This window comes from Maniola jurtina, chromosome 18 (genome assembly GCF_905333055.1).
Source record: "Maniola jurtina chromosome 18, ilManJurt1.1, whole genome shotgun sequence".
Lineage (NCBI taxonomy): Eukaryota > Metazoa > Arthropoda > Insecta > Lepidoptera > Nymphalidae > Maniola > Maniola jurtina.
In genome coordinates, this window is record NC_060046.1 from 7,748 (window position 1) to 79,431 (window position 71,684).

Here is a 71,684-nt window from a genome sequence, read left to right on the forward strand (position 1 = left end):
ATGTTTAATGACCGTATTATTTAAAAAAACTGGCCAAGTGCGAGTCTGACTCGCGCACTGAGGGTTCCGTACTCGGGTATTTTTTGCAACTTTTTGCACGATAAATCAAAAACTATTATACATAAAAATAAATAAAAATCTGTTTCAGGATGTACATGTAAAGCCCTTTCATACAATACCCCACTTGGCATAATTATCTTATTTTGAAAATTGAAACACATTTTTTTTTTAATGATGTCACCACAAATTCGCAGTTATCTGATTTTTAGGGTTACGTAGCCGAATGGCAAAAAACGGAACCCTTATAGATTCGTCATGTCTGTCTGTCTGTCTGTCTGTCCGTCCGTATGTCACAGCCACTTTTCTCCGAAACTATAAGAACTATACTGTTGAAACTTGGTAAGTAGATGTATTCTGTGAACCGCATTAAGATTTTCACACAAAAATAGAAAAAAAACAAAAATTTTGGGGGTCCCCATACTCAGAACTGAAACTCAAAATATTGTTTTTCATCGAACCCATACGTGTGGGGTATTTATGGATAAGTTTTCAAAAATGATATTGAGGTTTCTAATATCATTTTTTTCTAAACTGAATAGTTTGCGCGAGAGACACTTCCAAAGTGGTAAAATGGGCCCCCCTCCCCCCCTGTAACTTCTAAAATAAGAAAATGATAAAACTAAAAAAAATATATGATGTACATTACCATGCAAACTTCCAACGAAAATTGGTTTGAACGAGATCTAGTAAGTAGTTTTTTTTAATACGTCATAAGAAATTAAAATGTGTTTTTTTTCAAAATAAGATACTATACCAAGTGGGATATCATATTTTTATTTTTATTTATTTCGATTCGATTTTTATTTTCTTTTATCCGAGTACGGAACCCTCGGTGCGCGAGTCTGACTCGCACTTGGCCGGTTTTTTCCTGTAACTACTTGTGCTATAAGACCTACCTACCTACCAAATGTCATGATTCTAGGTCAACGGGAAGTACCCTATAGGTTTCTTGACAGACAGACAGACAGACAACGAAGTGATCCTATAAGGGTTCCGTTTTACCTTTTGAGGTGTGGAACTCTAATAAACCCAGTGAATTTCAAATTTTTTACTTAGCAACACCACGTACAAGGTGACCAAGATAGGGGCGTTAGTTACGATTTTGGCCACCACGCGCCAAAAGATCCGTACTACCCTATATTTTTTTTAAGAGTATATTTTTTTATCCAATTAGAATAAATGTAAATCACCATCTAGATCAATATCTATCATTTTATTATTTTATTTATTATTATTTAATATTATGAAGCGTTGGCAAGCATACGCAACCACCCGTCCACACGCTTGCCAGTGTTTGTTGTTAGCCGCAAGCATGAAGCGGCACCATCAACGTCTTTGTCAAAAGGTTTCTAGATTTACTATAAAATAAAGGGGAATGAGACGGGCCTGTCCGCGAAATTCAAATTTAATTTGGTTTTTCGCATTTTTCGTCCAGGTTAAGAAATTAGCTGTAGTATCAATTAATTCTGACACAATAGTCGATACTACAGCTAATTTCTTAAACTGGACCCTTTCAAGTAAAGATTTTTATATAAACCTGTGAGGATGATACTGCCATTGTCGCAATTGAAAATGCCATAAGCCTACGTTGTCGTATTAGTTTAAAAAATGCGAAAAACCAAATTAAATTTGAATTTCGCGGGCAGGCCCGTCGCTTCCACCTGACCATTTGTGGCAGATTCGGCGCGTGTCGGTGAGCGCCGGCACAGACGAACTCCATACTTTTTTTTCTCTCTCTTCTGGCTTTAACTACATAGATTATGAATGAATGTCAAGTTTGTAAATATAAGTATGGACTTCGTCTGTGCCAGCGCCCGCCAACATACGTGCGGCGCCCCTTTAGAGCGCTTCCCAGTCAGTTTCACCACCAAAAACACCAGTGAAACACAAAAACTGGCAAAAAAACACTCCAAAAAGGCACCGTAAGCGCGCCAGCTAACGCCACTACAGACGAAATCCGTCCATACTTGTATATTATTGTAACTTGACAAATAACTGTCAAACCTGATATTGGCTAATCTGTGTTCTAAAAGCCAGATGAGATGAGAAAAAAAAAAAAACAAAAAAACTCTTTGATTACTTGCAGCAAGCAAGCAACAATTTTATTGTATTTTATTAATATTTGGATTTGATTTTGACGATTAAGTTTGCTATTATCGTGATCTCGTGTAGTTTTGTGAATCCTGTGGGTGTTTCACACACAATACTTCGGTGTGTGAAGTTCTTTGTGACATTTGCTGTGTGCTCCTGAGCCGATGGAATTGGTAAGAAACTCGTTATTTTTTTGAGAAAACGCGACGCTTAATATTTACGATTGGTTCTTGTGCTATTGGTCTGTACATAATTCTGATATCAAGTCTGTGACTGGAGAGACAGGCCTGCGCGTTCACCTGTCGCGACGGTCTGCACCTACTTAACCAAACTTTGGTCAGAGATCCTGCTCCTCAGTATCCATTGGTAACTCATAACTTCCTTATTGTTGGTTAGCGTTGTCTACAGACAGTAACATAGGTTCTTTTTCAATATTGCCATAGTCGTTCATGGATTTCATTTCTACTCGCATAACCTACAAAATATAATAGTTCTCTTAGTATTTGGTATCACAATGGATCATCATTCGAGGAAATTATCTTATCGCTGAGAGAATTATATACTTACCTGAATTATATCTAATATGAATTTTGACTCGGCACTTGAGCCTGTATATGCTACAGCTACTATGGAGGTATAGCTGCTTGCTTTACCTTTTGATATCAACTTCCAGTACGTCGACAGTAGGTAAGTCGATATTTCAGGTCAGACTTTTATACCTAAACGTAATAATAATTAATTTTCACCTCTCTAGCTCAAAAAGGGTCCCTGCTGCCTAAAACCAGTGAACAAAAGTTGCTTTTGGTTAGAAAAAGTGTCTTAAATTTAGAACACTCTGGATTGGCAATTCTTCATTCATTGTCTCAAGAAAAAAATAAATTGTATATGTTAACATTTTATTTCATAATCATTTTGAAACTCTATTTCATCAGGTACTAGCGGCCTGCCCGGCTTGGCAGAGGTAGCTTATTAAAGTTGTCCTAGGAATCTCAATTTTTTTGAAAATAAAATATAGCCTATGTTACTCAGGAATAAGTTGTTCTATTGGTGAAAGAATTTTCTGAATCAGTTCTGTAGTTCCAGTGATTATCCCCCTACAAACAAACTTACAAACTGTACCTTTTTATCCTAATCCATACTTAATATTATAAATGCCAAAGTGTGTCTGTCTGTCTGTCTGCTAACTTTTCACGGCCCAACAGTTTAACCAATTCTGACGAAATTTGATACAGGGTTAGCTTACATCCCGGGGATGGACATAGGCTCAAATGAAAATCAAAGAGTTTCAAAGAGTTAGTGGATGTTTGGATGTTTGTTACTCAATCACTCAAAAACTACTGGACAGATTTGGCTGAAATTTGGAATAGTGATAGATTATACCCTGGATTAACACATAGGCCATCCCGGAAAATCAAACAGTTCCCACAGGATTTTGAAAAATGTAAATCCATGCGGACAAAGTCGCCGGCATCAGCTAGTATAATAATTGTGTAGAAGTGTACATTTAGTTATAATGTGTTTTCAAGACTTCATAATTTTGTAAAACAACATGAAACAAAAGAAAATTAAGTATCAGTAACAGTTATGTTATTTAATTTATTTTATAATATGACGCAATTCCGAATGCAGACAGAAAATTGACTATAAATATTTGAATTATTTACTTAAATGAGAAAGGCCTCACCGTATGTGCTCCGTGTGCCAACAGGCATCCCACAGTTAGCTTCACCCTTAGACTGAGGCATGCAGGAGGCGTGTGAGTCGCACTCGCACACAAACATTACATTCCATCCTACAAGATTACATACACACATCATCATACACACATCATACAACACACAAGATATCATACAAGATATACACTTTTATGTAGAACACTGCAAGTTGATGTAATTTAGTAAATTAATTTTTTTGGGAACACATTTTAATTTTTCGGTGATGTAACCACAAATTCACAGTTTCTGGATTTTTCCTTTACTTATAAGAATTATCTACCTGCCACATGATTGTAGGTCAACGGGAAGTACAATATATATAGGTTTTCTTGACTGACACAACATACGGACAGACAGACAGACAACAAAGTGATCCTATAAGGGTTACTTTTTCCTTTTGAGGTATGGAACCCTAAAAATTGTATCACACAATAGCAAAATTTTTTCCTTTCAAATATCTACAAGTGTAGCACGTCACACGTGGTTCTAGCTTAAATCCTGTATCATGTAATCCTTTGCTCACGCGGGTTTCAAACTAGGTCCTTGCAACAAAAGCAAATTTTGCTATCTTGTTAAACAATAACAGCTATTTGATAAACCATGCGAGTACTTAACTATACAATATGCATCTGCTCTGTGATTTCTTAAGTTATAATGAAATGAATGCAGTGGTGTTGGTTCAGTTGCAGGCGGGTGCGATGGGCGCGGCGGGCGCGGCGGGCGCCGAGGGCGCGGCGGCGGCGCAGCGCGGTGAGTGGGGGCGCGGTGCGGGAGGGGGGGCCGAGAGCAGAGTGCGTCTAACGCCGGCGTGTGCTCGCTGTTGCAGGCGCGGCGCGGCGCGGCGGCGGCGCGGCGGCGGCGCGGCAGCTGCTCTCCCAGCCCTCAGTGATCAGAGTTCTGCTTTCTGTTTCAGGCTAGATATAAGTTAGGTTATTGCTAAGCGGCGCGGCGGCCACGCGGCGCCGGGCGCTCCGCGGCGAGACCACAATGTACCTACTTCAATATCATATCGTGTCCGTTTGTGAGGTGACGCGCGAATGTGCTGCCGCGGCTCCGTTAATTTAAGAGATATTCAAAACAACCGCGAGTAGAGCCTTGCTTGTTCAGAGTTCCGTACGCCATTGTGTTTGGCCTCAGCTCAGTTACAGTGCCGTGGCTTCTCCCACCGGTGGGCAAGGAGCATTCGTATTTACCTGTACACCTACTACGAGCTAGTGTAGGAATTAAATGTAAAAATATGTTGATAAGTACATCCTTCTTATCGATAAATAAATACAAAATAGTTAACAGCTTTATTATAAAATAGGGAATGTCATAATATATTCTTCATTGTTTGCTGAAAGGACAACATTGACAACAGACATTTTCCCCATTCTTGCATTGAGGTGCAGGATATACCCATAGGTATTTGCTCCAAAATGTCAGAGTACCGAAGCTCTGCATTTTGCACAAACAGCCAAGTTTATATCTGCGAAATCGACGTGCGGCTGAGATTCCTACTGCAAAAAGTTTTAATAATAATTGCTGAACAGTTTTTCATGAATCATAACTTGTCGAAATAAAATAAAAATCGGTTAAACTCACTGTTGAATACAGAAAATAAGTGGAAAATAAGCAAAATAAAATTGTAGATGTTGCAGTGGAACGCCGAATATGAATTTGCGCTGTCGGAATGTGTGAGCGAGAGGGCCGCGGCAGAGTGTGCGAGGAGCGCAGCGCGTGCCGCCGCCGCCTCGCTCTGACGGGTTCGTGTGTTGCAGGGGGCTTCCTGGCGGCGCCGATCTACGACCTGCAGCAGGTGGGCGAGGTGCACACGGGTGAGTGGCGCTGCGGCGTGCCGTGCGTGCGGCGTGAGGCGCGGGCGCGAGTGACCGGTGTGTGTGTGCAGGGCCGGGCGCCAAGTGGTCGACGCTGGCGGGGCTGCTGGGCGGCAGCGGCACGCGGCTGACGGCCGAGGCGGCGGACGCGGTCAACCGCGCTAAGAAGTACGCCATGGAGCAGAGCATCAAGATGGTGCTGATGAAGCAGACGCTGGCGCACCAGCAGCAGCAGATGGCCACGCAGCGTACGCAGGTGCAGCGCCAGCAGGCGCTCGCGCTCATGTGCAGGTACGTGCCGCGCTGCCCCCGCGCGCCGCGCCGCGCCGCCCCCGCGCGCCGCGCCGCGCCGCCCGCGCCGCGTGATGAGAGCGATGCGCCGAGACTCCCGCCCCGGCAGGTCGAGTCGGTGACGGTCTAGCTGAAAAGATCTGACGGCGCTGGGCGGCGCGGCCGCGGCGCCGCGCCCGGCCGCCCTGACCGCCGTTCTGTCGCAGGGTGTACGTGGGCTCCATCTCGTTCGAGCTGAAGGAGGACACCATCCGCCAGGCCTTCCTGCCCTTCGGCCCCATCAAGTCCATCAACATGTCGTGGGACCCGGTGACGCAGAAGCACAAGGGCTTCGCGTTCGTGGAGTACGAGATCCCCGAGGCGGCGCAGCTGAGCCTGGAGCAGATGAACGGCGTGATGCTGGGCGGGCGCAACATCAAGGTGGTGGGGCGGCCGTCCAACATGCCGCAGGCGCAGGCCGTCATCGACGAGATCCAGGAGGAGGCCAAGCAGTACAACCGCATCTACGTGGCGTCCGTGCACCCCGAGCTGACGGAGGACGACATCAAGAACGTGTTCGAGGCCTTCGGCGCCATCACGTACTGCCGCCTGGCGCACGGCGCCAGCCAGACCAAGCACAAGGGCTACGGCTTCCTGGAGTACGCCACGCTGCCGGCGGCGCTCGAGGCCATCGCGTCCATGAACCTGTTCGACCTGGGCGGCCAGTACCTGCGCGTCGGCCGCGCCATCACGCCGCCCAACGCGCTGGCCGGCCCGCCGCAGGCCGGCGTCATGCCCACGGCCGCGGCCGTGGCGGCGGCGGCGGCCACGGCCAAGATCCAGGCCATGGACGCCGTGGCCAGCAACGCCGTGGCGCTCGGCCTCACCAAGCTGTCGGCGCTGGGCGTGCCGCCCGCCGCCGCGCTGCCGTCGCTGGCCGCCGCGCTGCCGCTGCCGCTGCCGGTCACGCTGCCGGGCGCGCTGCCGGTGGCGCTGCCCGGCGCCGTGCCGCCGCTGCCCGTGGTGCTGCCGCCCGCGCTGCCGGCCGCGCTGCCGCCCGTGGCGCTGCCCGTCATCCCGCCGCCCGGCGTGGTGATCCCGCGCGCGGCGCCGCCCGAGCCCGCGGCCGTGGCGGCGGCGGCGGCGGAAGGGCTCGGCCAGCAGGCGGCGCTGCAGCGCAAGCTGCTGGACAGCTCGCCCGACACGCTGCAGCAGCAGGAGTCGCTGTCCATCTCGGGGCAGTCGGCGCGCCACCTCGTGATGCAGCGGCTGATGCGGCGGCGCGCGTCGCGCACGCTGCTGCTGCGCAACATGGTGGCGGCGGACGAGGTGGACGAGGCGCTGCACCACGAGATCCAGGAGGAGTGCAGCAAATGGGGGCGCGTGGAGCGGCTCGTCATCTACAACGAGCGCCAGAGCGAGGACGACGACCCGGCGCACGCCAGCGTCAAGATCTTCGTGCAGTTCGCGGAGGCGGAGGAGGCGGCGGCGGCGGCGGCCGCGCTGCAGGGCCGCTACTTCGGCGGCCGCACCGTGCGCGCCGCGCTTTACGACCAGGACCTGTTCGACCACGGCGACCTGTCGGCGTAGCGCCCGCCGCGCCGCCGCCAGCCGTAGTGCGTCGCTGCCCCGCCCCAGCGACCCATGCTTCCGGGACAACGACAAGTGTGCGCAGGGGAATATTACGAATAAACAGAAACATAATGACAAATAACACTCCTCTACGAATGCGTCGCGCAGTCGTTTGAAAAGAAATTAAACAACAATGGGCAAAATGCTCTTCATCGCGATGCGGCCACTTCTGGAACTTATTTACATCGATGTATCTATGAACAAAAGTTGTTATGAACCAAATTCATTCTTCCTTATTGAAGAAGTCATAGACATTTTGTCTGTTTGTTCGCCAGAACATAACTTAGTTCCAACTTCCGATACCAGTTTCAAGTTTTAAAATAATATCCTTTGAGCACACTTATCGCCTCCACCCTGTATACTCTAAGATTTCAGACAACTAAAGCCGTTCTAAGTCGTCAAATTTTATTTTTAAAAAGGATAATGAGCATGCATGACTTAAATGAAATGAAGTGAGTTAATGTGTTTTTAATTAAAGGATTTTATTTAAAAAAATATATGACAAAGGTGTATCCTTATATAATTAATTATCCTGTATTATAACGCGATCAAGATGTTTTTTCGCATTTACACACCGAACACTAGAGCGAAATTTACATTACGAAATTAGTGGCATGAAATTAGTTTCACGACATTAATTTCGTTATCTATTGCACGTTTAAATATCTTATTTCGTAATGCATTCATTATGAAATTAAACGTTTACACGAGCATTCGATAGTGAAATTAATGTCGTGAAACTAATTTCGTGCCACTGATTTCGTAATGTAAATTCCGCTTAGTAACCATAATTTTATTTATTGCGGAAACTTTTTAATATTTGTAATACTTATTTATTAAATGATTAAAATCTGGACAAAATATTTCGTCATGCGGTTTGGTTGTTGTTGTTATTGCAATTGTACCTATTGTAATATTTTTTAAATGAAAATAAATACTTAAATAAAAAAACAAGTTCATTTATTTATAAGCCTCTCGCCCATGAATCCGTCAAAATCAACTTGTGACGTAGGTAGACCGGAAGACGCTCTCGTCGTCTTTAAAAAGTTTTAACAGGGCTCTCTCTCCGTCACTCGTTTCATACAATCGTAGTTCCAATTTCATTTGGAAATTAAGCAACCAAAGTCCATGAAATTTTGCAGACATATTCTAGAAACTAATATCTGTGTCTGTGGTGTTTTAGATTTTTCTAAAAATATGTAGTTTTAAAATTACAGGGGCTCAAAGATTTGTATGAAATTTTTTAAGACCGCGTAACTATGAAACCGAATATTTTAACAGAAATCTGAAAAAACCACAGACATAGATATTAGTTTCTAGAATATATCTCCAAAATTTCATGGACTTTGGTTGCTTAATATTCAAATGAAATTGGAACTACGATTGTATGAAACGAGTGACGGAGGGAGCCCTCTTAACTGCAAGAAAAATAGTGTGTCGAATATAATCGAGTATCGATTCATTTATTTGGGTGTTTGAGTGTAGAATAAAATAGTAAATAAATAAGAGAAGGCGCACACCGCGCGGGTCTCGCGCAAGTTGACGTCGACGGCATATTGTTATACTTACATGCTAACACGCGATTCATGACGACAAAAAATATTTCTGAAAACCGACTTCCCAAGCTACTAAAAAGTAAAAAATAATTTTGTTTCTACACGTAGTTCATAGGTATTTGTATTGAAGTCATTCTACTTCCATTTCTAGTTTCCTCGAATGCTCGTCTGACTTCATACATAGCTACGTGTAGAAACATACATGAAGCAAATGTCTAATGTTCTAACGACAACAAACCAGCAGGCCGGTATTAGGTAGTTGTGCAGAGCAATTAGGTACTTGCTGGTTATCAATCTGTCAATAATACCTACTCAGCTATCTTAATTAAATATGTACGTAGGTACAAAATAGTTATCTATCTACTTATGGACAGGTCGTAGATTACAGGTACCTGCCTCCCTCACCGACAAATTGCAACAAAAGCTATGTGAAAAGTAGATACCTACAGGAAGGAAGGTAGGTAGGTAGGTATTCATCGACAGAAATTACCTCGAAATATCCTTTTGTCCGATCTTGATATCCTCAAGATCGGACAGCCTAGCCCAAAGAAAGCAACTATCTTCAAGATGGCTTTATAATTTTTGGGGTCTTTTTAGGGTTACTTCAAAAGGAAAAACGAAACCCTTTAGGATCACTTTGTTGTCTGTCCGCCTGGTCTGTTAAGATAAGCTATAGAGTAGGTACTTCCCGTTGACCTAGAATCATGGGCGGTAGGTAGGTCTTATACCACAAGTAAAGGAAAAAATCCGAAATATTATCACAAAAAAAAAAACTTAGTCAGACTTCTTTCTGTTGAGAATAGGTACCTACACCTTGTGAAGCCAAAAGCCGCTCACAGAACTTTGGAATTTTTCCTACTACGACAAGTGATACATCGCACCGCCTATTTAATTGCCTATTGGTATCTAAGTAAGTATGTGGCGCAGACAGTGGTGTTTGCATTCAATCTCCAGCATCACCAGTGTCGCCTAGCTGTGCGGCGCGGCGGCGGCGTCGCCTAGCTGTGCGGCGCGGCGGCGGCGTCGCCTAGCTGTGCGGCGCGGCGGCGGTGTCGCGCAGCTCAAACAGCAGCGGCAGGCCGCCGGCCACGCTCTGCACGATGCCGGAGGCGGGGTTGACGGCGGGGCGGCAGTGTCGCCTAGCTGTGCGGCGCGGTGGCGGCGTCGCGCAGCTCAAACAGCAGCGGCAGGCCGCCCGCCACGCTCTGCACGATGCCGGAGGCGGGGTTGACGGCGGGGCGGCAGTGTCGCCTAGCTGTGCGGCGCGGCGGCGGCGTCGCGCAGCTCAAACAGCAGCGGCAGGCCGCCGGCCACGCTCTGCACGATGCCGGAGGCGGGGTTGACGGCGGGGCGGCAGTGTCGCCTAGCTGTGCGGCGCGGCGGCGGCGTCGCGCAGCTCAAACAGCAGCGGCAGGCCGCCGGCCACGCTCTGCACGATGCCGGAGGCGGGGTTGACGGCGGGGCGGCAGTGTCGCCTAGCTGTGCGGCGCGGCGGCGGCGTCGCGCAGCTCAAACAGCAGCGGCAGGCCGCCGGCCACGCTCTGCACGATGCCGGAGGCGGGGTTGACGGCGGGGCGGCGCGGCGCGCCCGGCGCGGGCCGCACGCTGAAGCGCGCCAGCACGGCGGCCAGCCCGGCCAGCGACTGCATGAGGCCGAGCCGCGCGCCTGCAACGCAAACCACGTCAGATCCTTTGTCATACGAAACATCATTCATCATCATACGATCATTGTCTTACGAAACGTTCGGAAATATTTTATAGGTAGGTACCATACCATTTTTGAAGTCGGTTTTATTTTTCTTTTGTATTTCATTCAAACGAGTATATTTACCTTATTTAATCAGTTTTTCATTGCAATTATAATGTTTATAAAATTTGCTATGCGTAGAACAAAACACCAAAAAATAATATATTGAATGAATTAGGTATTTCTATTATTTTAAGAAGTGAAATGTCATTTAATACTTGAACTAATAGATAGGTAATGCCCGCGTTCATTCGCGTGGATTTAGGTTTACCATCCCGTAGGAACCTTATGTTTTCCGGGATAAGAAGTACTCACCGATGCAGGCGCGCGGGCCGTCTCCGAAGGGCATGTACACGTGCTTGTGCGCGGGGTCGAGCCGCGCGGGGTCGTGGCGCTCGGGCCGGAACTCGTGGGGCCGCTCGAAGTACTGCGGGTCGTTGTGCAGCGCCTGCAGCGGCACCACCACGCGCACGCCGGGGTCGATGGTCAGCCCCAGCCCCTCGAACGTGTAGCGGCGTGCGCACTCGCGGATCAAGAAGCCCAGCGACGGGAACACGCGCATGCCCTCCTTGAGCGTCCACTCCAGGTACGTCATCTCCTTGACGGCGTCGTAGCTCAGCCGGCCGCCGTGGCGCGCCAGCACGGCGTCCACCTCGGCCTGCGCCTTGCGCTGCACGCGCGGGTGGTGCGCCAGCTCGTGCAGCGTCATGCTGGTGGCGGACGACGAGGTCTCGAAGCCGGCCGCGAAGAACACGAACACCTGCGCCGCCACGATCGTGTCGTCCATCTCCAGCGAGGCGCGCTCCGGCGAGCCGTCCGCGCGGCGCCGCTCGATGGACTCCACCTCCATGGTGCCGCGCTGCTTGCACTCGAGCAGCGAGTCGACGAAGTCGTGGCGGCCGCTCGGCCGGTGGTCGCGGCGCCGCAGCACCTCGTCCACGAGCCGGAAGAAGTCCGCTTCGACGCGGCCGAGCGCGCTCAGGTTGGCGAACAGCAGCGGGAACATGTCGCGCAGCATCACCACGAACATCTCCTTGGCGCCGAGCTGGAAGATCTTGGCGCCGAGGCGGCGGAAGGCGGAGTCGTCGTCGCCGAGCGAGTCGCTGTCGAGGCCGAAGCCGCAGGCGCCGATGAAGTCGGTGGTGTAGCGCGCCATGAGGTCGCGCGCGTCCAGCTCGCGCCCCGCGGCCGCGGCGGCCAGCGCGCGCGCCTGCAGGCGCTCGGCGCGCTCCACGATGAGCGGGAACATGGCGCGCAGCTTGCCGCTGGTGAAGGTGGGCGTCATGCGCTGGCGCAGCAGGCGCCACAGGTCGCCGTCCGCGAAGAACAGGTTGCGCAGCAGCGGCTCGGGCGCGCGGCCTTGCGTCGTGAGGCCGCGCGGGTAGAAGCTGGCGAAGTCCGCCACCAGCACGCGGCGCGCCAGCTCGGGGTCGCGCAGGACGAGCTCGGGCCGATTGGCGCGGAAGAAGCCCACGACGCGCTCGCGCGGGTACTTGCGGTACGCCTCCGTCGCCAGCTCGGTGAAGCTCTTGCGAAGCAGGTAGTTGCGCGCGTTGGTGCCGAAGAAGGGCAGCGGGCGGTCGTGCTTGACGCCGCGCCGCCGCCAGTACGAGAAGTTCCTCGTGCCGAACAGGTAGGCGGCGACGAGCGCGGCCGCGAGCAGCGCCAGCGCGATCATGGCGGCGGGACGGTTGCGCGCTATCGAGCCTGAGTGACGAGCGCCGGGCGCCGCGAGCGCTGACTGACTGCGCCGCGAGTATCTACATAATTACCTAATCATTTATCTTTTTGTTCGCATTAACGGAGTGGCCCCACTGCGCGAATGTTTCGAGTTCAGCGAAAGTTCGGAAAACGGCAAATCTACCAACCAGTTGCCAGTGTAGCCGCCACATTCGGGATTCGGCGAATGTTTTAGACTAAGATCCGGCCGCTTGAATCTGGTACGTACCTAGCAGTAGAATATATTACAAACCTCAGTTACTTTTAATTAAATATATAGAATGAATTAATGAATTAATATACTTTGACTCTACACCACAAAATTAATACAGAAAAAACGCATACAAAATATAAATTGTAAGTAATTGTTTTTTGTTAAAACCTGTTACAACCTATTATAGTAAAGATAATTGCGGCTAAGTTGATGTCGTAATCTATTCCGCTATCATGTACTTAGGTATATTTTTTTTTAAAAAGCTTTATCAAAAACAGATATCTGCAGATTCAAGCGCCGGATCTTAGAGTAATTTCCTTTGATGCGGGCTGATTGCCACCTCAACACGCATGTTTGGCAAATGTTTTGCGAACGATCAACGCCGGCCCGCCAACGAATGTTTGCCGAATGCTCGCCGATGGGGCCGCACCATAACGCTAACAGTTAACGCCGACACCGGAGCCTGTAGACAAGTAGGTACAAACGTCATCGACCACATAAATAATAGCAATAACAAAATACCTACTTATGTAGGTAGCTACTCGTTTGATAAGTTTATGAGATGGATTGGCGCGCGTACCTACTTCAACAACACATACCTACTTCATCACGATCAACCCACTGCCGGCTCCCTACTGAGCACAGGTAGAGCATTCTGAGAGCAGAATATGGAGGTTTAGGTCATCCACCACGCTGGCCCAGTGCGGATCGGCACACTTCACACACCTTTGAGAACATTATGGAAACTCTCAGGCATGCTGGATTCTTCGCGATGATTTCCTTCACCGTTAAAGCAAGTGATATTTTTGTTAAAACGCACATACTCGTAACTTGAAAAGTTAGAGGTGCGTGTCCGGGGCCGAACCCCCGACCTCCCGCACTAGGTCATCACGGCTGCCTACTTGTGTAGATAATAACAGTATGCAGGTAGATATTACCCATTCATTATTCATTCGCTTTGCGATGTAGTTAGCTGCGAAATCATGACCAGAATAACTCGTCCTGCTTGTTTTGTTGTATCGTGCTCCGAGAGTCGTAACCTTGATGTTATTTTTTAGGATTCTGTGCCCGAAGGGTACTAACGGGACGTTATGCACGTGTGTATCTGTGTATCTGTCTGTGGCATCGTAGCTCCTAAACTAATGAACCGATTTTAATTTAGTTTTTACACATTCTGTGAAAATTTCAACTCTCTACGAGTTGAAATTTTAAAAATGAATTTTGAAAATGTGTATTTCTGTTGCCGCTATAACAACGAATATTAAAATTTTCCAAAATGACCGCCATGAAAATAAAAAATTATTAAAAAGTGTTATTTCTCGTTCCCGGTACGGAGCCCTTCGTGTACGAATTCACTTGACCGATTTTGATTACAACCGAAACAAAAAAAACAGCCTGTAAGTAAGTAGGTATTGAAGCCTCGGTGTAAGAGAAACGCGTTGCAGCAACGACGACGCTCGGCGGGGGTGCTGAGACTCCCAAGTTGCAGCACTACCTACAGCAGCCAGGCACACGGGCGGCAGGGAGCTCGTGCGCGCACATCGCGACTGTCGCCACACCACACTTTCCGTCGCTTCGTCCTCGACCACGTGTATGGCAGTAGGTTCGGAATCCTCAGACGACGTGTGAGGGACGCACGTGGCGAGGGACGCGCTGGGCGGGCGCCGTAGCTGCGGCGGCTCTCACACATCACTAATTAAGTAGGTTGATATGTAGGTATACTTAGTAGTTTCATTTTACTAATAACTAGATGATTTTCACTGCTAGCAGGTTGTAAAAATATTTATATTTAAACAGATCGCTCGTACTTAGATATAATATCAGTGGGTACACATTAGGTATATACACTAACTCTTATTTGCATTCAGCATCCATGGCTAGTTAAATGTAGTCCAAGATAGAAGCTCGCTCATGTGTGACACAAATTAGGTGTAGGCACTAGGCACGTAATATGTCAGTTTTGTTGAACCCCCGTTTGTACGCGGCATAATAATATGACATATTATCCGTACCGAAATACCAAATCGCTTATGGCACAGGTTTTGCGATAGAGCAGTTAGTGACTGCGGCTGAAGATTCTCCCGGGGTCGGACCAGAGACAAGAAATCCTCTCTGCCGGGAATCGAACCAGGCGGAGGGCGGGCGGGCGGCGGGCGGCGGGCGGGCGGCGGCGCAGCGGGCACACGGCACAGTGCCGCGCGCCCTCGCTGCGCACACGCATGTGCCGCGGGTCCACGTCGCGACGCGTCCGAGTGCTCCGCACAATCGATAGTGATTCCGTGATTGACGTTTGAGATCGTTTTGTACCTGGATTGTAAAGGTAAGGGACTTGTCTTATTATTTAAAAATCCATAAAAAAGTAACAAAATGAGTGAATCAAGTGATAGGTACTTTACCTAGAGAATAATAAAAGGGCTAGATAGTGTCTAACGCTGAATAAAACTTCTTTCGGGAAAAGTCGCGTGAAATAGTTATTTGTTCAACAAGATAGCAAAGTTCATTTTTGTTGCGAGTGCTACCTAGTTACCTAGTTTGAACCCCGAGCGGGCGAAGGATTAAATCGAAAAGTTAGAATTTTGAGTGTAGCGAGGGGTTCAAAGGCACAAGAAACAAAAACTTTACTATCATGTGATACATACAAGTTTTCACCTCAATAGCGAAAAAATACAAGATGGAAAAAAAATTATTTATTGAAACACTAAGAAATTTTTATATTCATGTAGGTATATTAAGTAGGTAAGTGTTTATATGATAAAACCAGTTTCTGAGTAGGTCTTCACACCTTTAGCAAGTTTCCAATCGTTAAATAATAGGGTTTCAAGTATTTCTCACGCGACTTTTCCGGAAAGTTTAGCTCAGCGCAGCGTTAGACACTGATCCTTTAATAACTGATGGTGTTAAATTATCACTACAATTTAGTATTGTATTTACAAAAATGTTTGGAATCATTTTGTTAATATTAAAAGTTTTATAACAATAACTTTAATTAAATAAATAAATAAAATAAAATAAATTATCTACAAAGAAATAAGATAGGTGTGTTATTAAGATTAAAGACCTCATAGACAATTTTTCTTCTGTTTCCCTGCCATGCCTTTTTTGTCTGCGTTCGGAATTGTTTCAATCATAAAATATAATATTAATTCATTAATTTTAATTTTCTTTCATGTTGTGTTACAGAATTATAAAGTCTAAAACACATTTTAACAAAAAGTAAATATTTTAAATAATAAAATAGAGAGTAAAAAAAGCTGTCGAAATAAAATGTATGGAGTATGCAATATTAATATATACAACATTTCCGAACGTTTCTTGAGACGATAAATTGAAGAAATGCCAATCCAAAGCGTTCTAAATTCAAAAAGTGAGAAAAAGCTCACTGGGTGAGCAAAAACGACTTTTGCTCATTCGTTTTGTGAAGCAAACGCGCCCTTTTGAGCTAGAGAGGTGAAAATATCTGTTTTCGGTGTTTGCTTCAAGCTTCTTGCTGCCGGTAGGAATGAGATTCCAACCTGACAGTGGAATAAAGTTTATTGTAATTTAAAATAATCTGTTCTGTTTTATTCATGATTGGGAAATGTTTGTCTAAATGATTGATCGTTTGCGTAGTTCTGTTCTTGTAGAATGAAAGAGCCACAGGCCCGCATGTGGCAAGTTTGTACAAAGTCCATACAAGAAACTTACGCAGCTAACACTCTACTTCACCACTCGCCACCAGATAAGGATTGCGGACCGACGCTATCACAGATGACTTTATATTCATATGAAAAAATAATGACTGTTAATTAATATAATTTCCGTAAGTGCACTAGCTAGCGCCCCCTCGCTCGCACGCTATGATTATTTAATTTAGAAACTGCTGGTTTTCGTTTTAATTGAACTTTAGTAGCGTGTTAGCACAGAATGGTGATCGCTGCGACGACGGAGTTATGGGCGTCCGATGCAGGCAGCCGTTCCCTTTCCATATCAAACAGCTACACTACACATCCTCCCTACTTACCTCATGGAATATAGCTATTATATTGTATTGTACTCCTCGAGGAGATATCTGTCTGCCCGACAGCCCCCCGCTCCTGCACAAGATACTAGAAGCTGTTTCTACGAGTGCTCCGATACTTTCGTACACGTAGAGGTACCTACGTAACAAAGGATCGTTTGGTCTTGTTCACTGATACTACCCTTGTAGATGAATCCCCATCTCGTTGCATACGATGAGCACCTACTCAGTTGTGGCTTGGAAGTCGCTCTTCTAAATTCCTTACCTCAAAAATTGCAAAGTGCCTTGCGTGCTTTTAATTTAAATAGTCGCAGTCTACGCATTCTCGCGTTACGCGTCTATTGTTTCAATTTCACAATGATGACCGACAATAAAGTTAAAACAAAGTGTCACTCGGAAATTGAGAAGTGCTATTTTAGAGCGAGCATCATCCGGCGAGCTGGTCTCAAGTTCCCGCGCCACCTCGCGTCGCGGGTCAGGGGCAGGGCTCCCAGAGAATAGATACCTATAGTGCGCGACAGGACGAGATGGCAATCGGGGTGGGCACGCCCCGCACATCCGCACAACCCCGCGCAAACCCGCGGCGGAATAGTGCGGGTGACGTCGGGCGCGGCCCCCCCCCCCCCTCCCCCCCTCCTACCCTGATAGCCATCTCGACCTGTCGCGTACTATGCCTACATGTCGTAGTGATAGGCAAAAGCTAGTTAGTTTACGGGGAGGTAATGCTATGGAATGACGCCAACAGTTCGGTAAACATTGCTCGCCGGGTTGGGCATCCCGCGCCAGCCCACGGCTCACTTGTGAGTAGGTGCCTCCCTCTAAATTCCATTCACGTAGTTAATATATTACCGTGGTCAGGTTGCGTTTCTAAGTTATCTCCAGAACAATGCTCTTTTGCTACATCTCGCATCGGAGGCTTGCGATCGTTAGGATTATGTGCACTTTGGAAATTGCTGTAAGCAAAAAGATCAAAATCAGATGCCCTCTTTTTCCGTATCGTGGCGACGCGCGACGGTTAGCCAGGATGTTCTTCGGCCATTGGTCTAGTGCTGGTAGGTATGTTACGATTTACGAGCCGAATGAAACTATTTTCTGTTTCTTCCTGTGAAAAGGTAAAGGTATTTGCAGGCTCGAATGAATTGGTGATTGTAGATGGTTGTATCGTTCAGCTCCTCCTCGGCTCGGCGCAGGCGCAGCTGCAACCTTTGCGCGTATTCCGAGCGCGCTATAATTGCGCGGCCGCAAATAGCGCGCACAGAGCGACGCGCGCGCAGACCTGCCGTGCCACGTCACGTACGCACGTGCTCGCGAGTGTCAGTGAGGCCGGAGTCCGTGCCCGCGGGAGCAAGCGCGCGTGTAATTAGCTCAGTGAAGCACAAAGTGATCTTCTTTACGATCGAAGGGAGGCTGACGTTTATCGTCGCTTTGAATTTCAAAGCACTTTTCATACGCTACTTCGAAAACCTTGTAATGTCTCGTGGAGCCTAATTAAGAGAGAATCATCCTCAATTCTCATCTCAACGTCCCACACAGCTGGGATCTGGCGTACAGTTGCCGTGTCTAGTGGTCGCTGCGGCCGGCGCGGCACATTCCGCCGCTTATGGCCCGACGAGCCCGATTTGCTTCCAGTTGATTTGTACAAACTTGCATTTCAAGCTGCTAATAGCTGTGAATTAGCAGGGGTTCATCACTTCTGGTGCAGGCAACTCATCGCCTGTCTGCAATATCTTTGCCTTTTGAAGTTTGAGATCAACCTTCCACCTCGGGAGCCAGTCGCCCAGCTGGTTCAACTCGGCAGTATGGAGATGAAACTTCACGATTGATGTCTTACAATGGGTACCTAATTATTATTACTACAATGATAAATGAGTATAATTCTGGCATGAAAACAATTTCAATACTTAATTATATTTTTATTCCCTCTATCGATCATCGCGCGACTCGATGGCTTTAGGTAGGTACGTACAGCACATGGCACTCATTCGAAAGCGAAGTTAATTATAAGTTTGTCATAATTTGTGCTCATTTGGATGTGGCGGCGCTTTATGGTGCTCGTAAAGATGGGATTCCGACCGGTCGCGATAAGTCGCCCGGCATTGGAGTTTAATTGACTATAAAATGGGAGTAACTGCAGGCCATATGCGGCGTGTGGACCGTGGCGTTGTGGCGACGTGCCGCGGCGCCGGTGGGAAAATGGGCTCACACGTTGACGCTGGAAAATAGGTACTCACACAATGGACTTCACTCACTGGCGCAAACAAATATTAAAACCAAAATTGCAGAAACCTGAAATAATCAGACACCGAGTCAACCGTGTTACGGTTAACACGCTGTACGTGAATCTGTACTCATGTATTCACTCAGCTACTACGTAAAAGTCTACGATGACACTACAGTTACAGTACTAAGTATTAGGTACATATTTTGTGCTGCAGAATTTTTATTTATTTATTTAATTAAAGACTAAATGAAAAGTGAATATTTTACACCAAACTTTATAGATCAAAGCCCTAGAAAAAAACTGAGACTGATGTTTGCAATTGGCAGCCCAAATAGACCGTAGTCTGTGCTAGGGCTGACAAAAATCAACGGCCTTAAAAAAGACTTGGTTTGCAATTTGGATTAGATTCCCAGAGCGAATGAATATTTTTTAGTCGAGTATTGAGCAAGAGTGCTCGGTGAGTAGGAGTGTGTGACGCGTGCTTGTGTTGTTGCAGGTAGACATGCGTGCAGCGCGCGCGGCGTAGTGCGCGGCGCGGCATGTGCGCGCGCGTGCTGCTGCTGTGGCTGGCCGCGCTGCCGGCGCTCGCTGGTCAGTACCCAAACCATCAAATATTGCCTAGTGGTGTTGTGAGTATACTCGTAGGTATAGCTTACTGACAATCTGACGCTATTATTGAGAGCTTAGTTTTTAAGGGCAAGAAGCAAGGGAAGGTTACCTAGCTAGGGTTGTCGTCGACGAGTTGTTCCGCCAACGCTCGCTGAGCGCTGTGCGCGTTCCGGTGCAGTGCGTGCGGATGACGTCATTCTCTTTTCGAATACCTGTGTTCTGAAAATTGATATGGCAATTCGCAAGCAACATAATAATACTGAAGACTTTCCCATCTTTTGTTTGGCTTTCAAATTGTTAGTTTCAAGTGTGTGTGTTAGGAGTAGGGAGCAGCTGCGCCCGCGCCGTACACGTGGCACTGATTCGTCATGAGAACACGTTCTACAGCTTTTAGATCGTAAAACTGTGCGTTGTAGCCCAGTTCTATATAATGGATATGTTTTGGCAATTGCTCACAGATTTTGCTATAACAGAATGTTTTATTATTTAACCGTCGCTCGTCAAGATCTAATTGTATGGAGCTTGTAGGAATATCTGCTCTTCTGCTCAATTGACCCTTCTGCACAAGTTTCACTATCAACCCATCTCCGGCTCACTACTAAGTACGGCTCTCCTCCTAGAACGAGAAGGGTTTGGTCATAGTTTACCTACTACGCCGGCCAAGTGTGGATTGGCAGTCTTCACACACCTTTGAGAATATTATAGCGAACTTCAGGCATGCAGATTCCATGACTATGTTTTCCTTTACCGTTGAAGCGAATGATACTTACCTAATTAAAACGCACTCCAAAAAAGTGAGGCACATGTTTAGACTCGATCCCCGAACCCCCCAACTGGAGGCCGACGTCTCGACCACCAGGCTATCACTGCACCAGGCTATCACTGCACCAGGCTATCACTGCACCAGGCTATCACTGCACCAGGCTATCACTGCACCAGGCTATCACTGCACCAGGCTATCACTGCACCAGGCTATCACTGCACCAGGCTATCACTGCACCAGGCTATCACTGCACCAGGCTATCACTGCACCAGGCTATCACTGCACCAGGCTATCACTGCACCAGGCTATCACTGCACCAGGCTATCACTGCACCAGGCTATCACTGCACCAGGCTATCACTGCACCAGGCTATCACTGCACCAGGCTATCACTGCACCAGGCTATCACTGCACCAGGCTATCACTGCACCAGGCTATCACTGCACCAGGCTATCACTATAATGCTAGTACAGACTTCCCTGACTGTAAATATTGCCACTTCCACTGTTGCGATTCCTGCGTTTCAACTTTTTGTAAAGAAAATAAAGTTTGTGTTCAGACTCTTCGCTATTTCGGAACCTCGCAACAGATCACAAAAGTCGGAACAACAAATCCTTCAGCACTCGAAACTAAATTAAATATTTATCCCGTTTTCGCAACAAAACGAGCGCTCGTGTGAGTGGAAGCTGGAACTTCCCTTTGATGACATCACGCAGCGACATCTGGCCGGAGCCCGCCGTGACTCAGCGCGGAGGAAGTTAAGTCATTCCGCCCACCGCCCGCTAACATCCAAATACCTCTCTTCGAATTCCATCTCTCAGTTCCACTGCCAAATCATGATCGGTGGAGGCGTGCTCTTGTTTGTTTGTCGTGTTGCGCGGTGCTCGGAAGTACGCAGCGAGGCCTGGGATGGGCGCGTGTGACATTGGTGGCTGAATCAGCGTAAAGAATGTCCGCTCGCCGATCGTTCCTCCCAGGAATGCTTTTAATTTTTTACCCAAATCCGTTGCCTCATCGGTTAAAATGGACGTGTGGCGTATCGATTTTTAGAATTAGGTATTTTTACTTTTGTTCTTTTCATGAAACTTACACAGTGATAGTTTTTGACACAGGTTTTTGGCTTTGCTCAAAATACAGATTTACTGTACTACACTTACAAAGTGCCGTGTGTTTATAAATCAGTATCAGCAATCGCATCGAGTACAGCGAGTATCTGCGCGAAGGGAAAACATCATTAGCGTATTGCTCAAGAGCAAGCTGACTGAATGCCGAATGCACTAAAGATTTGGAACAAAACAACTCCGGATAAAAATAATCCGCCGTCGGCCGCGAGCGGGGACCCGAGCTGTGAGCCGGGGCCCATTGTGGCCCTACTTCTGCTGGAAAATTAGCGGAACGAGTGCAGCGTGCGATGCAATGCGTCTAAAGGCCGACGCATACCGACAGACAAGACGACAGGGTCGAGTCTTTTTAATAAAACGTAATTGTATCAAACAATTCGCTTCCTCGTTTCGCGCTGCTAGAATATGGAACGTTCTTAGCTGCCGCTTTAACTGTAATATTGGTACCTTCAAAAGAAGAATGAAGGCACCTCCACTTTAGGCTACATCATCATTTACTATTTGGAGTGATTGTAGTCAAGCGTAAGTTTATATAATTAGAAATGTACGGGTAGGTATATAGGTAGGTAGTAGGTACGAGTATTGCGCCTCGCGTGAGTACCGCGACTCGCGCCAACATGTCGGCCAACACGCCCCGGGGCGCGGGCAGCGTCATCTGACAGCATCGCAGATTGCAATACGTAATTAATGTTCGGAACAAATACTTCATCTGGTGCGCCCACTCATTGAGCACATCCACCCGCACGCGGGCGATCGCTTCCGTGAACGAACATGTTACTTTCCTATTCATATCCCCTATAGAGCAACGCTGCTTCACTTGTTACATATTTTTTCTTTTTTCAATTCCCTCTCACAAGTACATTGGCCTTAGCTGTGAAGTGGAAGCTGGTCGATCGTCGACCAGCTTCCACTTCGTCTGTCGCAGTCCGTTACCTGAAATGATGTCAACTGTCAATCGATCCATACATTCATTGAGTACCAATAGATGAGGTCACACAAAGCTTTGATAAACTTTTAATGCCATTCAACTGCGTTGATTATTGTAAATTGAGTCAATGTACGATTCAGTTTCTGATATTCGGGATTTGTTCCGTGGCGAACGAGGTCAGCCCTGCGATAATATTCTGCCCAGCGGAAAACGCGATACAAAATGTTTCGTAAATATATTTAGTTAGTAACAATCGCGAATTATTTTCGCTAGCGGTTCAACAGTCGTAGGATTGTTGGCGTCGTTCCATCACCGAATGGTAATGAAGCTATACGCCAGGGAGCGCGGCGCAGGGCCCGCGGCCGCGTGGAAGCGATTCATCATCTCATGCGGCGACCACTGGCGCTACAGTGGGCGGCGCCACTGCCTGGTCATGGTCATCACGAACGCGGAACGGTGGCAGTGGAACACGCGGCTTCACTCGCGGCACTCAAGTGCTGTGATGACAGGTACAGCCGAGAGCTTCGACGGTGCGACGGCTCTACGAAATGAACCCAAAGATGTGATAGTGTTGAGCCGTACTCTCTGAGCGACAGTGAGACAGATCAAACCATGATCAAACTGTGCTGTAGAATGACATTTGTGCTTGAGCAATTTAAGTCTGTCCAATCCAATCCATCAGCCTGTATGAGTCCACTGCTGAACAAGGGCAGGGCATCGGTCCAGCAGGCTGGAGGTCGACCCACACTGCGCTTACCGGTACGCGGTCTCCACTCCAGAACACGTCTGCTTCATCGGCCTTTGTACCTTGCCATGGATTCTAAGATTGATTAAGAAATAACGTTTCAATTTGTAAACATTAAGAAAACCACAAAATTAGCTAGGTACTTAATAACACATCAAACTCATCAATAGGTAGATACTTTCGGGGTTTCGAAATGGTACTCGTAACTTAAATCATCACACGATTCTCTCGATCGCCAAAGTGTAACTTTTCCTTGTGTGTGGAGGGCCCACATAAAGCATTATATATTTTTACTGATGGTTTGATCGAAGGCGGCTCTGCGCAAATGTGGAGTGTAGAGTGACTTCGACGAGAGCGCGCGAAAACAAACAATGGTCGATTAACTCGCGAAGCGGTATACGAGTACATCGACGCTGTTGGTGCGCTGTCGGCGCGCGGGAGTTTGTTTGCGCGGCGCCGATCAAACGATATCCTTCATCGTTCGTGGATTAAGGAGCTTTGTACTCGTGTCCGTGTTCTCATCGTGCTGTCTCTGTTGCGTGATTTGTATGGCTCACGGCTGTATTCGTTGTGAGTAAAGTTAGTTGTCAAAGCTGTGATAGCCTGGTGGCGCTCCCCGCTCCCCGCTCCCCGCTCCCCGCCTGCTCGTTTGCTTACTAGGTATTTATATAAAAATAAAGTAGAAATCGTTGATGTGTTTACTAATAAATTAATTGCTCCTTTAATTAATGTCCACCCAATGACATATTATAATCGGTGCGTGCGCGTGTCACAGCTTGGAATAGGGCGCGGGCGGCGGGCGGTGCGGGGCGCGGGGCGGACGGTGCGGGGTGCGCGGGCGCCGCAGTAGAGTAAACATTTAATCGAGCCCTTTCATCTTCCCTTCGAGCAACAATGGATCATCGGGGCTCGGAGCCGCTGCGACTGTTTGTTTTGGTTTCCGACGCGGCTTGCGAGCCCGCCTGCCGCATCGCGCGCAGGCCGCAGTCACTGACCTAGTAACTTACGAGTTTTGTACATCTCGAAAAAGAGAATTTACATCTGCAACCAGCGCTCCCTTCGTTTACGAAGACGAACGTTGTGAAAGAAAATCAATAGTCGTCACTCGTCATCGTCAAACGATGGATATCCACTAATGGACATACTTAGGTTGCTTGAAGGTTTCTGCTCCCTCTCATGTCCGATATCCCCGACCTACCGGACTGTTCCGACAATACCGTGCTTCCCGGTGCGACGGTCGCTTTCCCAATGGGTGTGATAAATCTAATTGTGGAACAACATTTAAGTAGTTTTATCAATGAAATAAAATGAAAGCGTTACCCAATGAAGTTCCCGCGTTTGATAGAGGAAGTGGCCTGAATCTGCATCAAAGAGCTGTGGGGAATCTTCAAAACGACAGTTCGAAATGTAACTCACAATAACAATGCAAAGATAATAGCGTCCTAAGATTCTACTTAGCTTCAGTTGTGCTTTGCTGGCGGATCCATTCAACCAATAACATTGTAGTGCAGTGTTCAAATCCAAAACTGGATCGCTGAAATCATGCAAACTGAGCAGCGTTTGGAATTCAAAAAAGTGTACTGAAATTAGTAAGGAATTCAGTCACAATAATGTAGGTGACGCCATCTGTTTCAGTCCAACTGAAATGAACTTACTGGAATAAACTAATCAATCTGAATTGAGCTTCGAAATTGCAGCATGAGACTCACTTACAATTGCTTATCTAGTAACTGCTACTTTAAACAGTTGAATTCAAGCAATTGTAACAGCCAAAATCACACGTTTGAAAAATGACCCCGTTGCGTTGGTTCATGTCATGTGTAATCACCCGCGGGCTTATTCAATACTCCCATTGTTCTGCACCTGCGCAATTTGCACGATAAAACGTAATGAAATGTAGGTACGGTGAATTATGCGCTGAGCTCTAAGGGGTTATACTGACGTCCATTTGCTTTGGTGCTGGTGGTGGTGAAATTGCTTTTCGAATTAAAATAGTATCAAATTTTTTTGAAAAAGTAATATGTGCTGAATTGGGAACCTCCTCCTTTTTGGTAGTCGGTTAAAACCCTTGTTTTGAGTAAAGAAAGACAATATGTACGCATTATACTTACCTAGTGATTACGGCAGAGAAAAAGGCAACAAAAGAATAAAAAAATTTCAAAAGAAAAATAAAACCGACTTCAAAAACCAAAAACACTAAAAAGTAGAAAATAATTTTTGTTTAGCTACACATGTAATGTACCTAGGTATGAAGTCGAGCGAGCATATTAAAACAAAATTAGAAATCCAAGAGTGAAGCTCGCCCGACTTCATACCTAGGTACATTACATGTGTAGCTAAACAAAAATTATTTTCTACTTTTTAGTGTTTTTGGTTTTTGAAGTCGGTTTTATTTTTCTTTTGAATTTTTTTTATTTCACAATTTTTAGTGGCCCCACTGTACTATAATATGCTATGTCCAGTTAAAACCCTACTGTTTACTAAGCTATTACAGTGATCGCGAGCAATTTGCTCTTATCCATTGAGGAGTTCTGTTCTCCATCTCCGAAGATATTCATCAGATCTTCACCAAATTTATATGGGACCACCTGCACAGTATACCCTTTCAAACAAAAAAAAATATTTCCAAATCGGTCCAGGGGTCTTTGAGTAATCGGGGAACATACATAAAAAATAAATAAAAAAAAAATAAAAAGAAAAAAGATCCCGACGAATTGAGAACCTCCTCCTTTTTTGGAAGTCGGTTAAAAACATACATACACAACATGTATTTGATAAGCAAATCCAGAAGATGACAATTGAATAAACGTAAGAAAGTTCTGAATAAGATAGGATGAGACTACAACGATGCAACAATCCCTTCCACGCAACTGTGCAGCTGTTTATTTAGGAGTATTTTTACAAGTTTATCTAAGATGTATCTAATAGATAATAACCAGCTATTTTGTATAGTAAGGGCTATCGTACAAGTGGAGTATCCAGTCGCTAGTAGAGCGTCGGCAGCTGACGAGTGACGAGCGTCAGGTGACGACGGACGGGCGCCACCCGCGGCGTCGCGCTGCTGCCACGTGACGTGCGCGGGGACGTCACTCACGTACCTACTTCTGGTATACACCAGCTCGCCAGAGACCCGACCATACCTACTCGAGGCTCGACTAATCGTTCGTGTAACGGCTAGCTTAAATTGGACATTGGATGAAGAGGTCTCGGATATGAATCGTAGCCCTCCTGGGTCCGGACCAAAAAATGCTGAGGCATTCTTATCAATTCAGTAGGTACTCGCAGCAGATTTGGCGACAGGTTGACGGACGGCGTGCGATTCGTAATCATTCGTTAGTCCTGCACTTCATCTCTTTATGAGGTATAGAGAGCTGCGTAAATTGAAATTCGCCAGTACTGAAATTCAATCGGAACAGGACAAAACTAATCAATATAATCAATAGTCAGTAAGTTCTATGCATCCACTGTTGGACATAGGCGTCTTGCACTCTTTTATTTTTACTTTTGTAGGTAGGTAGATATCGTGACATTGTTCCTCGGTGGTCCGACGCTGTACCACGCTGTAGTGCAGTCCGCAGCTGCGCGTGCGCGTGACAATGCGGCGACATTGGATACATCATACGTGTACCCACTTCCACTTCAGTGTGAGTACTGCAGAGAGGGTGCGAGGGCTGTTATGAAAGTACAATGTAAAACTTGTTGGAACGTTTATCAGATGCCATTTCGTGTTGGCGAAGCGGAATAAAATGATATACAATGTAAGTAGAGTGTTTCCAGCGGCGCGCGGCGGCGCTTCAAACGAAACCACTTCTCGACTGTAAATACATAGCACGATGATGTTGCAACGAGGCGATTTCGACAAAGCGTTTAAAAAATTTCAGTGGACTCTTAATTATTATTTCATCTTTTATTTCCACAGAAATCAAATTAGAAAGAATTAAGTGTATATTAATTAATTATTATACACGTTTATGAATTCTTTATCACTTCTGTAGATAAGAAAAGATGGAAAAATCCACACGTCTTATCTTTGCTAGTGTCAATATTTGCATTAGCACTTATCTATTTCTTCCACGATTCTGTGAACTTTTACGAATGACATTGACGCCAGCGTACAGCGATGCGCATGCGTTTATATTGATAGCGGGTGCGACGTAGGGAATAATGAATGTAACATTTCAGGATATCCTTGGATCGTGTTGGGGATGTGATCGCGCGCGTGGGCGCGGGTAGTACGTTTGTGTGTCAGGTGTATATATAGCGCGCGATGAAGTGTTGAAATGTTAATAACGCGAGGCCGGTCGTTGCCGCCGCCCCCGCACCCCCACACCCCCGCGTCCAGCTCTAGAGAGCACTGCAGATTAGAGTATTTATCTGTTTTATGATGATAAAACTAATATGCTTCTATCATTTACTAGTGCCTGTTCTGATGACAAAGAAACAAATTCCAAAGCTGCTGGAACAGCTGAAGTGCTCAGCGTCGCCATCGGTTTGCAGTCAGTTTACACACTGTATGCAGTCAGTCACTGCACGACCATCAGCACACAGTCATCTGCTCGCGTGGTTCTGCGTCCGTCTACAAACACGTGTTTGCTTGATGTGACAAATATCAACAAAAATCTTTTCTCCGTCATCAGCACCATTGGTGATTAACAGAATTGACACATTCTGCATTTTATTTACTAGACACACATAAGTATATCAGATGCCAACTAAACAGAAATGATACAAGCCTGACATAGCGAGGTAGTCGGTGCAAATAGGTATACCTAGTGGCTATGCACAAAACAACGATACGGTGTTCCATTCCTCGCAAGAGCCTAATTAGCTTAGCTGAGCGAAGGGGAAGTAGTTCCTCGAACGTGTAAGTAAATACGATCCCATACGAGCGCCGTTACAAGAATTTTTAATGAACAAAATAATGAAAGCGATTGAGCCCGCATCATCCCTTTGTATGTAGGTACTTGTCGTCCGTCTTTAATATTTAATTTACTTATTTCGTATATAAACTTTAATTAAATTAAATGAAGAAAAATTAATGATCGCGTTGTATCACAAATAAATTAGCTTTGTAATTTTGTCCTCTTAATTCTAATTAAATAATATTATAATTAGAATTAAAGGAGATCACGGGATTGAAGTGCCTATTTGAAAGCAAAGAGAATGTAATCACTACGTTCAAGTGTCTACATGCATTAGCTGGACTTGCCTCAGTCACAGTCTGTTATCAGTCACTCATCACCTACTAATTGCCAGCAATTAAGAGCGAGGTTTGTTCATGTTATTGGGGAATACACGGCAATAGAACGACACCTGGCAGGAGACGTGTATGGAGCGAACTTTGACCTTGCTTGCATTTTACAGTTAAAACGAGGTAATAATATATGGCAGAGACAAGATTCAGTCCCGTCTTCGCAATTCTTTATATTATGAAGAGTTATAAAGCTTTTGTAAAGTCATAACAGTCCCAGCTTCGTACTCCTGCTAACTGCACTCACTAAACTTGTATAACTACAGCTTACATTAGTATTTTAGTGCCTTTGTGAGTTGTCCATGTAATATTGTAAAACTGTAGAAGACGCAAGACTGTTGTACCTGGCGGCATACGAACGTAATGTCCATCTTTCCACGTGTCCATCTTTGCCTGGCGCTGCACATTAAGAAATGACTTTTTATTGATTATATTTTATTTTATTGATTGGCGAAAACTTAGTTAATAGTTTTGTTGTATTACAAGAAGTAAAAATCCCAGAAGTCAGCCGAGATACGCAGATTCAGGAACAGTGTGGTGACGGTATTGGCGTGGTGTGTTGCAGGTCCCGGGGGGCCGGCGTTCGCGGCGCGCCAGCAGACGGCCGTGCTGGCGCGCGTCGGCGACTCGGCCGCGCTGCGCTGCCGCGTGCTGCGGCTCGGCGGCCGCGCGGTGAGTCTCGCCACCCGCCTCGGCGGCACTCAACTGTTAGTTCCACCTGCACACATTGTACACGAACAGATCTCTTACTCGACTCTTCTTACACAAAGCTATTCAGTGTCCCCGAACTCCACGATTAGGGCCCGGACAAATGGAGCGGGAAATGGCGCATGAAAAACTGTACGTGAAGTTCCGCTCGGTAGCAAAGCGCAGAGTCGTCGCCCGTGAACTTGCCTCGACATCTTTACAGACTAACTACACCGCGGAAAGTCATCGTTCCTCATTCTTGTCCAACATAGCACAGCGATTGCATAGGTAAATAATAGACATACCTACCTATGTACATAATATATTTAAAATGTTGATGAAAGTGTTAATATTGATAGACGTAATTACATAGTTTCACATTTACCTGGTAGCTATCAGTAAATACAAGTACGCAAACCGCAGCTCAACCGATATCTCGATTGCGACTATCTGTCGGACGGAAGGTCGAACAGAGCAGCGAGCTGCGCGCGCCCCGCGGCGTCGCTCGTTGGAACGAGTGGAGCGATTACATCGAGGTCACTTGTGAATGCTTGCTCGGACGATTTCGGCTGTCACATACCAGAGCTGGCCGCGAGGCGCGTATAAATAGACCGCAGAGGTGTCAGTGCTCTAGAACGCGGGTAGTGAGTACAGTACGTACGGAACATGCGTTTACCGAGAACCGCAGCGTCCTCTGCAGCGCGCGGGATGAACTCTAAAAATAATCAATGCCAATGTCACGGCGCGCGACCACGTGCGTCGGATGTCCGTCCCTCGCTGACTCACTACCGTCCACCCTCCAAGATGATATTTCATCTGACTTAGCTACCGCCATGTCGGCCGGTGGTTGGTCGGATAAAGAAGAAACTGACTGGTTGACAATGTCCATGTGGATGCAGAAACTAAAGATTTTGCTTGTAGGTCTTTTTAGGGGTCCGTACCTCAAAAGAAAAAACGGAACCCTTTTATATCACTTTATTGTCTGCCTGTCCGTCTGTCGTGTCTGTCAAGAAAACCTATAGGGCACTTCCCGTGGACATGAAATTTGGCAGATAGGCACGTCTTATAGCACAAAGAAAAAAATCCGAACCGTGAATTTGTGGTTACAACACAAAAAAAATGTGTTTCAATTTTCAAATAGTGCATGCCGAGTCCACATCGAGAAGACACAATTGCGCACATGTATCTTTGTCCATGTATTTTTTTATTTTTCAATTTCTTATAATTTTTTTTTTTCAATTGTACTTAGTCAGTTTTGTGGACTGAATAAAAAAAAAGTAAGATAACTATATCAAGTGGGTATTATAATATATTATGAAAGGGCTTTATCAGTATATTTTAAAACAGATTTTTATTTATTTTCACGTATGTTAGTTTTTGATTTATTGTGCAAAATGTCGGAAAAAATACCCGAGTACAGAAAGGGTTCTGTAGCCAGACTCACGCACTGAGTGCAGTGCGTGAGTCTGGCTCGCACTTGGCCGGTTTAACGAACGTAGCCTCTCTTTCAAGAAATTTCAACGGGGTCTCGTAAGAACCTCCGTTCACCCGAATTTGTAAAAAGATAAATTGTTCTACATACCTACCGAAGAAATTGGGAGTGATTGATGTACCGGTCAATTTTTGCATTCAATTTGCGTACTGATTGAAAGAAAAGAGAAAAAATAAAAAGATGACTCGAGGACAGAAATCGCTCGACTTAGATGTTTTTACCAGGCTTTAGCTGTAGCGAGTCATTTTCAGCAGGAATGATTTATTGTATGATTTATATGTAGGTAGGTAATGGCGTGACACTTGAGTTACCTACCAATTAAACGAGCATTAGCGGCAATGAAAACATCATAACAAACACATCGTAAGTTAATCTCGGAGCTACGAGTGCTACTACCCACTCGCAGTTAGGCGCCGCCTACACGCTCAGCTTTGTATCAGTCGTGTTCGATCACGGAAACTGCTGGCCGAGCGACGAGCAGCTAGTTAGTTATCGGGTTAGCCAAACCTTCGTTCCGGGCAGCATTCATCCGAGCCTTGAGTTTAAAAATCGAAAGAATTCAAAATCGCACAGAGATGCCAAATTAACGAGCGTTTCTCGACTCTTTACCGTTGTACACGAGTAAACACGTCGTCGTACACAAATATCGAAGTGACAAAAACTGAACAAAAATGCTAACTTGAACAGTCGATAGGTACCTCTGGAAATCTCATTTTGAAAAATGCCTCAATCCGATACACGTTACTGACACCGCTGACGTCGTTGGGGAAAACAATCACGGATTAAAGTGATGCTGAGCTGAGCGTGTGAGTTCCAGCGCGGTCGGGAGCTGGAGGCACAGCGGGCCGCGCGCGCCAGCTTCCGGGCACAGCGAGCCGCGCGCGCGTGGCGCTATATCGGGCGCGGAGTCGATGACCGGCTTCTAGTCGCCGCTTTTAGCGCGTGACGTCGCCGCGAGGACTCGCTGACATTTCCGCGACACGCGCCAGATCTCGACGCCCTCCTCACGACCAGTCTAATCTAGTGCTAATTCATTACGCAAAGTACGGCTTACATCTCCAGCGATCGGCGTCGACGATGGCTGTGGTAGAACTGCCGCTGCTTTTACAGCTGCTACACAAGAGCATTATAAAATATTTAGGCGCGTAGCGACCGCAGGGCTATCACGTGGGTCACAAGTTGTTTCAGAATGCGAAACTAATTAAGGTTACCTTTCCGGACAGCTCCCGGAAACGCTAAATGCGTACCGACTGTGGTCCCGCGTGCGCGTGCGCGTGTCCTCGCGTGACGTCACGCGCGACACGCGCACCGCGCGCGCGCCGAGGCCGTTTGCCGTCCACTCATAGCGCGGATATTTTGATCGCTAAACACGAGCTCTGCTTATTTCTGTCACACTGTTATTCCGCACCCGCTGACAAGTTCCGGTGAACGTAAGACGCAGCGATATAATATTTTCGCATTTCTCTCATAAATACTTTCAATGCTAATCAATGAATTTTGCAACGCTTTTAATGTCTTACGAGTAGTAATGTCGGCTTCCGCAGCTCGTTACAACGCTGCATACACATTCAGTGGCATGAATCGATAAGTTTAGTAGATTATACTCGCCTGGTACACGTTAGAGGCGTAGCATGTACCTGCCACTGCGACACTGACGGAGCATTCGTGTAGCTAGCTCCGCTCGTCCGAGCTTTTCACTGATGCGCGAGTTCCTAAATCCGCAGTGCGAGCTTATCTTTATCCGTTTCCGGGGCAGGTGTCGTGGGTGCGCTCCCGCGACCTGCAGATCCTGACGCACGCGGGCGTGGTGTTCACGGCGGACGCGCGTGTGGCGTGCGACGAGGCACCGGCCGACGCGCCCGCCTCAGCCGCCCGAGCGCCGCGCGTCACGTCGCGCGACGGCGCGGAGGGCGCGGCGGGCGCGGTGCACACGCTGCGCATCGCGCGGCTGCGCGCCGCCGACGCGGGCCGCTACGAGTGCCAGGTCAACACGGAGCCCAAGATGAGCCTGCTCTTCAACCTCACCGTCGTCGGTAGGTACATCCCTGAACGCGAGGCGTGCGACGAGGCACCCGGCTCGCTGCGGCCGCCCGGGCGCCGCGCGTCACGGCGCGGGTGGCGCGGATAATTTTTAATAATTTATAGGAAGGCCTTGTCATTGCTGAATCGTCTATGTAACAATGCATATGTGTCGTGTCAGCAGAGTCGTCGGCGCCGCTGGTGTCGGTGCGCGCGCTGGGCGCGGCGGACGGGCGCGTGTGGGGCGCGGCGGGCGGCGCGGCGCAGCTGGCGTGCGAGGCGCGCTACGCGGTGGCGCCCGAGCTGCTGGGCGCGCTGCCCGCGCTGCGCGTGCGCTGGACGCACGACGGCGACACGCTCGACCCGCAGGTAGCTACGCTGGCGACTGTTTGCTGCATCATTTGTTATACTTACTACTGAATACTGGATGTAAATGTTGAACAAATGCACGCATTACTTTGGAGATATTCAAGTAGTATAGAGCGCACGAAACGAGTAGTCCATTTGAACATGGTGGTTTGCGCAGAGCACAGATTGCGGATGAAATACAGAGACCGGAAGAGATTTGTTTTTGAATAATGTTGAACCGTGTTCATTGCTCTAGTATGTATGTGGTGGGTCCGCAGAGCGCGCGCGGCGGCGTGTCGCTGGACACGGAGCGCTGGGCGGGGCGCGTCGTGTCGCGGCTCACGCTGGCGCAGCTGCGGCGCGAGGACGCGGGCCGCTACAGCTGCAGCGCGGCGCCCGAGGGCGAGGGCGAGGGCGAGGGCGAGGGCGAGGCGGCGCACGCGAGCCTCGCGCTGCGCCTGCGCGGCGACGACGGCGTGCCAGGTGAGCCCTGACCAGTCGTGGGAGTCGACACAATACTGGCCATTGGGTCAACAGAATTCTTACAGAATCCGATATTCGATTGCAAAGATAGCATACATGCTATTACGAGTATTTCAACAGCTGTCGGCTTAGCGGAATTTACATTACGAAATTAGTTTCACGATATTAATTGCGCTATCAATTGCATGTGTAAACGTTCATCTTAGTTTCATGCATTACGAAATTAGACGTTTACACGTGCAACTTATAGGGAAATTAATGACGTGAAATTAATTTCGTAATGTAAATGCCGCTTAGCCGACCAGGATGCCAATGAGCGCAGTGTGAGAGAAGTGTGGTTTAGTTTTCAGTTTAACTCATTCAGTAGGTAGGTATACCTAATGCTCGAGCCAACCAAACAAGATAACGCGAATCACAGGTATCAGAAGCACTAAGAACTTATCAAATCATAAAACCTGTTTGATAATAGCAGATAATAAATAACAACCGCTGTGACCTTGGCGAATATTCCGCTGCACGTTGCACCGAGCGCGCGGGCGACTGCGAGCAACACCGAGCAACACCGAGCAACACCGAGCTGTCTTGCAGCTTTGTGTTGTTATAGACTCCTACCTGCCACACTCGTTGCAGATAACACTTCTGTGGCAACAATTTCAAGTACCTAGTTTTTATTGTCATTATGATAAAACAAAAAAATATATCCACGCGGACCGAGTCGAGGGTCTCATCTAGTAAAGAATATTTTACTCGACTTCCCACGACTACGTCCACGTGGACACAATTTTTTGTCCCGTGGGAATTCCTCGATTTTCTGCCATCAAAAGTAGCCCATGTGCACACCCGCAATGTACGCTAGCTCTGTATCTGTCATTAAAATCGGTAATACGAATGGGTGTTGAAGAGCTCGCAAACAGACAGACACGAGTTGTAGGTTGTACTCGGCGGAGCGCATGCCCAGTGCTGCCCGCTGCGCGCCGGTTATCGCCTCGGCTTCGATGCCTGCGTATGGAGTGGTCATGCACTCTGTCGCGCATACATACAAGTTTCTACACCTGTCTCCAACTTTGACAGCTCAGCTATATTTTTTAAATGGCTGTGACACGGACAGATAGACGGACTTGATGAAACTATAATAAGGATTCTTTGGTTTATTACGGGACCTTAAAAAACTAAACAACAAGATGCTGGCTATTTTGTAGGTCAAAAATTTTGTCGAAGATTTATATTTGTTTCGACACAATCGGTTGTTCCTTTATTTCTGGGTCAGAGTAGATTCAGCGGAGCGAACTATTCAGAATGGCTTCGGTGAATTGCCAAAAAACTAGTTTTTGGGGGCACGTTTGTCTCACTTGTTTATAGGATCTAAATGAAATGGCGTCTGCTATCTCAATGCAGATAATTATGTTATCACGTTTGGCATAATTTTGGGATCAACGCTCCTCGGCTTTGCGTTATCAAAGTTCAGTATTTACACTATATTATCGACCATAAAGATAAATTCTCAGTAATAACAATTTATGATAGATATGGCATTCACATGGCATTTTGATTTTAATTATCATAATTGGGAGGTCAAATATTTTCGTAATGTTAAAAGTTTTCAAAGTGCTTTGGAATATGGATAACAGAAAGTACTAGACTACCAAGCACTACACTTGAAGCCGGCTGTTGCTACTGCTTTCACAATTTTTCGAAATGTAAGTGATACTGCTCGGTACCTACATATCAGATTGCATTGTAATATAAACAATACCGTTTACATAACACATAAGTGTCGTCGATTTAGATTTTTGATCTGTGTCAGTTGCTACCTGTAGTAATAAAATCTTTTTTTTTTTTTTTATTAAATTTTAAATTGTAGTTTTGTATGTACCTAACGTGTCGGACTGTCGTCAGCGGGCGAGATGGAGGCCATGCAGCACGACCAGGCCGTGGCGCGCGTCAGCGCGGCGCACGCGGCGCGCGCGGCGCCGTGCGCGCTGCTCGCGCTGCTGCCGCTCTTCCTCACGTGACGCGCCGTGTGACGCGCCGCGTGACGCTGCAGACACTTAAGACGCCACTACGAATCTTGAATGATCCTCAACACACATTCATCAATGTTGGTGTGTGATACATTTGTATGAATTGCGTTATAGCAACATGCGTTACTGTGTTGTGTAAAGTGCAATCGTGTGTGAGCGCGGCGGGACAGCAGTGGGGAACGTCTCCCGCGCCAGCGGCTCTGGCGCGGCACTCAGCTTGAAATCTATAGAGCGCACTTTGACTTGCTTAGACTTAAGTTTCAGTTAAAACGAGACACATTTATGCCAGCGGTATAACGCTGTCTCGTTTTAACAATGTCTTAAGTGGGAGCAAAGTCGAAGTGCGCCTCAGAGTCCTGTGTACTTAACGAACGATAGATATGAGCCATGTGACAACAGTGCAAACTTCAAACTGATGGACGCATGGTATTGACACTGTAAATATTGTAAATAGCTATTTATAACGTGTAAATAAATATCGACGCCGTCTACATGTTTTTTCTTTTCATTGCATGCTCTGCGTGCTGAGGGCTTAGTTTTATAATCCAAAGAAGTTAACAATAATCTTGTGGGTATGCTAGTAGCTAGTGCTGTCGGCCACTCGTCGGAAGCTGCAGCGTGTGAAGCTGCTCGCGTCAGAGTAGGCGCCGCTGGTCTGGTCCAGTTCGCTATAAATACTACGTCTTTATTGTAATCCCTTCTATTCTAGGTACCGAAGCTATAAGCGACCGCAACGAGAGCTAGAGATCTGTGTATAGCACTTCACTATTCGGTTTTAAAGTTACGCGGTCGTAAAAATTCTCATACCCACATCTTTGAGCTCCTCTAATTTTGAAACTACATATTTTTAGAAAAATCTTAAACACCACAGACACAGATATTAGTTTCTAGAATATGTCTGCAAAATTTCATGAACTTTGGTTACTTAATATTCAAATGAAATTGGAACTACGATTGTATGGAGTAAGCAACGGAGAGAGCCCTGTTAATAATTTTATTATTCTATTAAATCTGTTTTGATATCTACGTTAGGTATAGGTGTCTGGTTTGTTTGTCGTCCGCTCAAATAGTTCAATCGCTAACGTAACCTAGCAAAACATTAACAAAAGTTTATCAGTTTAGCGCGTAGCAGACTGCAGAGACAGCCGGCACGAAACTGTTTAGTTCACTCGTATAAGGAGATCACAATGGCAGTAAATACGGTAAATAATAATCTCATAGCGAACGGTTTTGTCGACTCCATCGTATCGGTTCGCTTACACTGGGAGCTTTGGCGTTAGTTTCATTCATTTATAACTTTTTAAACACGTACGATATTGGAACTAGATTATTTTCGGAAACAAGCATGTCGAATCCGCAGTAGTCAGTACTTACGCGGCGTACAATTTTATAACTCTACTAGATTTAATTATGATAAAAAAATTAAATGATAGTCTTTGCGAAGCATTGCTTGCTTGGAAAAGAAAGAGTGCTGTCAATTTTGATGCTTGCTTCGATAGAACATTGTGCGAAGCAGCTCACCGCGCGTTTATCGCCATTCGCCGGGCTCAGTGGGCGTTATTACTCGTTTTACGAGGAGAGGAAGTGTGGAGGGATTATACAGTTATAAATATAATGTAATAGATAGAGCAGCTCAGCGCGTTTGTCGCGCGACCGGCGACAGTGACAGCGGATGCGCGAGCGCGGCGAGCGGCGTGCGTCGCGCGTCGCTTGTGGCGCTGTCTTTAAATTAAATATTTTACGACCAAAGTTGTCTTTTTTATTCTAGTAAGTCCTCTTTCCTTCCTAAAAAATGCAAAATATACAAAAAATACATAAATTCCATCTTAATTACGCGCGTCTACTGGAGGACACCAGGGGTTTATTTGATTCCTTTACAAGTTAGCCCTTGACTGCAATCTCACCTAGTGGTATGTGGTGATTGGTGATGCAATCTAAGATAGAAGCGGGCTTACTTGGAAGGGCTATGACAATTATTTTACTAAACTCATACCCCTTATCGGTTTCTACATGGCAATTGGCATCGTACCGGAACGCTAAATGGAACAGCTAAGAGCTCCCGCTTGTATGAGTACAGCGCTCAGCTGCGCCGGGAGATCGTCATCGCTTGCCGCGGGCGCTACGCGGCCTACAGCCGGCCCTGGCAGGCGCGTGCCGCGTGCCGCTTGCTGGCAAGGGGAATATCTGTGGAATTTAAATAGAACTAATATTTTTTGCGCGTGTCATGTGACGATAACATAGCGACCAAAGTTCGCTAGTATTTGTGGAATTAGGTACGTAAATAAATATTTGAGAGTATTTTCCGTCAATCGACGCCTCCCTGGCGTAGTGGTAAACGCTGTGGTCTTATTAGTGGGAGGTCCTAGGTTCCATCCCAGGCAGGGGTTGAGAATTTTAAAATTTCTGGTCTGTCTGGTGGGAGGCTTCGGCCTTGGTTAGTTAGCACCCTACCGGAAAAACCGTGCCGCCAAGCGATTTAGTGTTCCGATACGATGCCGTGTAGAAACCGAAGGGGTTTAATGAAAACTGCCATAGCCATATCCCTTCCAGTTTAGCTCGCTTCCATCTAAGACTGCATCATCACTTACCACCAGGTGAGATTGCAGTCAAGGGCTAACTTGGATTTGAATTTTTAAAAAAAATCATTCGTAGGCCGTATCCGTCAGTAGTGTGCTAACTGCTAGTACCTAATTCCAGATGGACGCTTTAGGCAGACGTTATTTTAGGATAGTTTGGGTAGGCAGGCATAGTTAGTAATCAAATAGGTTGATAAGAAAAAGAAACGATCTCATTACAATGAAATTAACTACGTTGCTGTCGCTATGCGATGCCACGTGTGAAGTGCCCCGGTAGAGCCTGGCGCCGCGTGCGCCAGTGAGGCAGCAGCTGGGCATCAGATCGGCCTCACAATACTACAGTAGTATATCGATGACTGCAGCCCACTTGATGACCGCAACACAATTACCACTGATTATAATAATATTTTAATTAAGTAGTTGTTATTATTCTACCTCGGTGCATCCCTACTTGTCGAGTCATTCTGACTGTGCACTGCAAAACTATTGTTATCATTAATAATAATAAATTAATATACATACCTACTACCGGCGATAATTGCTTGCGACCTAATACTGACGGTGCAGTCTATGATGGGAACGTGCTAACTGCGCAGTACTCAAATATTATACCTACTGTCTGTAACTAATACCTATTGCACCTAGATACCCCGCCAGAGTCCTGCCCCAAACAAAACACGTGAGTAGCCCGAAACGGTCCCTACTCCCGACGCGCCACCGCGACCGCGCCGTGCGCAGGCGCAGGCGGCTCGGAACGACACAACTGCGTGTTCTGGCCTAGGAACTAACCACGACCGAGATCTCCCACCATAATTTTCTTGTTGTCACCATTCATTTTGCTCTGCTCCTATCCACTGTAATGTTCATGTTATATCATAATTATATTATTAGTTTATTAATATTTAATTTTATGGGCCACTCAATAGCAGAGGTAATTATTTACGCAAGTAGGTAAGTAGGTATTTAGGTAATTTACTTATTTACAATTGCAATAGAGGCAAAATCATTGCATGTGATAACAATTCATAGATACCAGCTCTATCTACGTAGACAGTAGGTACGAGTAAATATACCTACTACTTTACATCTATCTAATTTGATACTGTAGAAACCATTATCTTAATAAGTGAGGCACTCCGCACTCTATTGAAGATCAAAATGACAAAATCACATACATTTTTGACATAAACCAAGTGACAACCATAGATAGACCTTCATTCGGGCGGGAGCCGTCCCGGTGTCCGTCTATAGAGCGGTCACTCTCTAAATATCACAACAGATACCTAAGCTATTTACTAGCCAGTACAGATTTAGTGGAAGTATGTCCGACCGCCGACGAGAGCGAGGCGGGAACTAGCGACTGTGCTGCAGCTCGCGGGAACTATTTGTTAGCGAAAACTGAAAAGCTTACGCTTAAATATTTAGAGCGTTAAGCAGCCTTTTGCTTATTGCAAGTTTGTTTCTGTTCAGATTCAACCGACGCAGATAGATGTTTTGTATTTAACTTTCATTTCGGAAATTCATCTCAGGCGCGGTTCACATACCTAAAGCCTCGATAGCTCAACGGTTGAGGAGCGGACTGAATTCCGAAAGGTCGGCGATTCAAACTCCACCCGTAGCATTATTCTCGCGCCCACTTCTAGCACAAGCTTTACGCTTAATTGGAGGGGAAAGGGGAGTATTAGTCATAGCATGGCTAATATTCTTTCTAAAAAAAAGGGGCGAGGTCGAAGCGTTGGCGGAGACAGCACCTGGTATGATGTTCTCCTGCTATGAGTACACGTGTGCAGGTGGTATGAGGCTAGTCGACTAAGCTGGAGAAATTGCAACAAGCGAGGTGCTCTTTGTGCCTGTTGTCTTGCAGGTCGATGGCACGGCAATCCGTCACGACCGGAGAGATATTAGGCGCAGGGCCAACGGCTCACGGAGCTCCAATCTGCTCATGCGCTCCAGCTGTAGGCCGTTACTGACATTTCCTTGACACAAAAACCCAATAGGTATTTTTTTTATCCGACCCGGGACTCGAACCCGACAACTCACGAACCAGCCAGTACCCGAATGAGCTAACCACTTGACCTACGAGGCAATTTATAGTGGCTAGGTGAACCACAAAGTCGATAGCCTAGTGGATAAAACGTCGATCTTCTATTCGGCAGGTCGGGAGCTCGATTCCGGGCACGCATCCCTAACTTTTCAGTGTTAACTTGTGCGTCTTTAAGCAATTTTAATTTCACTTGCTATAATGAAGCAGGAAAACATACTGAGGTAATCTGCATGTGTGAGAGTTCTCCATAATGTTCTCCAAGGTGTGTGCAGTGTGCCGATCCGCACTGGGCCAGCGCGGCAGACTATGGCCAGATCACTTCCTGTAGAGGAGACTCGTGTTCAGTGGGAAGCCGGCGATGGTATGAGGATGATGGAAGAGACAATTATATTATGTCTCAACCCTCGCCACTTGTCGACAAACCAGCTCACTGCAGCAGCATCTTGCCATTTATGGAAACAAAACATTGCATTGCCCGCAATACTGTGAAAATGTTTTGTTTGTCATGGAGGTTGACGCGCCGCGCCCGCATGTGAGCGAACGTGCAAATATTATGAGAGCTCGCTCTCGCGGGGCGGGTGGTAAGTAGTTACAAGGCGTGTGTGTGTGTGTGTGTGTGTGTGTGTGTGTGTGTGTGTGTGTGTGTGTGTGTGTGTGTGTGTGTGTGTGTGTGTGTGTGTATGTAACATATCACCTGTTGACGCTTCGTTTGACGCTCGACGACTGGAATGCGAACCGCTGCTACAAAGTTTCAGCTGCTGTAGAGCCATGCAGTACCTAGAGGTTCGCTTAAGTTTATTTAGGTACTAGCTGATGCCCGCAGCTTCGCACGCGTGGATTTAGGTTTTTAGAAATCCCGTGGGAACTTTTGAGTTCCCAGGACAAAAGTAGTCTATCCGTACCGCGCGACTAAGTCTTTACTTGGTAAATATACCTTCAATATCAAGTTATAACCGACAACAGTTTCTAAATCCCATCCACTTTGGTGATCAGATCCCCTGCAGCATCAGGATTGAGGAGTTGGAATCTAAATTTTTTATAGGGCAATGTCGCAAAGTTCCTCTATCGATTAAAAAAAAATTACTCAAATCGGTTTAGAAATCTCGGAGATTTCGGTATACATAGGTAGAAAAACACAACTCCTTTTTTGAAAGTCGGTTAAAAAAGTAGCCTATATTATACCCTGATGAATCCTCTACTTGTCTGTGAAAGTCCCGTCAAAATCGGTTCAGCCGTTCCGAAGATTAGCCTTTTCAAACAGACAGACAGACAGACAGACAGACAGACAGACAGACAGACAGACAGACAGACAGACAGACAAAAATGTTAAAAACGTGTGATTCGGTTATCGTATCGTTCAAATAACCAAATGAGCTTTATATGAGGTAGTTATTTCGAAATTACAGACAGACATTCCAATTTTATTTATTAGTATAGATTATACCTAGGACCTAATAAAGTTCAGCGTACCTCTATGAGTATTTATTAAATAATCCATACTTAACGATTTTAATAAATGCGAAAATGTGGCTGTCTCTCCGTTTGTTATCTTTTCCCGGTCCATCTGCTTATTTAACCAATTTAGAGTTTTGGTACAGAAGCTTGCAGCCCGCAAACAGGTATGGTAGGCTACAGGCTTACCGCAGAAAAGCAAAGGAATTCGACGGGAAAAACTTGACTCCATGCGGACGACGCCGCGGGCCAGCATCTAGCTAGTGAAACAATTTCAGTAAATAGCCTGCGCCTGCCGCCTGCTTAATTTAAATAGTAATGACGCCAATTAAAATAATTGCCTACTCGTTGATGACAGGCGCTGAGACACGGGAGATAGGCTGCAATGTGGATTGATATGAACATAATATTGTAGCGGATAGCTCGGTAAGTTGACGGTACGGTGTAAAGCCGTAGCTCAAGTAACGGGCACATCGGTATTGTGCGCACGTGCCACGCGCCCGCGCCACGCGAAGACGCGGCGCGACGTGCCGGGACTGCATCAGAACAATGCTTGTATTGGATTTGTTCTAATATTGTTTGCCTACATTCTATTTTGCAGTTTGCAGACTTTTGCGTTTGCTGAAAATACTGAAAATGGTTTTTATTAACGTACGTAGTCATCATGTGTTTGCGTGTACTTTATAAGTTCTCTAGCTCATCTAAGTCTTGTACCTAGCAAAGGGTGCCCAAGGCGTAAAAATGTCTTCGCTCATAAGTTCGCAATAATCCGATGATGCGTAAATCGTTTTGTTTAATGATAAAAGGTAGGTAGGAGTTATTACAAGTCAGCACAGGCAGCGGTTTAGAGCCATGTCTGTTTTGGCAGAAGGCTCCAAGTTAGAGAGGTCATTTAGAATGAGTCGCATGTCGCATGGATAGGTAAACTAATCTAACTGGTCAGCGGATAGAAAGAAGTCAGTTTAGCTTTTCGAATTTATATTATAATATAGCTTGCATTCTAGAGACTAACGCAGCCTGCTATTTCAATGCGGCAATATCATATTAGTCCACGCGGACGAAGTCGCGCGTAACAGATGTTACTTTATCTTCGAAATCCTAGGAGTATGACTGCTGGAGTGTCAACAGTGCTATTATTTGCAAAGTATAATCTACGAGAATGCATACGAACCTCCCACGTTGCCAAATTAGGAGCACAGCAGAAGACAATGCCAGAACAGCGTTGTGCCCCCGCTTCTGCAAGCTGCTCTCGAACTAACTGCATGGTGTTAGCGCTACAAATTGCGTGAAGGTTAATTTGAATTTTAGGTTAATTTCGATGCAATCGAGCTGATCACACACTAAGTACTTGTTGTATACGCCGTACGCATCGAACGCAATGCATTATTCAGTAAACTGCTGAAAATGATTATTTATGTTCTCCTGACTTCGGTCGTGACTCTCAACGGAGTGTAGCCGAGGCAGTTCAGCTTAGTTACTTGCCCACTACAATAGCACAGAAGACAATACGGTCCACAAGAGAGTGTGATAACACAGATGCCACCTCTATTCCCTCACTCTCACAGTCTTATGGTGCGGAAATCAGGACGATGATACACATAACCAACGACTTTACTGATTTTCTTGATGGAAAATAAGATAATTAGATATTTTGACTTGAATATGCCTTTCCCCACAGTTCCCGCGCTAACCCTGTGCGGAATAGCGCGGGTGACGTGCGCGTGTGTCGGTCTGTCGCGTACATTAGGTACTTACTTGCGTTTCATTAAACTACACCGCCTTTCCATATTTCCGTTTCCATCGAGTAAAGCCGTGTTGGTGCGGTAGTAACTTGCCCACCCGCTCAGTGGGTGAACCAGATCAGACCTGAGTCGGTTATGAATTTCTAAATGACCCCACCCAACAATCGAGCTCGGGACATTACACTATTAAAACCCCTGCGGTCACCGTTGCACCAGGAAGGTTTTCAAAACGTACCTAAAGGTAAAAGTAACACTATTGATGATGAACAGTGCGTCGCGTGCGGCTCATGCGGCGATGTGCGTGCAGCTTTACCCTAACTCCGGCGTTATGTGCAGGCAGGTGGAAACAGTCTCGTGGCGAGGAACAGGAAGCCGGGGTTCAGGTGAAAAGGCATCCCGTTAGCCCATACAACCACATTGTGTTGTTTGAATACATTGCTGACTTTGTATACATCTCTGGAGTCCAGCAGTGAATGTTACAAGCAATGTAAATGCCGTAAGGGAAATGTCACGGGTAACGAAGATTGTATATCGTATGTAGGCCGCGAGAGTTCATAACACAGAATTCTGTGATAGAAATGGTATCTGTGTTCTTATACATAGGTATACCGGGAGTCGGGACAGCATGTCGCTAATTTTTTTGCGCTACTCACATGTTAAATAGAAATAATTTGAAACCAAATAATATGTCTAACATCCAAGAAAAACATTTGTCTGTGAACCGGGATAGTATGTCGCGGATTTTTATCTATTCACACACGCAGAAATATGTCTCACGTCAAAAGCAAACTAAATTAAATAGCTGTAATGCTATGAAAATCCGTAAACGCACACGTATGTTTTACTTCAGATTTGTGTGGCGACAAGTTCACAGTTTTCTTTTCCACTTCTATATTTGTTATGAATTCAGTGGTTGGTAACGTGGCGGACACTGCGGCGGATAATGTAGTATGTACTCAGCAGCAATAGTTGCCATATTTGGGGATCAACACTTTAATGACGTCACGCGAGGCTACATTATATTGAACGCTTTGACTACCTAGTACCTACGTAGTACCTACCTATATGAATTCTGAGTTAGTAAATATCCCTTCAGTGTAATAACTGGGAGCCGTGATAGCATAGTGGCTAAAACGTCCATTTGGGAGGTCGGGGGTTCGACCCGGGCACGAACCCTTATTTTTTCTAAATTATGTACCTATGTTTGAAGCAACTAAATTTCACTTGTTTTAACGGTGAAAGAAAACATCGTAAGGAAACCTGCATGTCTGAGAGTGCTTCATGATATTTACAAAGGTGTATGAAGTCCGCCAATCGGCATTTGGCCAGCGTAACGAAGTATGGCCTTGAACCCTTGTCACCTGAGAGACGACCCGTGTTCAGTAGTGGGCTGGTGATAGTCAATCTTGACAATGATGATGATGATAATAACTAGTCGCCGAACTTTATAAATGCTATAAGCCGTAAATATACTGTTTCTTCGTGAACTGTGATACTAACACGGCTGAAAAAAAGACAACACTATATTATACTTATCTATGTTTGTATCTGTTTGAAATAACCGTGTTGTGCAGAAGTCTGGATCCCGAGCTAATGTCCTAATCGAATCTACGCGCTGCGGGTATTGGATGCCGCGAGCCAGGTGCACGCTATCTGTTCCATACGATGTTTACTTTTGACGACCTTTCTGGCTCAGTAGTGAGCGCTGTGCTCTTAGAAGTGGAAGATGCCAGGTTTGTTTCCTGGCAAGGGTTTAGTCTGGTGGGAGGCTTCGGTGGTAGCCAGTTACCATCCTACAGGCAAATGTGCCACCAAGCGATGTAGCGTCATACCCAGCAAGTTAGCCCGCTTCCATCTGAAGTGGCTACCCACGCACACCCTTGTATTTACTTCAAGGGGTTGTGCGAATTAAGCCTTTGTTTTGCCTTTGAATTTTTTAATTTTTTAATATTATGGGTAGTGAGAAAGACTTTGAATTTATTGCACTGTATTAAAATGTAAATAGTTTATTTATTTTGTTAGGTTAAGAATTTTGTTGTATTGTTGGATTTAATTAGATTATAATAGAGCTGACATGTACATAATATAAAAGGTATAAAAACCCTTAAAAAAAAAGAAAAAAAAAGCCTTTGTTCAATGAATGCTGCGAAGTCAAGAAGTCAAGGAAATTATTCAACCACGACAACATGGTGGTACAGCGGCTAAACAATCTAAGCGCAGTAAAGCAACCCTTCCCGTTTAATTGAGGCTCATTACGAGGGCACTGAATGTTTTATTCACAACAAAACGATTCCAGTCGTTTCATTAGGATTCCTGCCGAGTCCCGCGGGACTGTGTTATTTGTACCTCCTGTAAGGTACTTATTATTTGCGTTTTGGAATTTATTTACAAAGTTTTTAGAGCGTGAAGCCAGTTTACTGATCACGCTGGTTTAACATTTGTGTCCTCATACCCATTTGAATAAATACCGACTATGAGCCCGAAATAATTAATGTAGATACCTACCTGTTTGACTTATTGGAATATAGCTCCAGGTCTAGTATGAAAGCCAGTGAGTTAGTTGTGTCAGTGCAGTGGACCCTTGGGCTAAGTAGTAGGTTGGGAGGCGTAATACGACGCGACTGTCTACTCTAGGTATAGACATGTTGAAGTCTACAAGATTACAATTCGGTATCACAATGATCGAGCAGGTATCGCCACAATTAGCTAAATGAATGCTACGTGCAGCAATCGTAAAACTGTGGTGCAGCACGTACGTAGCGTAGCAGCCATACGTAGCGTAGCACTTGTGTAACGTAGTAGCACGTGCTACGCAGCGGCTCCGGCATTTGTTTAATTCATTCAAGCATGCGACAGACAGTGTCTGACAGAAGTGCGCTTTGCAGTGTGAATTGTCTTCATAATGTAGTTAGTTCATAACTACTATGAACCGAAATACGCGATCTTTGCTTGTGCAGCCTTTAAAAAAAAATCTCAATGAAGTTGCCTTCAAACTACGGATATATAATATAATATATAAATATCGCTCACCTTACTTTGAAATGTCACTGTTCACACTTAGATGTAATATAATATTACATCTAAGTGTGAACAGTGAGTGATATTTATATATTATATTATATTGCCGTAGTTAGAAGGCAACTTGAGATCTATGAAAAACAAGAAGGCGTATTAGTAAAGGCTGGTAAACGGAATATTGTCTGCTGGCTGCTGGCTGCTGGCTGTGGGGCGCGGGGTCGCATGACACATGGCGCGTCGCGGCCGCAATTATATGTAGATCGCGGCACATTAGCGCGTCGCGCGTCGCGCGCTCGCATTGTCTCACGGCAGCCACGGTTGACGACGAGTCGTTTAAGTAAACAAAATTTATTACTGGACTTGTGGCATCTGTCACTTTATACACATTAGAAACCAAGAATAAGAATAAAATTTAGCAAGGTCTCCTTAGAACCTTACAGTGCCAGTGATGTAGCAAGGCCAATGAGTAATATATTTATTATTTACAAACAAGATTGGACATTTTATACTTAGTTTGTGTACACAAATCATTACTTATCATGGCCCCAACAATCTCACCGACATGGTCAGGATTACGGGAGAGGTACTAGTCGTTAGTGTGTTGTTTTTTTTTGAAGTGATCGTTGCTCCTTGTCGTGCTATATCGCATCACCGAGTCGCTCTGAGTCGTTTCGTCCGTCGGCTCGGGTGACGTCAGTTTCCAAGCAGCTATCGACCATCGACTCGTGTGTGAATGGAGCCGAGCCTGGCGTTGATAGCAGTTTAAACGCGCCGCCGCTAACTGCCGCCGCGCTAGTTAACGCAAGCTGCCGCGCCGCGCCGCGCCCGCGCGTGAATCACACTAATTGAATACTCCATTTAGATCGCAGCTACCCCGCGCGAATACTAATCACTATCACTGACGCCGCCGCGCCGCGCGCCGGCCCAGCGCGGGGGTGTGTAGGATAGCCCAAGTGTCAAACCCACCTCCAGACCCCGAGTCAGGCACTTTCATAGCTTCATATAGGCGAGCTGATTAAACACCCTACCTTTATAGACTTTGTTTTCCACAATATTGACACTTGTTTCTTATAAAAGGTAATTTTTTTTCGTTTTTTTTGATAATAATCCTTTTTGCACCAGAGTGATTATTACTAATCTCTACTCTCTTATTACTAATAATTACAATATAATGAAAGGGATTGTAATGGGATACTTTCGATACATTCTCTACTAAGAGCAGAGAACGATATCGACCCTCTTCTTACCGATTCTTCATTACTCGTATTATCTTGATATCAGACTTGAGCCATTGCTCAACTACTTTCTAGTTAACGTTAACTAATTTAACACTAACCACATGGAAGTTGACCTAGTTGGCCAACCGACCATGAAGCCTTAAGCGTGGGACTATCGTGGAGACATGTGAAGGCAGCAGCCGAAGTAGGGAGACAACAACTGCTGCAGTCCTCAGTTCCACGAGGGAGTAAAACGACTCCGTTATCATTGTATCAACAGTGTTAAACTGGTTGTAAGTTTAGTTAAGATTTCTAAAGTACAGGAGCTGAATCAGGGCGGCGCTGTCGGACAGCGGCGCGCGGGCGGCGGCGGGCGGCGGCGGGCGGCAACGATGCATAAATCAGTGCGGTTTATTTCGTTATATTCTTACGACGTTTCCGCAAACAAAGCCACTTCGCATTTGTCTCGCGTCCTATCGCGCTCCTTGCGACAGCAGCGGCGGAAGCTGCGGCGCGGCACACGCGCGACTTGTCGCGCGACGACATGCTGATCCACACGACAACACCAATGCGATACCTGCGACAGACATGGCTGACCCAGGCTTCGGGTTGGCTTCCCTGTCAATTCAGTTATCCATTTGAAAATGGCAGTCTTCCGATTCGCACTGGGCTCGCGTGGCAGACAGTGGCCTACACTCTTCTTATTTTGAGGCCTGTGATAATGATGGTGATGATAATGATGATTCTTGTACGTGTCTATCCGCTAAATGTTCGTGTAGTGTATACCTACTTGCGTCAGATAGGCAGTAATCGTACACAATATTTTGACCGACGGAACTACATATTCAGTTGATGATATTGTAAGGTATGTAAGTACTTACTCAAGCTTTTTGGCAATTTCCATTCTCGACCGGAAAGGTCACACGAACAAATGGTCAATAGTGAATAGTCGGTCAGTGAATTTAAGTTTGAAAATGAAAAATGAAAAATATCTTTATTTACACTTAACATTGCCTTAAAATAAACAACGATAACAACTGCGTTAATTAAGTACAAACTGTGTTGCAGTTGTTGACGCCCACCTCCAGAATATCCAGTTTCTCCAGTTTTTTTGTAAGTTACATAATATGCAGCAACTAATCTATTGTCTAAAAAAAATTATTGTATATAATAGTGTGCAGGGGCTCCAAGTCGACAAGACAAAAAGACGTTAATGTAACTTTACGGTAGTGGAAATTTTAAATTTCAAGCAGACCCGAATAAATAGTTGGGCGTAGAGTTAGTACTGAGTTACCGCGGGCCGACTACGCGGAGCTGGGCGGGCTACGACGACGCCGAACTACGCGGAGCTGGGCGCTACGACGTAGCGCTACGACGACGACCTACGCGGAGCTGGGCGGCTACGACAACGAGCTACTATACGGCGCTAACCTTAACAGGCACTTTAGTAAGACGGAAAATAACAATTATAACCCAAGGAAAAATGAGCTGTTTGTTGACACTTTTTAGAACATTATAAACACAGGTTTTGTTAACTTCTGTAAAGATTGGGTGATAAGTACTACGAAATTTGTATACCACATACGGGATAGCGCGGTGTTGGTAGACGCCTGGTAAGATCACCAATCAAAAAATTTGCTATTTTTAAGGATCTCTTAAAGACCCTTAAATTAATTTAATTTCAATTTTTTTTTTAAGATCACCAATCAAAAAATTTGCTGTTTTTAAGGATCTCTTAAAGACCCTTAAAAATATCAAATTAATAAACAGACTCAAGGAGCCGCTGAATAAGTGGTACAAGGTGTGTGGAAGACTACAAGATCTATGTCACCTGATGATCGCCCACGCGTTTGGACGTCCATCTGCTTGCGACGGTACCCCGATACTTATCTAATAATAAGATGTTTAGTAGATTGAGAAGTGTTCTCCACTCCGAGACGAAGTTGGCATCTTTTTTCTCAGTATAAATGTTTGCTCTTTGCTAGTTTTTCACGACTCATGCATTGAGCCAATTTTGACGCGTAGGTGTAGTTATAGAACTTGTATCTCTAGGAAGGATGACTACTTCTTGTTCCGGAACACATTACAATACAGAACAAGTCGCGGCCATCATCTATTTGCTACTGAGATAGCTAGTAACGCGGAGACAGGTATAGGATATTCTTATCCGGGAAAATCAAAGAGTTCCCACGGGATTTTTAAAAACTGAAACTTACGCGAACAAAGCCACCCGCATCATCTAGTATATAAAATATATTAAATTGATTTTGAAGTATAAATACAGTTATAATGCTCGGTCCATAAAATACTATCAACAAACTGTACATTTATAAAGGCAAAATGAACAAATTGTGTAATATTATCCCGAATTACTTTCGTTTGCCGCCACTACGATGTTCCCGAGGTGTTCCAATGTAAACCTCCAATTTGTCACGCGACGGATCAAATGAACCTTTTCAATACAACACAATGCCACTGTCCCGGCATGCTCCCGGCGCACGAGGCTGCGCTCATCGACGCTGGACACTCATTGTCCTAATTATTGTCGATGGTAATATAATAATTATAATAACAATACGTCCGTCCGTGCGCGTGACGTCAGCTGCCGCGCTCCCGACACTGTTTATGCTGTGTGATTGATCCGTGTTGCTGTGAACATGCCTATTTGACACACTGTCATTACGAGTAAAGCTGCGAGCCGGATACAAAACTCAGTTTTTGTAGCCATGTAACTTTCATGTTTACGTAAATCCGGCATTTAGTAAGTTATGTACGTAACGTAATGTTAGTATTTAGTGTAGAGATGCCTCTACTGAGCGCTCAGTAGTTAGCTGGTTCGCTCGCGGGTCTCGAGGTTCGAGCTCAACTGGAGCCAAAAAAGGTGCTACGATAATTTTGAAAACAAAGGTAAACCAAGCGTCCTATGTCCGCTTGCTACCCTTGTTTTCAAATTATACATTCGAAATACATACATACCCACAGGTGAAACACATAACCCTCTTTTAGACACCGCTGCAGTCGGGTAAAAAAGAGTGGAGAACTGCAGGAAGCAGGAGGGCATGAATGCGTGTGTATAATCTGGTGTGAAACGTGTGTGTATAATGAAAACCTAGGTTAAGTTTATAATAATAATTTTGTGAACGCTGTTGATTACGATTTAATAAAATAAATAAAAATCAAAAGGACTAAATTAACGTAACAGTTGGATACCAAACTTTGCAATTAAGCTAATTTTGTAATAGACAGCCGTAGCAACACATGACCTGTCGATTTAATTTATTATAGTTGTAGAGATTGTGCGCAACAAAGCGGTCCACATTATGTGCCAGTATAATACGAAGAAGAACTCTACAGGAAACTGAACTTATGAAACTGATTCGTAACTAAAACTGAAGGAAGTTCCGAGCAGTCGATGCGACGGCGGCCACACAATAAAGTAGGTAAGTAACATAAAATGCAAATAGTTAACGAAGTGCAATTCAGAGCAGTAACTACGAGGAATCGTCTTAACGGGGCCGCAAGTGCCAACTTTAATTAAACCTAACTCGGAGATGACGTCCGCGTCTTGCCCGAGATAACTCCTAACCGCACCCGATACACCCGAATCATTTCAATTTCAACTCTATGTACTGGGGATAGGGTCTGTGGCGGTCGCAGGTGAGTTGTCGAGGTGTAAACCAAACAGCCCGACGGAGACACAAGATGAAACAATATCGATATTGAGTAATAACTGGGTTGCTTCAGTTTATGTGTGACGGCCTGCACACACGCGCCGCGCGCCGTGGGTACTCACTGGTCACTTGTCATGCAGTCGGCGGCTAACTATCTGTGGCCGCAATGACACCTCAAGTAAGTTTTGCTCACTTAACTAACTTACGTAAATGACACTTATAAGAGTGTTTACGTTAATAGATTTGTCGGAAGTTAATCATGTAAGTTACTGACGTGAGTAAAACTTGCGTAGTGGTGGCACCCACCAACGGACGCCAGTGTGAGCCCTATTGCATGGAGCCCTTATTATAAACTTGAGCGGTGTATACACTGCTGTAATATATTATAAGTTTGGTAGACCGAACGATTGTCCTAGCTAGAACAATCGTCAATCAATCCTGTTTACTGCAACTGTAAATTGATAAAGTGATGTTCAAATGGTTTAAATTGAAAGTGGAAAATTAACTTGAACAATTATCTTAGTATTTTAGGTTTCTATATTCACTAAAACCCATCGGTTAAGACTTCAGTCCTATTCAGAGGGTCCAGAGATCCATCCCGGGCATAAGTTAGAGTTTCAGAGTTATTTGCAATTTAAAAAAATTAAATACTATCGATTGCTTTAACAGTGAAGGAAAACATCGTGAGCAAACCTGCATTTCGTTGTCATAAATCATTATGTTGTTACAAAAGTGTAAAGTGTAACAATCCGTAGTTTGCCAGCGTGGGGGACTGTGGGTGCTAGTTGGCCGGTCGGAGGACCGACAGACATATCGACGTGTGGGTGTGTAGTGCCGAGCGCTGGGTTTACAGCTTGAGATTCTGTATGTAGAGGTCTACTAAGAAACAATTTATAAAAATTCTAGACGAATAAAGCCAGGAGGTTCCGCTAGTTTACTTCTTTTGAAATGATTTATATTGCATAGTTGGTGGATTTAATCAATAATTAATGGCAAGTACTCGTCCGTCGATTAGTGCTTGATATTCATTATCATCTCAGTAACAATCGGCCGTCGTCTCCGCCATTACATTAATTGCCCTTTTCCCATTCAAAGTAAGTACCTGCTACAAATCCCTTGCCCGGTTTATTTTCTTAGTTTCCTTTTAAATAGCCGTTTTGTTCATAACAATGTTATTAGGATTTGTTAAGAAATGAAAGAGCTCGCTAATTATTTTATTGTTAAATCATTATCATAGTATAAATTATTATGTGTCGCCTTGCTTCCCAGCTTCTATATCAGTGTAATTTAGTTGGTTATACCAAAGAAAACTTTGTTTACACTGATCAGTTAAACATTCTGGAAGCAATATTAAAATTCACTCTATAGATATAATACTCAGCCTAAATAAAGTAGTAGCGGGCTATGGCAGTTTAATTAATCATATTGTTAAACCTTAATCTATGCGACTTCGTACCGTAATGCGAAATAGCCTGGCCGCACAGCTGGTAACTGGCATGACTGAACCCTTTCACCGAAATAAACCGGAGCCAAATTACTATTTAAAAGCTCCCAAATTGCCCCTGCCAGGAATCAAACTCAGGATCTTCGGATGACAGCCTCTGTGCAGGCAGGCAGGCGGGGCAGGCGGGGCGGGGCGGGGCAGGCGGGGTGGTCGCGCAGGTAGCTTCGGTAATGATGTTCATCTCAAGGTTTCTCTTCGCATTTTTCCGTCGTTTTGTTCGTGAGCTCTCGAAACGCTTCGCGCGAACATTACGCGCGAATCGCTGTAAAAAGCAACGGAGACAAAATTTAATGGCTACTTGAATTTTATGACGCGAACACTCCACAGCTAATAGACCCTTCAGTTTACACGCCTTCAGCGCCCGGTGACGGATACTCCGCCAAATAGGATTTGCTCGTCGCGAGGACAACGCCGGCGCTCACAGCGCGGACACATCTAGCGAAAACTCGCGCTTTGCGTTCCACGTGTCGTATCGTAGAGACGAGTGGCCGCGTAGGGACGAGTGGCCGAGCTGCGACGTCGACCCAAGTTGGTAACTAGATGGGCGCTTCGTCCCTCGGAGACCACATCGAGCCATCTGTCCCAGTCATTAGTTATATTACCAATAGACATCTAAATCTTAGAGTGGAAATCACGTACCTACTCACGTTTGCGTAAGAGCCAGGGAGCCCACTGCAATTATTAACCTAAGAAAATCCCCACTTGTGATTAATGATAAAGGGCCGTGACATTCTGAAGTGAGAAATAAAAGAAAGAGAGAGAGAGAGTGCAGTAGTTATATGAAGAGGAAACGCCATATCTTTGCGTAAAAGATGGCAAAATATGTCAAGCGTTTTTTCGCGCGTTTGTGATTCTACCCGGTGGACTCTTAATTTCAAATATTATATTATTATTATATATAATATTATTGTCGTTAATATTTAGGGTAAGTACGGTCATACGGTACTGACATAGAAGAATCGAAGCGTAAGCTGTGCGCGGAATTTTCGCTAGATTTGTCTCGGGCCTAAAACGACAACATAAATGGCAATGAGCAATTACGTAGATATCGCGCGAGAGAGATCCGCCAGCCCACAACGTTACCAATGCACTTAGCGACAACCTAATCGTCTTCTTCGTAGAGTTCCATTTAGTGTAGATGGGGTGATAATCCAAATGTGTTAAGTAATGCTCAGCCTTTAAGGGTGTTCCCACTTTATTTATTCCGCGTTGGAAGCGCAGCGGAGGGCAAACATTGTGGCGGCGCGCCATTGTCGCTGTTGTCATGCTAATAGCTGACTACGCCTGCCGCGGGGCTCCTTTAGATGTAAGTTGCGATGACTAGGAATTTGTGGTTGAATTTATTACTTTTTTTAAGATTTCTGTAGTCAACCTTGTACTTTTATAGAATTTATGGATCTAAAATTTATTCCACAGCTTTTTGGAGGAAGCTTTGCTCTGGTAATGTTTTATTTAAGCTTTTTAATAGACTTATTTACAATTATTTACAAAAGTTGCAAGGAAGCAATCGGCTTCAATAGCTAGGGTACATAATATTGTGCATTTTGCTTTTTGAAAAGAATATCTGCTGAGTGAATTTCGCGTGGTGACGATGTACAGCTGTATAGCGGGCTGTAGGAGTAGCGGGCGCATACTGCCTGCAGCGAGGCTCGGCCGGCCGGAAGCGCACCCGCGCCCGGCTCGCGCCCAACAAGCTGCGCGACACCGCGCCGCGCTGCATTCACACGGAGAAGCCAGCTAACAAACTTAACACACCTTTTAAAACATTATGATGAACTTTCAGACATGCAAGTTCTTTCACGATATTTTCCTTCACCGTTGAAGCGAGTGATATTTAATCGCTGGCACTCGAGCAGGCGGTCCGGACCTACGCCCTTCTCATTATGACAGGAGAGCCGCGCTCAGTAGTGAGCCGGCGATGGGTTGATGAAGACATATGAATGTACCTAACAAAGTGCGCTTGTTGTTGCCGCCCTGCGCTCGCACTGCATGTTCGTTGGCTCCACAGTCCACAGTCGCCTCGGATGTGCTTCAATCGCACATCAAAATATCCGAGTGTGCAAAGACCCCCGAATTTCAAAAAATATGAAACATTGTGGAATATCGTGAAATCGTTACAGTAAAAATATTGCTTGAATTTTTCCTATTTTTCAATCCTCTGCGCACTATCTAATAAAAAAATTTGCAGAATCCATTTATCAGTTTTATGCGTTGCGGTAACTGTGCAACAAAAACGCTAAAATATGGAAAGCGAGGGGACTACCGTGCCGAGTTGCTGAACCTATCAACTTCACTTACTCCTGGTGTTTCGTCTGTGTACCAACTTCATTCTGAATAGTATGGGATAGTAGATAATACGGTAGAGATTTTTATTTAAATATGTACGGTCGGCCTCAGAATTCGAGGAGCAATTCCGACCTTTGACTTCAACTCATGACAACCACTCAAAATGATCATTAAGTTGCTACATGATTTACGGCCTTTGACTATACATAACCGTCAAAATCATATTTACCACTGATTCGGAGAGCCGTGAGTCAGACTACAGAATAGCTAAGAGAGATGCTGACTACAAACTCGATGACCAATTTTTCACAACGTTCCTGTTGAGTGGCGAAGCACTTTGGTGTTATAAGAGTTTAAGCAGTGAGCTCCCGGGTTCAATTCGCAAGTATTCACCTCGATAAGCGAAACGTTTTCAATGAACGTTTCTCTGGGCGGGTTTTATCAATCGCGGAGTAAAGAGTTGGCGCAACTTCATCAGAAATCTTGAAAATGTTAAAACGAAACTGTAAAATTGTTAAAGTCCGGAAACTTCGTAACTTTCAGCGTTTAGAAAAGTGGAGCGAGCAGCCAGCGACAACTAAATACTTACCTTACTTTATTTATACTTATAACTACTTAAACTTAGTTCCGGAGAAAATGTGCAAGTTTTCAGTTAAATACAGTAAATAATAATTGGATTAATTAAAACTTCTTTGCGGAATCTCTTTAAAATCAAATAAAAACAAGAAGTCTGTTGAAACATGTGTTTTCTTTGTTGATAACGAAAACTATTTAGAAATTAAGTAAATAATTATAATACCTACCTAACTTCTCCGTTGATCAATGTCGGATGAGATTGACCGTTCGTCGTGCTCGAAATGCGGCGGTCTTATTATGTTTGGAGCGATACCGAGAGTTGCAAAATAAATGTAATTGACACACCGATACTTGCTAACACACAAGCACTAGGTCCGGGTCACTGTATTCCAGTTAATTATTACCGGCTTAGGATTATTAATTGCATCATTATCGAACCAGCGCGACACTGTTTGCTCTCGTTTGTACAAAGCTCTCGTTTACGATTAACAAATGAATTAAGTACCTATATATAAACATATGAACAAACTATCATTTTGATATTTGCGTGGTATTTATTTGATCGATTTTAACTAAGTATTTCTGTTTACAATGTTATATGCACTCATGTACAAATCTATGTACCTACACATGAATACGGATTTCATTTCGTTATGTTGACAACGGTAGGTATTTATTATGTGGTATGGTATGTATTATGTAACGTTCAAAATTCAAAATTCAAAATTCAAAATGTTTTTATTCAATTAGACTTTTACAAGTTCTTTCGAATCGTCAAAAGCATCTACCACTGGTTCGGAATGCCTTTCCTACCGAGAAGAACCAGCAAGAAACTCGGCGGTTGCTCTTTTCAATGATTTGATATACAATATTATGCCATGTAGACAAGCAATTGAAGTCCTGCGCATTGCTGGAGCGAATCGAAGTTCAGATCCACGCTTTTTTATCATTTACATAATCTTCGATAGTATAATATGCTTATTCAATTTAGGACTAAGTGAAGTCTGCGAGTTAGTCCAAGTGATTTGTTTTTAAACGCGTGGGAGTTCTTTGATTTTATGAGATCTTTAACTATACTTTTGCAAAATCACATCGATCCATTGTTCCGTTCCAGCGTGATTGAAGATCAGAGGCGATGGAAGGCGATGGTTAGAAAGAAAGAAAATGTTTATTTCTTAAATTGTGCCAAATCTAAGGTTGGGTTAGTGCAACGCTTCTTCAATTTGAACATAGAGCCTGCATGCCTCAAGCAGAAGATACTGTCATGTGTGCTTGTAAATGTAAAGTCAGTTTTTTGAAAATACCTGCTAATCTTGCACTTGCGCAGCGGGTAATTTACCAATCTAATAGATGGAAGAGTCGGTCAGTTTCGCAGATTACTTGTTTTAACTTTTCTTTTGTCTTAAAAGAAACAGAACAGTAGGTATATTTAAGTACGAGTGAAATAGGTACGCGTTAAAAACAGTTTTATAATGCTTCCCGTGAAATCCATACAAACGAGCCAGCTCGAGACGTTCCCGCGCTAAGTCTCTGCGGCGGAGAGCGGCGGAGAGGCGCTGGAGGAGTGCCAGCGAGGGAAAACCAACAGGTTTTATTTGATTTATGCCTCCGGGATACACGTATATTCCTATATTGTATTCTCTACTACCACCTTTACAGAATATCGTTGAGGTGTTTGTTATGCGATAGTAATGCATAGATAGCATCGGATAGCTTCGAGTGAAGCTGGAGTCCACATCGACATGCTCTAAACTAAAATGCTATGCCAACTTACAATACACAAATCCCTGATATTATAGTTGAATATACACACACAACCTCTACAGAGCCAAATTAATGATTTTAATTCCCTTAGTAACCCATCCTGATGTCCTCCACATAGGCACACGGGAAAAGTCAAGATTGAAGTTGATTTTGAATCATGTCCTTAGTTTCTTTCATTTTGAAATGAAATGGAGTCTACTTATGATAGATAAAAAAGTCTGGATCTTTATCACGCTTTTTCATCGTCCCATTAAGCTAGCTGTCTGCTTATAGCGCTGCGCTGTAGCTCGTCAGCAAACAAGCTAACAGGCGCGCTAAGTGCTAGGCTGGACTCGCGGCCCTGCATTAGCCACACCTGTCTGCCGCCCGTCTGTCTGTGTGTGCATAAACATTGGTGCAATTAGTGAAACCCGTATTTGCGTTTAATCACGCCAATATCGCGTGCCAGTACGCATCGCCGTATACACAGTACGCACACGCGTCGATGGTTGATGCAATTAAACTATCACTTTAATTTTTTCACAAAAGCGATAGCGGTGCGGTAGGCAGTGAGATGCGGCGGGGTAGGAACTGCATGGGCAGTTCCGCTGGGTTCAAATGAAATTGGAACTACGATTGTATGAAACGAGTGGAAACGAGTGACGGAGAGAGCCCTGTTAATCTCATGGTAAATTAAAAACTGTACGCGGTCGAAGTTACGAGCAACTGCCAATCGATGCATATAACCGAAAATCAGTGGATATTTAGGCTATTAGGGCGAAGTCGGGATAACTTTATAAACTGAAAAATGCTTCACATTAAGTACTTGTACCTCGCAAGTGACCCTCATGTTCCGTTACTAGTAAAATTGTTGTTCGTATGGAGTAGCAGTGATGTGCAGCAAAGTTGGCAGTTGTCTGTCCGTGCATCAACTATACCCCTCTCCCCCTTCACGCTCGCATTCGGAACGCCCGCTCGCCGCTGAACTTTCAATCGTCCAGTTATTCGATTGTGATTGCAACATGAGCTCCAAAACTACGTAACATTTATTGGATTGTACTACTGGATGCTATCGCTGGCGACTGGCAAAAGCCCAGTAATTGCCACTTGATCATAATGAACACAAGCTAACCAAATATTTTTGGATGTGGTACTAGCGATCTGCTTTTGCCAATATTTATAAGCTGGGATAGCTATGGTTCGCCGCAGGTCGACACGGCAGCAGGGACCGGGTGGAGGCACACTCGCACACCCGCACCGCCCCCGCGCCAACCCAGCGTGTGCGGGGCTTCTCTCCGCCTCATACCCCGATTGCCATGTCGACCTGTCGCGTACTATACACTTAATGCGCTTTTACGAAGCGTCATCGACATCATCGTCATCAAACATTACACGTCTACTGATGAACGATACCCTATACTTACAATCTCTCGTAGAGACTTCCACACGCCACGCTTTTGCGCCGCCGCCATCCAGCGGCACCCTGCGATTGTTTTTATTTTTTTAGCTCTTGTCACTAATACAAGAGGCGGATGCTATCTCTGACGTCGTAGACGTTTGTAAGTCGTTTTTTTAATTCACACCCTGTGATTCGTTTAATGTAGTGCACACAACATAGATCACTGATAGCTGTGAGTAGTTGGTACAATAGGTACAGTCAGCAACAAAGCTAGGATTGCACCGGCCCATACTTAGTGGCCGGTATTTATTTTTGTACCAACCAGTACAAGCGACTATTGGACCGGTGCAAACCCAGCTTTGTTGCTAACAGTACAACAACACGGGTACAACTCGTTGATTCCCCTTGACCGCTCCCGACAACGCGACCAGTCAGCTCAATCGCCCGCCAAACTATACTGACTAAACCACGCACGGCAAGTCAAACGTTACTATATTTCAGATCGTGTATGCTTACTTACGAATCGGTTCACTACTGAGTACGGGTCTAAAAATGAGAAGGATTTCACCATCGTCTATCACGTTAGCCAAGTGCGGACTTCACGCACCTTTGAGAACGTTACGCAGAACCCTCAGGCATGCTGGTTTCCTCATGAAGCTGTCTTTCACCGTTAAAGCGAGTGGTATTTACCTAATTGCTTAGAACACACATAACTCAGCAAAGTTAGAGGTGCGTGCACAGAAACGCACCCTTGCACTCCCGAATAAGGGGCAGACGTCTTAACCACTAAGCTATCACGGCTCTATAACCATGCTATTTGTGTACCTAGTACGAGCTTGTACTATGAGAGATAGCCCTAGTGATTTCAAATGAAATAAAATCACAATACATAGCTAGGCGTTATTAGTTAGTTGGCTCCTCCGTGCAAAGTGCACGAATTAGGTTACATTGTCTTTGTAATGCCAACTCTAGGTAGATACTAATATAATTTTCTGTGTTCTAGTTGACTGGTTCTTGATTAAAATAAAAGATAGATCTCCCCTGGTTAGCTATTTTGTGTTAACTTCCGAAATGACAAAACGTCCATCCCACCCATTTTCGTCTGCCAACTTCCCAGACTTCTATTGTGAACAAGCGACACTTACATTGCGCGATTAATCTAACTAAAGTGCGTGTTTAAATATTGAAAATTCACCGATAATAACTGTTACGTATGACTTTCTTACTTCTGTCGTCAATATTTTCAGAACAAAGGAATCTCGTTACTGTATTCAGTACATTTTTATTACTTGGTAACTTTATTATTATCAATATCAATACAAATAAATTATATTGAAATGTTTGCCTCCTTGAAATTCTTTGCTTTCACAAAGCTCATAAAATAGGCTCAAGTTAGTCATAATAATACCTACTAAGTACTAACATTCGTTTAATACGTCATTAAAACCTATGAGTGGACAGCTATAAATTATAGTAAGCAAGTAGGTACTTTTAATGTTGCGGCCACATTAAGATTGATTAACGTCAATGCCCAACAACGCCATAATTATCGCGATAAACAACGCATTAAAGTGAGTAGCCACGTCTTGAATAGTTATCGTCTAATGCCAATTGAATTCGGGTTAAAATCGTTTAACACCAAACGGCATTGTGAATGCCGTTGTACGTTGATCGCCGAAAACGCTGTTGAACATCGCATTGTTGGCCGTTAATGTGGCTGGGACATTACACGATTGTCCAATAAAGGAGTGTGCCTAATGTTTTCAGGGTCCATTTATTTTCTTTCTTTATTCTATCATAATTTCTAAATGCCTGGTCTGATCTGATGAGCCCCTATGAAAAAGGACTCGGATGGGTTTGAATCTTGTCGGTGCTTACGTCGACTAAATAAGTGAGTATAGCCGTAACAATCTCTATTTATATCGTTGATCGATCCTTACATCATCCCAAGTGGCATTCCGCGCGAAGGGAAAGGCGGAGGCAAGTGGAGTAGTTCATATGTTCCGCGTTCCAGGTCAGTGCCCGCGTAGTGTGCAGCTGAGGTGGCTCGTCAGGGTTTATTTCCGCACTGGCTGCTAACTGGTCGCCCGGGATCGCTTGCTTGCTCGTATCGCGTCCTCCTGTAGGGCGACAGAGGACGGGCGCACATTAAATGCTACGCTAGCTTGAACCAGCGACGAGCCAATTACAATCACTGCAATCCATACTAATATTATAATTGTGAAAGTGTCTGTCTGCCTGTCTGCTAGCTTTCCCCGGCTCATCCGTTTAACCGATTTTGATTTCATACAGTTAGCTTACATCCCGGGTGCGGACACAGGTTACTTTTTATCCCAGAAAATTAAAGCCTATGTTATTCGTTCCAGGTATTTATCTATACCCATGCAAAAAACCATGTTGATGCGTTGCTCTGCTGCGACGTGATTGAAGGACAAACCAACAGGCAAACTGATTTATCCATTTAGAATATTGGTAGTGATGAGATATAAAACAAGCGTGTAACAAAATAGCTATACATACAATCTCAGCTTATATTACGCTCGCTGAAAATACAAAAGATGAAAATTACGAAACATAAAATCTTTAACTGAACTTTTCAAGTTAACTGTACCACACTATTAACGTTAACTCAAAAAGTTAGAACCATAAAATGTATGAAGATAGAAATATATGTCTTTCGGAGGACTTTCCGATTTTCCGGTGTAAAGAACATGTTTCCACGAATTCTGTAAAAGATCACACTTCAATATCGCTTCGCTGTCGGTCAGCTCGTGGTGTGGCGTGAGGCTGTGCTCAGCTCTCAGCGACTCTCGGCAGGATCGTTAGTGCAGCTGATAGCGCGCTTAGCGCCGTCCCCCGGCGCCGCTCGCCGCAAGTGCCCACCTGGGTAATGTGTTCCTTGTAGCACCGAGCATTTGTATGATGGTAACTACTAAGTTTGTTCATAGCCACTACATGGTTTCCTTATCACAATATTATGAAATATTTGCCTTTATATTTTAAGGGAGACTAGCGAAGTCCATCTGTCTGCGTATCTAGCTGAATAAAAAGGAATCTGATATGTTATGATTTTCTTGATATGAAATACTACTACTATCGCTTAACTGCAATTTGAAGGGTTTGGGCATAGTTCACCGCGCGCTGATCGAGTGCGGATTAGCAGACTTCACCTTTCGAGATTGAGAACTCTCAGGCGTGCAGGTTTCCCCATGATGTTTTCCTTCACCGTTAAAGCAAATAATAATACAATTAGTAAAGTATCGTTATAACTTAACATAATATCATTATTATTATTCGATGCGATGATGTTGCAGCAGCCTGATAACTGTCCTACACTCAAGTGTACTAGTGCCAGTAGGCAGGGAGCTGGTGGGCGAAGTGCGTCACCTCCCTCTTGTGCTCAACCTAACTTAAACTAGTGCAGGCATTCAAACTCAGATTGTGTTAACGTACGAAAAAAGCCTTAAAATTGATTAATCAATTATCAGGGGTTTTCTTTGAAATAAATTATTTATTTAAATAAATAACTAACCACTCACTAACTAAGATCATATTATCGTAGCTACAAGAAATTGCTGTTCCAGCAACTGGTGCAGTTTCTCTCGTATTTTTTGTAAATCACGTGATACGCTAGTTCATCGCTTGCAATAAAAATAGAAAAAAATTGAGGCACCAGTATATTCTGCATTTTCTATGCCTCTTTTTAATCCTTTATTTTTTAGTCATTAAAAATTTAGATGAACGCGCACTAGTGGATAAAATTAAGTGATTAATGTTTGTATCTTACGAGTAGATACCTAAGTATAAAAATATAGACTATTACCTGCCAGTTATAGCACGACTCCGTGCCGTGATGGGTTTCAGTTATTATCCGGCTACAATAGGCAGTAGGTTTCAAGTCAAGAGGCCCATGAACCAACGCAGCATTCATAAGTTATAATCGAGGCCTCTTCTTAATTAGCCACCAGCTCTCGGCGCACGCACTGCGGTCAGCGATTTACGCTTATTGTTAGAAATTCCATGTTATATTCCGAACGAGTTTATGCTCAATAATATCGTTGATATAATATCGTAGTGGAAATCCCGCGCGTTATGTAACTCTGCTGAATATCCGTTACTGATGGAAAAGGGTATACTGATATTCTAAAGGTCATGTTTAGGTTTTATGTCCCATTGTCTGGTCTTACAAAATGCTGTAGGTAAATAATTAATCTATTGCAAATCTTTTTCGTATTTTTAGACTAATTCTATTACAGCCTACCCTGGCTACGCAATATTTTATGGAACTTTATTTGGATTTCAATAAAAAAAGTTACTTGTAAATTTTTAAACAAATCCCATCTTGAAATAATGAGGCATACTTACAGTGTGTTATCATTATCATCAATCCGTTGCCGGCCCACTACTGTGCACGGGTTTCTTCTTAGAATGAGAAAGGTTTGGTCAAACACGCTGGCCAAGTGCGGATTGGCAGCCTTCGCACGCCTTTGGAAACATGATGGAGAACACTCAGGCATGCAGGTTTCCACACGATGTTTTCCTTTACAAAACACAATTTGTGATATTTAATTGCTAACACACATAACTGAAAAGTTAGTGGTGCGTGCCCGGAATCGAACCCTCGATTTCGTATTAGGAGCCGGACGTTCTAACCACTAGGCTATCACACCTTCTATCACACTTCACACTAATATTATAGGCGAAAGTTTGTGTGTAGGTATGTGTGTATGTATGTTTGTTACTCCTCCACTACTAGACGGATTTGACTGAAATTTGGAATATCCTGGATTAGCACATAGGCTACTTTTTATCCCGGAAAATCAAAGAGTTCCCACGGGATTTCGAAAAACCTTAATCCACGCGGGCGAAGTGATATTTAATTGCTTAAAACTAAAATAACTCTGAAAGTTACAGCCCGGGATCGAACCCCCGACCTCCCGAAAATAATCTAGGCTATCACGGCATGTCAGCAGGCAGCAGGTATTTGCGTGGTGTTAGTCGCGCGGGGCGATGCTGGCGCGGCGCCAGGGCGCGGGGGGGGGGGGGGGGGGGCGCGGGGGAGGTTACAACTTGATTTACGAATAACACTTCTCTTGCTAAGCCTTCTTGCCTTGCGCTGCCGGCGGCGGGCTCTGACGACAGTGCCAGAGCTAATTCCTTGCAAACACATTACACGCAAACTTCTAGGTAGTAGGTAGGTAAGTTATTTTTTTACAGGAAAAATCTGCTTTCTTGAACTTAAAATCCGTTCTGCAAAAAATATTGTTTGAGTTATCACCAAAAAGACGTAAGAATTTTCAAAATGGACATATATAAATTTTTTTTTAAGATTGCAAACATTGTTACGTGACTGTAAAGTACCTACGACATTGTAAGTAATTATTGAATGAATACAAAGGAATCAAAAGATAATATGTAGTAGGATTTTCCAATTTTACATTTCAAGACACAGTAAGTGTGTGTAAAGCATGCAAGTTATGGTCACGTGTGGGGAATGTTCAATTGTTCATGTGCCATAGAAAAGTCGAGATGCCCGATGTTGACTTTTCTATCGGTAAAGTTAACAAACCAACAGATAGACAAACACTCATGCTTGATTATATTATGCGTATTGTTGTAAATTGTTTATTGGGTTACAGCTGAATGTTGTAGTGATCCGAATCATTATCAATGTAATGTCCTTTTTATAAAGGTTGTGGAACGTCGAATTCTGAATAATCCGTGATATTGTACTTATGCCTGTATTGTGTAGTGGTCCCTCGCACGAACGCAGATGAGAGCAAACAGGGCGCTGTTCCGATAATGATGTAATTAATAATCCTAAGCCTATAATTAATTGGAGCGGAGCCGTTTACTGCTGGCTGTTACTGGATTATTGTTACTGGGTCTCAGTTTGTATAATGGGGTCAAAAAATGACACATCGCTAATTTAGATTTCAAAATCGCGTGGGACCTTTTTGATTTTTTGTGAAAAAAGTAGCGTACTAATAATATTATGTCCTTCCCCGGGACGCAAGTTGTCTCTGTACCAAACGTCTAAACCGGTTAATTGGATGACAAACATATTTTCGTATTATTAATATTATTATAATAAATAGTAACCAATTAGTAAGATTTTTTTTTCTTAATTTAAGCTTTCAGGCCGAAGCTTTGACGATATAAAAGCATTTTACGTAGGTACCTAATAAAGAATTCGTTTCTGTATTTCAAAACTAAGCTAAAGTCATATAAGCCAAGCATTTGAAACCTTATGACAAAGATTGCCTTACAGCTGTGTTAACTTGAAAATGAAACATTTAAATAGTAAACTACTTAAGTGAGCTGTCGGTTTCGCCGCTGACTACTGAAAAACTTAATGCCTCTGAATAAAGAAAAAGCTAATTTTAAACGCAATTGTTTTCCTTGCGCTCTTACACCTTTATTTTTAGGTTTAAGTCCATTCATTTAAGAGAGGAATTGTTGTGCAATCGTTTTTATCCCTGAAGGTGTTTCACTGTACATGGAATTAATTTAGGAATTTTTTAGCGATTGAATCAGTAATTTTTCATTCAGTAAAGTTGTTAAAATTGAGATTTTTGAGGCTATTTAAAAATGGTAACTTTTTTAGTAACTTCAACCGAACATACTTTGTTTAAGTTTAATCAACCGAAAATCTACTTTTTTAAATTTATTTCGGTATTATTATTGTGTACGGCTCATCTCCAAATCTAGATAATGTGTCGAAAAGTACGTCCGTGCTCGGCCGTGTCTCGTGTCTCGTGGGAGGAAAGAGGAGGGGGGAGTCTTAACTAAATTGATAGTGCTCCCACGGGATGAGCTGCTGTGATACTTACACGAGAATTATGCACCTCTTAACCTGGTTTATCGCCCGCGCTGGATTCAACTACAGAACTGTACCTAATAACGAGCTCCCCATAGGACATGTTCTCAAAATGTGTGTAAAGTCTGCCAATCCACATTAGGCCAGCGTGGCAGACTATAGCTTAAACCCTTCTCATTCTGAGAGCTGAGAGCCGTGCTCAGTAGTAGGCCGGTAGTAATATCTTGTTAATCTGATGTCATGTTTTTGAGTTTACGCTAGCTCATCCGCGAATACTTGTCTTGAGTTCGAAGGCACAAGGAGATAAAAAATTTGTTCGACTGATGGTTTGCGGGTTTTCGTTGTTTATGTAGACCAATCTGGACATTATTTTTGTTAAAAAATTTGAATGAGGTCAACACAAACTTGAATGAGCTCGGGCTAGTGAGTGAGAGGGCACCGCTCGCCTGATCCCCGGGACGCGAATATTCTCACGAATTTACCATCTACAATGCAGAGTCTCGGAATTGTCGCGAATACCGGCGAAGCCTCCTAAATAAAAACATAATCCGGACGAGCGCCGCATAATTAAGCACTTATTCTGCGGTGTGCGGATTACCGAGCCACAAACTTTGCTGTGCATTTCTAAGAAAGCTATTACTGGTCGATAAAGTTGAATTTCGCGTGATCGGGCTGTTCTGTAGGATTGCTAAATGTTATAATGTTCCGCCGTGTCCGAAGCCCCAGCGTCGGTGTTTCGGTATATCACAGTTTAGAAATCATAGAGTTTGGCAGTTCTGGAGTCATCATGATCGACCCGACTCACTACTGAGCACGGCTCTCCTCCCCGAATGAGAAAAGTTTGGCCATAGTCGTCCACGCTGACGGGAACTGGCAGACTTCACACATCTTTGAAAACATTATGTAGAACTTTCAGGCATGCAGATTTCCTCACGATATCAAAAGCATCTACCTCTGGTTCGGAATGCCTTTCCTACCGAGAACAACCAGCAAGAAACTCGGCGGTTGCTCTTTTCAATTTTAAAGCAAGAAATACTTGTTACAAGATACTATTCTATTAAATTATTCTAACAATGTAGTTTATTGAGCTAATTAACAAGTGCAGCGCCACTGATGCAGGGAAGAAAACTGGTAATATAATGTCAATCACTAGCGGCTAAAGGCGGGCATCGTTAGAAAGCATCATGAGGTCCAAGTTGGAGCGCGCTTGCCTACAAGATGCCTATTCACTCTTGCCTTACTACACTATTTTGGTTGGGTCAACTGTACGCTTGCTAAACTGTGGTCCAATATAGAATATTATAAGCGTTTCAGTGAGGCGCATTGTTCTGGGAGCGTTTGTCACGCTGGTGGCGAGTGGTCGACTGGTAGAGTCGCTAAACTATGACGCCATTCCAGGGGACTTATTTGAATTTTTAACATTTACTAACTTGGCTAGGTTAATACTATGCAACAATTTACTTTTTAAGTTACTCTATCATATTTTTACAGTTAATCTATCATATTTTGAACTCTAGTTTATTCTGGAATAATTTTTTCAACCTCTCTCATAATCAGGTGAAACTTTGTCGTCAGTTTATCCATACCAATAAACGTGTAATATAAATATCCTCAACTCATAAGAACTGACTTTATTTCATAGCTATACAATGCTTGATAAACTTTTTCTGCTTCAATCAATAAATAATCAACCGCTTTTCTTGCCGCCATTTTTTCCATCTCCCCAATTGTCTTTTCTTTTTTTTAAATAGTATGTAACACATTGTATTCAGTTCGTTAGGTTACAACTGTACTTAGTTTGTACTTTGTAGTAAAATGCGATTTAACTTGGATAAAGCATTTTATTTTATTTATCTTGATGCTAGTGTTCTTGGTTGAACTCGGGAGGTTCGATCCCGTTCACGTTTTTCTAACTTTCGGAATCAATATATGCGTTTTAAGCAAATAAATATCACTTGCGTTAACGGTGAAGGAAAACATCGTGAGGAGAGTTTTCCATAGTGTGCTCAAAGGCGTGTTAAGCTGTCGACCTGCACTTCGTTCCGAGAGGAGGCCCGTGCTCAGTAGTGAGCCGGCGATGGGTTGAGCACGATCATGATGAAAACGAGTGATGGCTGGTTACACGCAGTGGCGTGCACAAGTTTGAACCCAGGGTAGGCATTAACGTTAAAAATTATTTACTGACATATCGAGCACTGAGTTGTTATGACTAGGGTGAGCAGTGCTTTTATGGCTCTATTACTTGCATGTCACTGGTTACACGGTTTGCAAGATTGCAGCTAAAAGATCGGGAATAAGGAAAAATGCCTCCTCCAGGGCATTAATAAATAGTTATTGGTTGCCTTTAATTGTTTATGTATACAAAGTAAGGCGAGGCTGTGTCGTCCTCGCACGTAGGCACATTTCCATTCAATTAAACAACTGCAGCACGGAATATATTGACTCAATCGCAATCCGATCAGTTTGTTGACGTACAATATTTGTGTGCTGTCGTGTGTGTGGTGACCATCGCTTCGAGTGACTTTGGACTCTGGATGGACCCAAATAAGCATCTCATTTGTCCACTATATTATGTAGTAAAACGGATCTTTTATTATTTGGATGACCACAATATACTTTAACATAATATTATGAAATACATTTTACAGTTTTTTTTTTGCTAATTGATAGTGATACGACATTATTTTCGTGCGCAGTCAATGCGAATTTTAACACTGAGTTCTAGCCGATTTTGATCTATAGCTCTGGTATTTTGTCCTACAAGTAGGTATTTTAAGGAAGAGCAGGATTAAGTTATCAAAGAAAACTTTATAATTTATTGTTTTTCAAAAGCTTTCAAAAAGAGGACTACATCAATTCAATTATGACGATAAAATGTCCTAAAATGAAGCATACAGTTTGGACTCCCTCACTGTCCGGGTAACGAGCCCACTAACTGTGTCCCCGCGTCCGCACTGCCCGCTGCACACTGCCCGCTGCACACTGCCCGCTGCACACTGCCCGCTGCACACTGCCCGCTGCACACTGCCCGCTGCACACTGCCCGCTGCACACTGCCCGCTGCACACTGCCCGCTGCACACTGCCCGCTGCACACTGCCCGCTGCACACTGCCCGCTGCACACTGCCCGCTGCACACTGCCCGCTGCACACTGCCCGCTGCACACTGCCCGCTGCACACTGCCCGCTGCACACTGCCCGCTGCACACTGCCCGCTGCACACTGCCCGCTGCACACTGCCCGCTGCACACTGCCCGCTGCACACTGCCCGCTGCACACTGCCCGCTGCACACTGCCCGCTGCACACTGCCCGCTGCACACTGCCCGCTGCACACTGCGCGCTGCCACCACACACGTCCACTGCCCACTGTCCACAGCGGACGCTAAGTGCTTTTATTTCGATACACGTTCACGGTTTTAAAGGACATCGATAAATTGAACTACCTACGTGTTTATCATTTCTTTATAAATTGTACGATAAAAATAGCTGGGAAAAATAACTTTAACAAATTGAAGCGTATAGAAACTTTTTTTAATTTATAGACTGCAATTAGACCTGCTGCCAAGTGTCATGCAGCCTAACTATACCTATTGAGGAGAAGATGATGAAAATATTCAGCTTCAGTTAACTCTCCCTTTTAATATGTCACGATTCCATGATCTCTCTTACCTCTCTATTGTAGGGGTCCTAAAATGATTCCACGACGACTACGCATTGAAAACAGCAGCGTTAGAAGACCCGCAGTCACATGCGATTTCAAGCGAGAGCCGCTGGGCAAGATTGGGTCAATGCGAGAACCTCACAAGAAATCTAATGTCCAGCAGTGAAATGACGACCACCGAAAAAAAATGACAAATTTATCATCATCAGCAACCCATCCCGACCCACTACTGAACACGAGTTTCTTCTCAGAATGTGAAGGGTTTATCCATCTCCGCCATGATAACCCAGTGCAGATTGGTTGACTTCACACAACTTTGAGAGAATTATGTGGGCACGCAGGTTTCCTCACGTTTAATTTCTTAAAACGCACATAACTCCCAACGTGTCTGGGCTCAAACCCCCGACCCCCTGAACATGAGGTCGACATCTTAACCACTATGCTATTGGTAGCCACAGATAAGTTAAAACTTTCTCAATTTCCTGTAAAATAAACAACAGGAAACGTTTGTTTGCTGCACGGGTATGGTACTCGTACTACAGCAAACAAGCATTTCCTTAAGCGGCTTAGCAGCAAGCAGCGCTCCTGCGACCAGCGAGGAGCCCGCCTCATATAATATTCATTCCGATCCGAACCGATCCGATTGCGAGCCGGATTTTTACCGCGGAGGAGGACCAACCTCGGGGCCTGGCTCAAATCTGTACTGCTTTGTATCAGACCACATCGAATTCTAAAGGTTATCTTAATTGCAAAGTTGCAATTGTACAATCACATCTTATGTTATAATACAAAATAATCTGAGGATGCTCCGGTGTCGACTGTCGCTCGGTGCGAGACGTACGTTGAGTGGGTTTTAGAAGATTCGTGGGGTGGGATATTTCTTGCATGCTTTTTTACAGGAGGGCGAGTGACATCTACATGTTATTTAAGAATTTTAAGTTTTTTAAATGGTGGATAAAATATGCAATATTCCTGTTTTAGTAAGGCGTAAAAATAAGCCACTTGTTTGATAAATAGATGAGCTTTGAGGACTCTATACTACAAGTAGTTGATGATTGTATAAGTAGGTTGAATTCGTTGATAAATCCAAGTGGATTTGTAAATGGTAGCCGGGGAAGTATCGGCGGGTGGGAGCCGCGCGTCGGCGGAATACAAACTCGTCGTCAGCAATAAGAAGAACAAACAGCCTTTCTGTAAACCAGATTGCGCTTTCGTGTTCGGCCTCCGTAATTTACGACCGCGCCGAGGCCCGGCTCCCGCGCCTCAGGAGCTCGCCCACCGCCACTTTTTGCTGCGACAGCCGCGAAAAATCACGATACGTAGCGATGTGTCGCTGCCCCGCGTACTTTCGCTCGCTCTAAAGGCGCCCACGTGCGGGGCGCTGCCGCGACGCGCAGTTCAGTTGCAGTTCGGTTCGAGTGCGTGGGCACCTTTAAGCTCAATAATTGCATCAATGTTGACGATGACGAGGTACGAAATTAGCGCAATGCATTCCGAAGGTGGGGCATTGTTACCAGGGAAGCAAAGGAATTTAAAACCTTACATATTGATGCCGATGATGTCACGGGTATAAGCTAGTATATATTAAAAGTAATTTATCTAGGTTTATAATTTTTCTATTTGAATACCGAAAACTCTATATACATATAAACGCGTCAAGGTCAATAAACTGCTATTTCCTACAAAAGGTCCTTTGGAAGCTATTTCATTTAAGTTCATACGATGAGATGAGCAAATACAACATTCAGCGAACACGAGCCGGGAGTAACACGAGAGCATGAACTCCCCGGCTCATTACGCGCCGCATCCAATCCCGGAGTCTCAGCTTCCAGTAACATCGCATTGGCCGACAACTCCCCGGAGCCGTCTCGCGGCGTCCGCGGCCAGCTCACCCTGACCCGTGTCGGCTGTACGAGCAGGTTACCGCGGTGCGTGTCGCGGGAACTTCGGCCGAGGCGGAGGGGTCCCTGGCAGTGGTCGGTCGGCTATGATCAGATATTGGGTTTATTGGGGGAGGTCCCACACGAGCGAGGTGTCACAAATGTGTTTTCCGGCTCGTTGCCGCTGTCTCCGCTGCGCGGTTCCACGTCGCCGCGTGGGAGGATGCGGCCGCGTCCGCTAGATTTATTCCAATGCTCGGGGGAGGCTGTGATAACGCAAGATTACCGCTCAGCGTTAGCCGGCGGCGCGGCGCGGCGCGCGGCGATTTCGTGCGTGTAATTTATACACGGGCGTCATCTAACTTTCACGAGTTATATCATTACGTTAGCTAAACTAAAACTCGTTGTTGTTGGGGCCACAAAGCTTTTTGAAGTGGGCTTTTTATAGATGCTTCAGCTTCACTGAAATGAAAGAAAAAAACCTAAATTACCTTTTAGTTTCCCCTGCCCTAAACACACATACATGACAAGTATCATCATTATAAACACATCGCAACGGTTCACTACTGAGATTGGGTTTTATTCAAAATG

At 44.8% G+C, this 71,684-nt stretch overlaps 3 protein-coding genes across 14 annotated transcripts; 2 read left to right on the forward strand and 1 right to left on the reverse strand.

The window, feature by feature from the left end:
• Positions 1-2,106: 2,106 nt before the first annotated feature.
• Positions 2,107-8,452, forward strand: LOC123874165 (poly(U)-binding-splicing factor half pint). Of its 6 annotated transcripts, none has more exons than XM_045919384.1 (5): positions 2,107-2,324; positions 4,550-4,616; positions 5,627-5,683; positions 5,755-5,974; positions 6,181-8,452. In XM_045919384.1, exons 1-5 carry the CDS (start codon positions 2,316-2,318, stop codon positions 7,541-7,543), a joined length of 1,716 nt encoding a protein of 571 aa, XP_045775340.1. In that variant the 5' UTR covers positions 2,107-2,315; the 3' UTR covers positions 7,544-8,452. The 6 variants fall into 6 exon arrangements, with proteins under 6 accessions (XP_045775340.1, XP_045775341.1, XP_045775343.1 ...); XM_045919385.1 differs by having other exon boundaries at positions 4,556-4,616; XM_045919387.1 differs by lacking the exon at positions 2,107-2,324 and having other exon boundaries at positions 4,585-4,616; positions 5,627-5,974; positions 6,181-6,916; positions 6,980-8,452.
• Positions 8,453-8,913: 461 nt separating this feature from the next.
• On the reverse strand, positions 8,914-12,651 carry LOC123874167 (cytochrome P450 6B6-like). Its single transcript, XM_045919389.1, has 2 exons — positions 11,204-12,651; positions 8,914-10,807 (listed from the first exon to the last, which is right to left on the reverse strand). The coding sequence occupies exons 1-2, from the start codon at positions 12,564-12,566 to the stop codon at positions 10,617-10,619; spliced, it is 1,554 nt and encodes a 517-aa protein (XP_045775345.1). The 5' UTR covers positions 12,567-12,651; the 3' UTR covers positions 8,914-10,616.
• A 2,327-nt stretch (positions 12,652-14,978) lies between these two features.
• Positions 14,979-35,994, forward strand: LOC123874168 (spidroin-1-like). Of its 7 annotated transcripts, none has more exons than XR_006797846.1 (8): positions 14,979-15,141; positions 19,536-19,630; positions 29,021-29,127; positions 32,391-32,667; positions 32,835-33,022; positions 33,258-33,484; positions 33,957-34,141; positions 35,381-35,493. XR_006797846.1 is itself a non-coding variant. In XM_045919390.1 (7 exons), the coding sequence occupies exons 2-7, from the start codon at positions 19,579-19,581 to the stop codon at positions 35,592-35,594; spliced, it is 1,065 nt and encodes a 354-aa protein (XP_045775346.1). In that variant the 5' UTR covers positions 14,985-15,141; positions 19,536-19,578; the 3' UTR covers positions 35,595-35,994. The 7 variants fall into 7 exon arrangements, 5 of the variants coding, with proteins under 5 accessions (XP_045775346.1, XP_045775347.1, XP_045775350.1 ...); XR_006797847.1 differs by having other exon boundaries at positions 14,983-15,141; positions 33,280-33,484; XM_045919390.1 differs by lacking the exon at positions 33,957-34,141 and having other exon boundaries at positions 14,985-15,141; positions 35,381-35,994.
• Positions 35,995-71,684: the final 35,690 nt, after the last annotated feature.

What these genes read in the sequence shown, in the direction of transcription:
- LOC123874165 (XM_045919383.1), top strand. Translation starts at nt 5,539, where the DNA reads ATGTGTGAGCGAGAGGGCCGCGGCAGAGTGTGCGAGGAGCGCAGCGCG. An exon ending in GGTGGGCGAGGTGCACACGG is followed by an intron (nt 5,684 to 5,754) that starts GTGAGTGGCGCT and finishes GTGTGTGTGCAG; the next exon opens with GGCCGGGCGCCAAGTGGTCG. An exon ending in GCGCTCGCGCTCATGTGCAG is followed by an intron (nt 5,975 to 6,180) that starts GTACGTGCCGCG and finishes GTTCTGTCGCAG; the next exon opens with GGTGTACGTGGGCTCCATCT.
- LOC123874167 (XM_045919389.1), bottom strand. Translation starts at nt 12,566, where the DNA reads ATGATCGCGCTGGCGCTGCTCGCGGCCGCGCTCGTCGCCGCCTACCTG. An exon ending in CGGCCCGCGCGCCTGCATCG is followed by an intron (nt 10,808 to 11,203) that starts GTGAGTACTTCT and finishes TTTGCGTTGCAG; the next exon opens with GCGCGCGGCTCGGCCTCATG.
- LOC123874168 (XM_045919390.1), top strand. Translation starts at nt 19,579, where the DNA reads ATGTGCGCGCGCGTGCTGCTGCTGTGGCTGGCCGCGCTGCCGGCGCTC. An exon ending in TGCGGCTCGGCGGCCGCGCG is followed by an intron (nt 29,128 to 32,390) that starts GTGAGTCTCGCC and finishes TTTCCGGGGCAG; the next exon opens with GTGTCGTGGGTGCGCTCCCG. An exon ending in CTTCAACCTCACCGTCGTCG is followed by an intron (nt 32,668 to 32,834) that starts GTAGGTACATCC and finishes GTGTCGTGTCAG; the next exon opens with CAGAGTCGTCGGCGCCGCTG.